This window comes from Ovis aries, chromosome 3, assembly GCF_016772045.2.
Source record: "Ovis aries strain OAR_USU_Benz2616 breed Rambouillet chromosome 3, ARS-UI_Ramb_v3.0, whole genome shotgun sequence".
In the NCBI taxonomy this organism is placed as follows: Eukaryota; Metazoa; Chordata; class Mammalia; order Artiodactyla; family Bovidae; genus Ovis; species Ovis aries.
Genome location: NC_056056.1, coordinates 19,986,255 through 20,057,975, shown reverse-complemented (window position 1 = coordinate 20,057,975; position 71,721 = coordinate 19,986,255). Strand labels below are relative to the sequence as shown.

At 49.0% G+C, this 71,721-nt stretch overlaps 1 protein-coding gene and 1 long non-coding RNA gene across 2 annotated transcripts; both read right to left on the bottom strand.

The window, feature by feature from the left end:
- Window positions 1-34,686: 34,686 nt before the first annotated feature.
- KCNF1 (potassium voltage-gated channel modifier subfamily F member 1) lies at window positions 34,687-37,010 on the bottom strand. Its single transcript, XM_015094222.3, has one exon. The coding sequence runs from the start codon at window positions 36,496-36,498 to the stop codon at window positions 35,011-35,013; it is 1,488 nt and encodes a 495-aa protein (XP_014949708.2). The 5' UTR covers window positions 36,499-37,010; the 3' UTR covers window positions 34,687-35,010.
- A 17,439-nt stretch (window positions 37,011-54,449) lies between these two features.
- Window positions 54,450-62,042, bottom strand: LOC132659564 (uncharacterized). Its single transcript, XR_009600118.1, has 2 exons — window positions 61,901-62,042; window positions 54,450-54,639 (listed from the first exon to the last, which is right to left on the bottom strand). It is a non-coding gene; the product is annotated as an uncharacterized LOC132659564 (long non-coding RNA).
- Window positions 62,043-71,721: the final 9,679 nt, after the last annotated feature.

Genomic DNA, 71,721 nt, shown 5'->3' with positions numbered 1-71,721 from the left:
ATCACTTCAATACAACTTAATATCCTTTCTCATCCCATTCAATATCCTATTATTAATATTTGTATTAATAGTATTATAATTCTAATAATATTAATAGTAAGATCAACAATGAATTTTTATGTGCCTGACATTGTTAAATGCTTTACATGAAATATTGTATTTAATGTAATACTAAATTAAATTAAGTAACACAATAATCCTATGAGGTATCTGCCAATATCACTATTACCTATCAAATCACAGTATCCAGCCTAAATTCTCAGTGCACTGGGAAAATTGGGCTTTCTAAACTCTACCCGAGTCTTCAAATTCTGGTTTTCTAAAGCCAGAGAGAGATGATAAAATAAAGCTATTTTAAAAACCAATAAATGTACCAGGAAATACAATTTCAAGCGGTACGTAATAGCATACATTTCTGAGGTTAAAAAATGTTTTTGCTTTGTTTTGTCTTACTAGTATGTTTAGGCTCTGCTTTTGCTTTTTAATCTGAAGCAGTATTAACTGACTACCGTTCACGAAGGCTAATACCTTTGGATCACTTTCACTACCCTCCACCTCCTTCCCTCAACTCCTCCTTGCAATTTTCAGAAAGGGATTTATTTCGGCCGTGGTGGGTCTTTGCTGCTGCACGCAGGCCTTCTCCAGGTGCCACGAGCAGGGCCCACTCTCCAGGTGCGGTGCACGGGCCTCTCCTGGTGGTGGCTGCTCTTGTGGAACATGGGCTCTGGGCGTGGCCTCAGCAGTTGCAGCACACGGGCTTAGTTGCTCTAAGGCATGTGGGCTCCTCCAGGACCAGGGATTGACCTTGGTGTCCCTTGCATTGCAAGGAAGATTCTTAACCCCTGGGCCACCGGGAAAACCCCTCCTTGCAATTTTAAAGTAATATTTATACTTTTTCTGTGGTTACCTATGCTGTGCTGTGCTAAGTCTTTCAGTCATGTCTGACTCTTTGCAACCCCATGGACTGAAGCCTGCTCCTCTCGTCATGGGGATTCTCCAGGCAAGAATACTAGAGTGCTTGCCAGGCCCTCCTCTAGGGGATCTTCCCAATCCTGGGATTGAACCCAGGTCTCCCCCATTGCAGGCAGATTCTTTACCATCTGCGCCAGCAGGGAAGCCCAAGAATATGGGAGTGGGTAGCCCATTCCTTCTCCAGGGGAACTTCCCGATCCAGCAATTGAACCAGGGTCTCCTGCATTGCAGGTAATTCTTTACCAGCTGAGCCACCAGGGAAGCACTAACGGTTACCTACTTCAGTTTACATACTACATGTAACCCTTTATTCATTGACCATCAATTATAGATCTTGTCTCTTCCTCCCCTACCATGTGAAATGGATAGTGTCCCTGAATTTCTACCCACCTCTGCTCATGGCACCCACATCCGAGTTTTTTATTCCACCATCGCTTTTACATTGTTATTCTTCAAACATTGAATTTCTGTCTTGGACTTCCAATTTTTAAAATCCTCCCCAATTTCCCTATGTAGTGAACACTGAAATCAAACAAACAATGCCTGTAATATAATGATTGTGTAAAAGATATTCACAGTAGAGCCAGTTAACAGAGGAGGAATTATGTTGCCAATTCTGTGATGTTGGAAAGGAAATATTCTAAACGAATTGTCTTTCCTTACATTCTCTCAGTTACTCAAAATCATTTCTTCTTTCATTATTGCTTTTTCCCTATAAGATTAACCTCTTAACAATGAACCTCACTTTCTTGTTCTCATGCCCTGTGTAGTCCCTCCTCTCACTCAGTCATGGTTGACCCCTGGGACCAAGAAATACTATGGTAGTGACAGTGTGCTATTTCCGAGGCTAAGCCACAGAAGTCATCACCATTTCCTCCTTCCCCTCTCTGGATCACTTGTTCTAGGGGAAGATAGCTGCCATGTTGGAAGAACGCTCAAATAGTGCTGTGGTGAGGAAGGGAATAGGGGGCTTCCAATGGCAGCCATCATCAACCTGCCAGTCACGAGAGAGGGGCACCTTGGAAGCAGCTCCTCCAGCCCCAGGCAAGCCTTCAGATGACTGCAGCCCAGGCTGACACTGACAAGCAATCTCCTTGGAGACCCTGAACCAGAACTGCCAAGCCACTGATTTTCTGACCTGCAGAAACTATAAGAGAAAAAGAAATGTTTACGATTATACTAAGCATCTAAGTTTTAGGGTAATGTATTCTGTTAATAGAAAGTCTGAGGCTGGGAAAGAATGAGGGCAGGAGGAGAAGGGGACAACGGAGGATGAGATGGTTGGATGGCATCACTGACTCAATGGACATGAGTTTGAACAAATTCTGGTAGATAGTAAAGGACAGGGAAGCCTGGTGTGCTGCAGTCCCTGGGTCCCAAAGTCAGACATGACTTAGCAACTGAACAACGACAATAGAGACTTTAGTACTTGGAAAAAGAGTGTGGCCATCACAGAGAAGCTGAAAATATAGTGAAATGAGACATTGGGCGGTGGGCAGGGGGCGGGGTGGGCCTTAAGAGAGTTGAGTTTATACTGTCCGTGAGCTTCAGCAGTGAGAGAAGGAATTTTTGCTGTCCTTTGTTCAGGGCTTCTGGAACAGTGCCTGGCTTAATACTGTGCTCGCTCGCTCAGTTGTGTCCAGCTTTTTGCATCTGTAGCCCACCAGGGTTCTCGGTCCATGGGATTACCCCAGGCAAGAATACTGGAGTGGGTTGCCGTTCCCTTCTCCAGGGGATCTTCCCGACTCAGGGATCGAACCGGCATTTCTTGAGTCTCCTGCCTTGGCAGGCAAATTCTTTACTGCTGATCCAGCTGAGAAGCCCACCTGGCATAATATTACAGGTACTCATTAAGGTCTGTTGAACAACAGAATAACCAGATACATTATGTATCTTTACTAACCTCTGATGCATGCAATCTCACTTCCAAATATATTTAAGAGAAGAGGAGGGGAGGATGTGGTCATCAGTCTCCTCTCCTTCCAGCTCAGTGTGTCTTAGAATCATCTTCTTTATCATTCCCCAGGGACTTCTTCGACTTTTTAGATTTTCCTCTTCGTACCAACACCCATGAAACCTGAATACCATGGATATACTGCATATCTGTTTATGCTCTGTATGGCTTCACTCTATGCTTTATACATAAAAAGAGTAAAAGAAAAAATGTGTTTACCCTAAGAACCGACTTTTACCCTCTTGGAGGTAATATCACTTGTGTTGGGATCTAGTGCAGCAGAATATTCCAACTTTAAAGAATGTAAGTAGGTTTCAAAACACAGAGCTGGGCTGCAGCATTGTGGTAGAAAGAGGAGCTTAGTCATTTGAGGACATGTCTGAATTCTGTGCCATTAATCCTACTGTGGGATTCCCAGATGGCTCAGTGGAAAAGAATTCGCCTGCCAATGCAGGAGACGCAGGTCTCCTGAGTCGAAAAGATCCCCTGGAGAAGGAAATGGTAACCCACTCCTGTCTTCTTGCCTGGGAAATCCCACGGACAGAGGAGCCTGGCAGGTGGGCTACAGTCACTGGGGTCGCAAAGACTGACACGGCTGAAAGTGAACAGGCACACACACAATCTTATTGTCACCCTTTGCTGTGAGGCTCCTCCTGACAGCTTAGCTGAGCAGAAAGCCAGCAAGTATCCCTGCTGATCTCAGGAAAGCTTTGTCCCACGATTACTCCCCGGGAGCATGGAACCGAGACCCATGCTGGGTATCTACTCAGCCCTGGGCCTCCTTGATCACACTGTGAGCTGGGAGGCCAGGGTCCTACCCCAGGCAGGAGTCAGTTCACAGATACGGGTGGCCAATACCTCGGAGCACAATGACTTCACACAGAGAGGAGAGTCAACAGGAGAACACTGATCCTTCAACCTGGAAACGCCTGGTCCTCCTCCCCTGTTTCGTCCCCTTGATGCCCCAGCTGGAGACAACTGAATCCTGACCCCCACCCCCCATGTTGCCTTCTGACCCCAGCGTCTGGCACGATCATTGCCCTGTGGTGCCCTGACCCTTTCGTGCTTGTGTTTTTCCTCCTAGAGGGTCTCGCTGCCCTCCCTGCCCTGGCCCACCACCCAGAGCACAGCGGGCTGTGGGCTCATGTCTGAAGCAGGAACCGTGGGGCCTGAGGCCAGCGCTCTGCGGTTAAGGACACTTCTCTGTCTGCCTCCAGGAGAAGGTGCTAATTAGACACGTGCAGATGCGGGGAAAGAACACCAACCCGGAATGAGTCAGCTTTAGATCATCTAAGTATTATTAAGGAACAGCTGGACAGCTAATTGTCCAGGGAATAGCAGTCATATCAAATTACATGCTAATTTGAAGAAACTGATAGCGACTCATTACTGAGGTCCCCCCTGCAGAGGTCAGGGACGCTTGCTGTGTCTTTTCAGTGACTTTCAGAGTCTCTGTTCACACTGCTCGGCTTGGTCACCAGGGTTGTCCTTGCAGCCTTGGGTTCCCAGTCGCAGCTGGAGTCCCCGGAAGCCCACCCTGGAGTCTGAGGGAGGTGGAGGCTGGGGTCCGGGGGGAGGAGGGCCTGCTTTCTCCCCATCACTTGCGATTGGGCCTCCCCCCTCTTTCCCCATGAAGAAGAGCATAGTTTCTCTAAGAAAAGCCTTGAGCAATGAGAGTAATAAGGCCGGCTTGTCTGGGCCCTGTGCATCATAGCAGTGCCAAAGGCTCCTGAGGTCCAGGGGAGCTTGTGTGGACAGGAGCAGAAGTGGGGGTATGAGGGCTGCTGGTAGTGCTCCTGTGCCAATGGGGCCCAGAAATGGCAGGCAGAACTGCTCTGGCTGCCTGGGAGCCTGGCCCTGTCCTCTTGCCCTCCAGACAGCCTTCACCTACTGCAGCGTCTCATTCTCCATCCAAGGTCCCAGAGGAGCCGTGATGGAGGCGGGGGCAGGGGGCAGCCCCCAGGCCTCTGCGGTTCTGCCATGCATGCTGCGGGGCAGGCCCACCCTCCAGACTGGGGGCCCTCATACCTAAATATATTGAGGTTATATACCGAGCTGACAAATTGTTATGTAAAACACATCCCATTCTATGATCTTGAGCTTCCCTTTAGCTCAGTTGGTAAAGAATCCGCCTGCAATGCAGGAGACCCCGATTCAATTCCTGGGTTGGGAAGATCCCCCGGAGAAGGGATAGGTTACCCACTCCAGTATTCTTGGGCTTCCCTGGTGACTCAGTTGGTAAAGAATCCACCTGCAATGCAGGAGACCTGGGTTTGATCCCTGGGTTGGGAAGATTCCCTGGAGAAGGGAAAGGCCACCCACTCCAGTATTCTGGCCTGGAGAATTCCATGGACTGTAGTCCATGGGGTTGCAATGAGTCGGACATGGCTAAGCAACTTTCAGTTTCACTATGGCCTTGCCCAATATACCTTTATAATCTCAAAATGAAAAATTATCTATGATGATAGAGCTTACATGCCTGGAATTTAGTAAAACATGAAAGATGTCAGGAGTTAATATTCTGTGTGTCTGATTGTTGATGGGGTGAACCCATTCTCCTTGGGGGCCCCCATACATGCTCAGCCCTGTGCCTGTGATTCTGACCCCTGACCACTGCTAGGCTGGCTCCCCCTCATCTTGAATATTACTACTGTACGTAGCTGCCTCACTAGGTAAAGAATCCACCTGCAATGAAGGAAACACAGAAGACGAGGGTTCGATCCCTGGGTGAAGATCCCTTGGAGGACGACATGGCAACCCACCCCAGTATTCTTGCCTGGGATAATCTAATGGACAGAGGAGCCTGATGGGCTACAGTCCATGGGGTCACAAAAGAGTCGGACATGACTGAAGTGACTAAGAATGCAGGCATGTACTTGTTTATCTCTTTGCGGTCTGTCTTCTCCTCTAGAAGGAAAGACCAAGAAACAAGAACTTGATGCACAAAGCTTATAGCTGAACACCCAGCAGAAATACAGAGCTGGTCTTGGTACTTGTAAACATGTATTAATGAATGACATACAATGAATGGTGTGAAAACTTGAGAAACTTCTAGGTAAACAGAAAACTAGTCCAGAAGAAAAACATGATAGACTTATAAGCATATGTAAGTTGCTTAAAACAGCTTTTGTCTTTGTGCTCAAAATAAAAAATGTAGGGAAAAGAATATTTAATTGCACTTTTCATTCGTTCATTGCATGGTGGACAACCTGGGGACAAGAAGGGGGTCACATTCCAGTGACCACTGCTTCACCTTCTCTGAGAAAGACCCTAGCATCCTCAGATGGGCTCCCTGTAGCTTATGGCAGAGGTGTATGCCCCTGTCTTCTGGACAGAATGATGGACAAGGATGTACGCCTGTCCCGTGCTGGACCACTCATAGCATCCCGCCCCTCTGGCCACGGTTAATTAGCTCCAGGGCATGTGACCAACCAAGAAAAACTGTGAAATTCTCAAATGAGCACAAATGGATTGGATATCCTTTTAGTGGAATGCTAGACTTTGCCTAGGGAACATTTTGGGGGTTATCTGATCCTACAAGGGTCTGTGTCTTTCATTGTCTTTGATTATTATTCAAATATTTAAAGATTAAAACTCACTGTAGAGAGACAAAGGTGATTGCCATTATTTCTGTTCATAGAAATGCAAACAATTTTGTCCTGCCAAGTTGCAACTGATTAGTACCCTCTGTGGAAGAAGACAGTTTTATATCCAGTAGCAGATTCATTTCTGCCTTTCTGATTGCATATGTGTTTACTTGTGTATATATACATATATATCTCCTCTTTGGATTCTTTTTTAAACTTGATCTTTTCATCTTGTTGGATCTTTCATTATTAATTAGTCAAATAAAATATTCGACCTATATTCATCTCCTATTTCTAGGAAAGAAACAATTTTACTCTTAAAAAACATTGTATTCATCCTTTGACAGACCCAAGAAGGAGGGATGTTGGTTGCCATATTACTCTGAGGCAGAAGTCAGCCTGCAGTCAGAAGAAAATAAAACTGACATCTCAGGAGAGTCACAGAGGAGAGAGAGAAAATTTTGGAAGCTCTTGGAAACTTGCCTCTCATCTAACCTACTTCAAGTAGGGTTTCCATCAACTGCAACCACAAGGGGGCTTGCCAATACAGATCTCACACTGAGAGATTGATTTAAGAGGTCAGGAGGAGTTTCAAAAATCCAGCTTGAGCTGCTAGAAAGTAATAGGCAACGGATCCTGGAGGAAGAATCCCAGGTCCGCCCCCCCACCACATAGGGAAAGAGTAAGGAAAAAGGGTTCCATTGGCAGTAAAAGGATGAAAATCACTCGAATCTGGGGATTCATAACCTGGTGACTGCCAAGTCTGAGGAAAGAGCTCGGAGATGAGCTGCGCGCGGATGTCCTGAGGACCAGGGCCGGAGAAGTGCACCCCAGCAGCTCAGGCGCAGACGTGCGTTGATGGCCATCCTCTCACTGTGCCTGAAGGACAGCCTCCTCTCTTGGGGACAAAACACCTGGGCCTGAGGAATTCCCAGCCAGGACAGACCACAGCCAGCACATCTGCCTGCCCTGGACGTGCCCACGGGGGCTTTATGTATGTGTGTGCACACTAAACCGCTTCAGTTGTGTCCAGCTCTTTGTGACCCCGTGGACTGAAAGCCCGCCAGGCTCCTCTGTCCTTGGGATTCTCCAGGCAAGAATACTGGAGTGGGTTGCCATGCCCTCCTTCAGGGGATCCTCCCGATCTAGGGATCGAACTCACATCTCTTATGTCTCCTGAATGGGCAGGCAGGTTCTTTACCACTAGTGCCCCCTGGGAAGCCCCTAATCATTTACATCTAACTTTGAAATATGAAATTAAAGAATGAAATTCACTATGAGGAAACAAGAGGAAGACTCTTACTATCTCATTATTTTTTACAACAGATGTGAATCTTTAAGAAAGTTCACCTTATCCCCTTCTAAAGACACCAAGTGATTCATGGGATGAAGAAATAGTAGCCAAACTCTTCCAAGTTACTTTTTTTCTTTGGCTGCACAGCATCTTATTTGTCTGACCAGGGATCAAACCCATGCTCCCTCCAGAGGAAGCACTGAGTCTTAGGCACTAGACAGCCAGGGATGCTCCACCCAAATTACTTTTTTTTTTACCCTTTTTATTGTGCTTCAACAGGTTGGCCCCCTAATGCTTCCTATAATGGAAATGGTGAGGGACAGGGAAGCCTGGTGTGCTGTAGTCCATGGGGTCGCAGTCGGACACGACCTGGTGACTGAACAGCAACAAAATGGAAATCTACAGTGTAGTGGTAAGTGAGCAGACCCTGAGCCCAAGAAACGTGGACTGGAACCCTGGTTCTGACATGAGTGAGCTAAGTGACCTTGGCCAAGTCCTTTAACCTCCTGAGCCTCAGTTTCTTCATCCAGAAGGTGGGATGTCATGCAGTTACGATGAAGCACGGCAGGTCTTCATCCCGCAAGGAAGGTCTCCAAGTTCAGCAGAGGAAGAATTCTGGGGTCTCTAACTACTCCGTCTTTTCCGGGGAGCCCTTTCACTTCAAACTTCCGATCCTGAGGGGCAGGAAGGAGGACGCCATTCTTGAGACATATCCTTTCTGACATTTTACCTCAGTGTAAATTGCCTTCAACTGAGAACAGGGCCAGCTGGAAAGCTATTCCAAGGGCTGGTCCCATGCAGCTGTGAACAGGAAACACAGCCCATGTGAGGCGAGGTCAGAGCTGCCTGAGGAGGCTGCCCCCACTCTGGCTTCCAGAAATTCCACCTTCCTACTTCATCCCTTTGTTTTAAGCTCCCTCCGTCCCCACCCCATCAGGGACAATTCCTTTCAGAAACAGCAGGAGCTTCAGAGCCAGACATCTGGGGAGGAGTCGCCGGCTTCACCCACCAGCTCCCAGCGCAGAGCACGTCTCAGCCACAGAAGGAAGAAACAGTTGTCGCCAGGGTTTCAGCGAGATGCCCCACATCGCGCCTGCCCCGTCGTGCTCTCTCTGGTATTATTTTTTAGGTGCTGTTCTCCTGATGGAGCCAGAGGGACGGGGCAAGAGGTCAGCGCTTCCTTGAGGACAAGGGCACCATGGAGAGGGAGAGAGTCCTGGAACACGGCGCCTGGTCTTCTGGGGAGGGCTGGGCCTGCCAGGGCCCTTAAAACGGCTGACATCTCTGTGGTCGGGGGTCCCCGCCTTGTGTTTGTCACCTACCTGTGAGCTGAGCCCTTGGTGGGGGATAGGGGGCAGCTGTGGTACAGACTCTGTGAAGAGGTGCCCGCCCCCTCCCGGGGAGCCCCAAGCCCTCTCCCTCCCCGGACCCTCCCCACCCCGTTTCCACTGCTATAGCACCTCATTTCCTGAGCCTGGCCACCCTGCCCAGGAGCTGAGCTGTGTTGGGTTTGAATGACTCAAAAAGCAGGTTGAGCAGTGGAATGAACGTCAGCTCGGAGGGAAATCCGACCTGAAAGCCACGTGTAACTGCCCCCCTCTTCACTGCAGTGCCAAGGGTGGTGGGGGTGGGGAATCAGGGAGAACTTGGCTGGCTGGGCTCCCCTCTTCTTTTTACCCTTTTTACCATGCAGCCATCCTAGGAGAAGCCCTTCATGCTTTTGCTGTCTATCCTTGTGGCTATGGGGACAGAAGATTTTGGCTCAGGCATAGGGTTTCCCTGGTGGCTCAGCTGGTAAAGAATCTGCCCACAATGCAGGTAAACCTGGGTTCGATCCCTGGGTTGGGAATATCCCCGGGAGAATGGAACGGCTACCCACTCCAGTATTCTTGCCTAGGGAAGTCCATGGACTATTCCATGGGGCCACAAAGAGTCGGACATGACTAAGCGACTTTCACTTTCAAGGTCAGACCCATCTAGAGAAAACATCACCTATGGCCAGAATCTGGCTTTCTATGACTTTTTATCTGCATTAAACTTATTATGAATAGCTGTCTCTCTCTTCCAACTGCCTCCTCCCTAGTGACCAATCAGAGATACCGCCCTTGGAGACCCACAGGGAGGATCAGGCTCTGCTGTGACCTCAGGACCTTCTTCCTGAGATCAGCAGAAAACTAAAGGAAGAGTTGTGAGAGCTGTCCATCAGGAAGAACTGGCCCAGGCAGGTCCTGAGCCTGAGGGCGTGTGAGCGTGTGGGCAGCGTGGTCACACAGCTGTTAACTCTGGGTGTCCAGGGAGACAGAAGAAGGGAGAAGGGAGAAAGTCTGGGTGTCTGGGAAAGCTGCTCGGAGGGCAGCTGTGTGATGTTTAAACATCTGTCAATTCCCACATCTAGACATGCACCAGCTCAGGCAAGGCTGCTGGACTCCGACTCGGTGAACTGGCTTCTTTCTGTCTCTCAAGCCACATCTATCCTGCAGTCTCTGCATCGTGCAGTGACCTTTAGAGACCTCAGATCTGGGCAGGAGGTACTGCCTATTGCCCCCTGCCCCGCCCCCAACATGATGGTGTCCGAACCTCTCGCTTGAGCCGTCTAGGCCCTTCTCTGTCCGGTTGGTCTCAGCTCACGGCACTCAGCACATCGCCCTGCATCCCATGGTCTTCTGCATGGTTTGCAGTCCCCTTGCCTCAGCTCAGACCTTCCATCCAGTCCAGGAGGCCTGTTTGCTCAGCCTCATTCTGCAACAGGAGTCAAAACTCTGTTCTGCCACTTTGAAGTCATGTGTATGTACGTGCGCTACTTGTCCAACTCTTTGTGACCCCATAGGCTGCAGCCCACCAGGCTCCTCTGTCCATGGAGTTTTCCAGGCAAGAATACCACAGTGGGTAGCCATTTCCTCCTCCAGGGGATCTTCCCAACCCCGGGATCAAATTCAAGTCTCTTGTGTCTCTTGCATTGGCAGGAAGATTCTTTACCACTGTACCACATGGGGAGCCCCTTCAACTCACGTGTCCTCTATCAAAAAATGTCACTTTATGCATTACAGTTTCCGCATCTGTTAAACGATAGCTGATCTCAGCACCACCTGATAAGGTAGTGGAGGGTTAAAGGACCCAAAGATGTAAGGCTTAGAACTGTTCTGGGCACAAAGCTGAGCTATGGCTGCTGTTATCAGTCCTGACAACCGTTACCGTGGTTCTTCCTTTTCAAGGACCAGCCTGAATTCCCCCTCCTCCAAAACCCCTCTCCAGATGCCCTCGCCAACTCCCGACCATGGTTCGTCTCCCTCTTACAGATCCCACGGTCTGCGAGCCTCTATTTTTGCCTCATCACCATCTGGCTGGCCCTCGGTTATTTTGGTGAATCTGACACCCTCAGACTGAGTTTCTAGAAGGCTGGACAAGACTTATCCTCTAGTGCAGAGTGGGCAGCCCCCACCAGGAGGTCCGGAGGGCAGAAACAAGCCAGGCTGAACCAGCCAGGGCAGGTTGCACCTGTTGACATCTGAGCTCCGAGGAATGAGGTGCTTGAGTACAGGAAACATAAGGCAAGGGTGGCGTGACTCAGGGGCCGAGCGTAATTGCTGTGTAGGATTGCTCACCACAGCACCTGATGCCCAGGAAGGCATGAAGGGTGTTTCCTTCTTCCCTTCCTCTCTCCCATAAAACAACCATGAGATTTGCAACAGTTTTCTACCTTTAATTTTTTTTTTTTAAATACCAAATTCAGCTGAAGCACAAGTTATCTTAGGACCCTGAACTGGCTTCCTGGGCAATATCTCAGGAGAGAGATAAGGGCTGCAGTTCATCTGAGGACACCGTGGGGACCCATTCCCCAAAGGGGGGCATTTGAAGGGGCTTCCGTGGACAATACTTGGAGGCTCTCTATTCCTGGATGTTGGTGGCACGGCCAGGCCCCATGGGCCGGTTTGGGCTTCATCCTTTTCTAGAATCTTTAGAAGTGACCCTGAGACAAGGCTCGGTTTGGGTGAATCATTAGGGAGGTGATCCCAGGAAACAGGAGGCCAGTGCTGCAGGGAGAAAGCAACAGAAGAGGGCAGCAGGGCAGAGTGCCCCTCAGTATGCCCCACTGTGGGCGATGATGGTCATCCGTTGGGACCTACAGCTTGCAGCGCACACATCTGAGGTCACCCAGCAGGAGAGGGAGTGGGGGTGTTTACCCCACTCCTATCAGTCATCGGTTGGGATGCAGGGAGCCTGGGGTACTAATTTGCCTGTATTCCTGGGTCCTAGCCCTAGGAGTCAGCAAAATGCGGTGTTTTGGTAAGACCTGCAGGCCAGGGACAGGAAAGGAGACCGTAGCATCTGCTTTGGGTCTCCGTGAATAGGACTGTTGAGCCCCTCAGGGTTACTATGGTGGGGAAGTGGCCTCCGGAGACTAGAACTCTTCCCCCTACAGTGGACAGTCCACTGCTTCACGGAGACATTTAGGTCTCTCCTGCTGTGAGAGCCTACATTCTGATCATCAAGAGTAAGGTGAGCCCCACCTCTCTCCCTCAACCGCCACTCCCACCTGTCACCTTCCTCCTCTGCCCTCTTTCTGTCCTTTCTTTCACTTTTAGACACTCCATTCCTGCTATCGGGTCCCCTCTTCTAGTAAGACTAAGGCTATGAATATAGCAATTATCAGTGTATACTAGCCTATGAGGTAGGGAAAAATATTGCCCTATTTTCACAGTCGAGGACACTCAGGCACAAGAAGGTGAGTGGCCAGCCCAAAATCATACAGGGTGTCCAGCTGTGGATCCTAAACTCTTGCAGGCTCATCTCTGAGAGTCAAGGCACTGGGTCTGGAAGTTTCACCTTCATCTGGGCTCCCCCTCAAGGCCTCAGAGGAAGCAGGGGCTGAGCTTGACTGGGATCCAGGACCAAATAGTCCTGCAGCTCATTCCTACCATTTCAGGACTCTGGGGCTTAGTCCTGATCTGAGCTGTGATGGAAGCTTCTAGATTTAATTTCTTCTTTTCCAAAATCTGCCATAGCCAGAAAATATGATCACTGTTGGGCTCACTCAGAAAGGGACTTACTTCTCAGAGCCTAGTGTCCTGTTTCCTTCTGTGACTTTGCCTCAAACAGCAAGTGCCCATCAACAGCCCCTCACTGATGAGGCTTCTAATGAATCCATGGCTGAGTGAGCCAAGTGGCTTTCTCTCTTTCTAAACGGGGAGGAAGTCTCCAAATTATGCTAATTGCCTAAGGTTTAATGGGTACATTTAAAAATAGTCCCAAATAAATGAGCCAGGACGGCGCTACCCAGAGGGAAGTATTTGGATGGGGGTGATGTTTCTCAAAGTGAAAACCCAAAGCAGAAACTAGCACCTTTGGAGAGGGTTAGAAAAAAGGAGACGGAAATGGTAAAAGAGCTTAGTATCTGTGTTCCTTAGGAGATAAAAGGCAAGAAGACCTGCTCATGCCAGCTGAAGGGCAGACTGTGAGGAGGTTCTGCGAAGGAGAAAAGGGAGATAAAATCTCACACAGATCAAAGTCAGGACTACAACTCAACAACAAAAAGACAGTCAACTAACAAGTGAGCAAAGGATCTGATAGACACTTCTCCAAAGAAGATCTGCAAATGGCCAATAAGCCCATGAAAAGATGTTCAACATCATTAGTCATCGGGAAAATGTAAATCACTGCCACGTGAGATATCACTTTACACCCACCAGGATGTATGCTATGATCAAAACAAGGGAAAAGAAGTGCTGATGAAGATGTGGAGAAATAGGGATCCTCGTGCATCACCGGTACAAAAAATAGCATGGCGGTTCCGCAAAAAGTTAAGCACAGAGTTTCCATGGGACTCTGCAATATTCACTTCTGAGGACAAACCCAAGAGCAATGAAACCATACGTCAGTGCTCTTCTTAATAGCCAAAAAGTAAAAATAATCAAAACGTACCTCAGCAGATGCATGAATTAACAAAATGTGATGGACTGACACCCTGGAATATTATTCAGCTGTAAAATGGAATGAAGCTACAACCAGGATGAACCTTGAAAACAAATGTCATAAAAAGAAAATAAATGAACACTAAATAGAAAAAAAAGATTAATTATTGAGTACAAAAAAAGAAAGAAAACAAAAGTGAAAAAAGCCACACACAAAAGACCACATATTATAATGATGCCATCTATATAAAATACTCAGAACAGGCAAACCCAGAAAATAGATGAGGGCCTAGGGGGAGGGAGGAATATGGAGCAAATACTTTACAGAGCAGGGTTTCTTTTGGGGGTGATGAAGATGTTCTGAAACTGGAGTGATGATGGTGGCATAACATGGTGATTGTTCTAAAAGCCACTGAACTGTATACTTGAAAATGGTTGAAATGGTGAATGAGAAACAGGGGCTGCCTTCATAATTCATAGTTTGCAAGGCCTACTGCAAAATGAAAAACCAAAGACCCTAGTTCAAAAAGTATTATGGATTTCAAGAAGGCAGGAGCAGGGCAGTGAGTCAAGCGTGGGCCTCCATGTGACTGCTCAGGTCATACCTGCAGAAGCAGGAGCGAGAGCCCGCCCCAGGGCCTCTGCACACGAGCCAGGACCCCAGCTCCTCAGGCCCAGGCTGCGTTCTGCCCTTCCAGGAGCCCCCTGCTGCTGTTCCGGACCCAACTCTGCCCCATGGCTTGTCTCTCCTTGGGTTCTTTCACCATCCCTTCCCACCAACAGTGTGAGTGTGTTAATCGCTAGGTCATGTCCGACTCTTTGTGACCCCATGGATTGGGGCCCACCAGACTCCTCTGTCCATGGGATTTTCCAGGCAAGAATACTGCAGTGGGTTGCCATTTCCTTCTCCAGGGGATCTTCCAGACCCAGGGATTGCATTGCAGGCAGACTCTTTACCGTCTGAGCCACCAGGGAAGACTAACAGTGGATTATCTTTTATGTATACACATGCATGTCCCTAAGATCGGGGCCTGATGAGCCAGCTCACTTGTGTGCGACAGCTTTCCCAGGGACTGTGTCGTAACATCGCTAGTACCTTCCTCCTGTGACTGACATGGGGACCATATGGTCCAAACCCTGAGGCTCCTGCAGCAGAGGTGGGGGGCTGGAAGGAACCATATCCCATGGATGAGACGGGGCGGGGTGGGGGGGGGCTGCCATTTGAAATGTCTGCTATTCCCAAAGCATCACCCTCATGTTGAGCTTTATCTTCCTTAGAAAAGTGTCCTTTCTCTTAGATTGTAGGCAGCTGGGCACTGTGGTTCATTTGGAAATCCAATCCTATCCCAGGTGGATGGCAAGAGAAGAATCACCATCAGAGGTACCTTCCCAGACCTGGGGCCCAGTGACCTCAAGCCATTTTTCAACTCCAGGTGCAAAGTATCTCACACGTCCAGCTCTCTCAGTGGTGCTGTGGGGCCGAGGCTCTCATGTTTCTGAGGGGCTCCAGCAGGACTAAATGAGCTCTGGGGGCTGTAGGGAGGAAGGCAAGCCACCCCACTTCCCTGGAGAGGCTGCAGGACGTGGTGAACAGAGCCCAAGCCCTCACTAGGACTCCTCACTTCCCTCTCAGGCTGACAGCTCTTCCTGGGCTGGCTTCCCAGGATGCATTATCCTTTTCCCACCATTGCTGTCCCCTACTAGCTCCCACCTGCCTCACCAAGCCTGGACCACGGCCACCAGCCACTTTCACTCCAATGTGCGCATCAGGATATTGACCACCATCAACAAAGCCATCGCTGGGGAGAAGGCAGAAAACCTGAGACTTTACATTCCAGTGGGACTCTACTGTAAAATACACCCCCCTGTTTCACTCCAGAAACAGAGTGGAGGTTTTGTTACTGATGCTTTGCTTTAATATCTTCTGTAGGAGATACTTCCATCCATAAACTGGCATCCCTGGCATCTATTCCTTTTATGAACCGGCATTTCAGAGATAGACTTAAGGAAGTAGAATCTGCAGTAGCCAAAGTGGAGGATTCTTTTCTTAAATAAGTTTTCTTAAAAGTAGACATTTTCTATTGTTGCAAAGTAATAAATATTCATTTCAGAGAAAAAATAGAAAATGCTGAGAACCAAACAGCAGAAAATAAAATGATCCCCTTGGGATTACTGCTCTTGACATACATACGGTGTTTCTTTCTATGCATATATGTACTAAAAAATGAATCAAGACTTATAATGAATATATTACTAATTTGTAGCCTGCTTTTTTTAGCTAACAATATGCAATAACTCCTATCTATGTCACTGAATATTCACCTATTACTCATATATTATGAATAATATAACCATATGAATACTATACATTCTCCTAAATATATACCTTGTTAATATATTATTTTAATATTCATATATATTGAGATAGTTTTAAATTGATCCTCTATTTTGTCTACCTTTTTGCTTTTGTGAACAAAGCTACTATGAGTATTCTTGTAGCTAAGTCTCTGTATTTACTGAGGATTGTTTCCTTGTAATAACTTTCTGAAGATAAAATTACTGGGTCAAAGAGTATGCAAAAATTAAAAATTTTCAACTGTATCATCAAAATGCATCCATAAAAGTTATACCCATTTACAGGCTTGAGAGTAGACTCTGAAACTGCCAATTTATGTCTGCCTTTGCTCATCAATTACCGCCAACAGAGGAATAAGGCAAAATGACACTTTATTTTGCATATATTTGATTAATATACAGTTGAACATTTATTCACATATTGATCAGTTACATTTCTTTTTTGTGATATCTTTGCATGTTCTTTTATCATTTTTTTACTGAAATATTTTTCTCTTTTCAATTGATTTTTAATGGCTACTTGTACATTATGGTTGTTGAAATTCTTACCAGCCATATACATGATAAATATGTCTTCCAAGGTTGTTGATTGCCTTTGGTTTTATTTATGACTGGTTTGGGAAGTTTAGCTGTTCTCTTTTTATGAGCAAATCTATCCATTTTTTTTTTAAATTTATGATCGAATCTGCCAGTTTTATCTATCAATTATTTATTTTATTTTTGGTGGCTTCTACCTTTGGTAGGTTTCAGTCTTTTTCACTGAGGGTTGTTTATAGTTTTGATTCTGGTGTCCTTGTGGGAGGAGGTCAGCTAAGGATCTTTTTACTCTGCTATCTTCACTAGTCTCTTTTTATTTGTGATAGTTTCTAGCTTTGTCATCATGCTGGGGTTTTTTTTCCCCCTACTGGAATGGGTTGCCATTTCCTTCTCCCTGGATCTTCCCGACCCAGGGATTGAAACAGCATCTCCTGTATTGCAGGCATGTTCTTTACCACTGAGCCACAGGGGAAGTGCCTGTCATCGTGTTTTAAAGATCTTCTTTTACTTTCACTATATACAGTAATGAATGATGTTTTCTCCCAGTACGTTAATACATTTAATCCAACTTGAATTTATTCAGTTCTATGGTATGAGTTTATTTTGTTCTACTGCTCATCTGAAATGAAAATAACATATCTGAGGCTATATGTCTTCCCCTCCTCCCCTGGGCTGTTAAGTATCTTCAGCTCTGACTGTATATCCAGTTTTCTGTTATTTGAAAATCAGCTTTGGTTTCTGCAGCTGACTCCTCCTCCTCAATAATCCCCAGCCCCCGTCCCAGCTCCGCTGTGAGCCACATCAGCAGCTACACCCAGAGAGGCATAAGAAAGGAGAAGCTTCAAAGTTCATCACATACTCTCTATGCGCTGGCCCGGTGCTTTAGGTCATTTGCAGGATTCAATCCTCAAACAACAAAAAGTGTTATTATTCCATTTTATGAAGATGTCACATGAGCCTCAGCATTATCCCACAACTCACCATAGCTTCACTTTATGTAAATGGCAGAACTGAAGTTCAAATCCAGTCCTCCTCACTCTGAGACTCTCAAAACCCATGACTTCACAGCTCACCCAGCACCCTTGCGAGACAGGGGAGCAGGCAAACTCTCCACCTGGCGGGGAGACCCCTGGAAGGCTCCCTCCTGCCAGGAGGGAGAGAGGGGTCCATCTGGCTCCAGGAAAGAGGGGCCATCTGACACGACCTGCTCCTTACTCAGAGGCGCATCCTTCAGAAGAGGGAAATGTCATAGGAAGGATGCGGTCTGCTCCTTAAGACCTGATTTTCTTCTGCAGGAAAGGAAGATGTCTATAAATCCTGTATCATTGCACGGTGACAGAGAGAAATGGCATTCCAGCGGGGAAGTGAGAAAGGATCGGGGAGGCCATCTGTTTGGTGATTCTTATTCTATTTCATTCTGCTAGAGTTGGAAAGGGTTTACATTCACGTTCAATCTTCTTGGCAAATCCAACCAAAGACACATTCCTAATGTGAAATGTCCTTGTGTCCCCGCGTCCCCGTGGACCTGGCAATGAGCTGCTTCGATCATCTCTGATTTCACAGGGGTCCTTGCCAGTCCCCGACAGGCTTCACAGCACCTCCCAGCATGTGGGATCTAGTCCTCCAACCAGGGATCAACTGTGTCTCGTGCAGTGGAAAAGTGGAGTCTTAACCACTGGGGAGCCAGGCAAGTCCCACCGTCACCCTCTCTTGGAAGTTCTTCTTCTAACTAATAATCTGACTTTGTGTCCCAGCGTTAGACGCCCCAGTCACTCCTGTGTCCTCTGGGATGGAGTTCAACCTGGCGGGAGACCCTGGGTCCTTCATGACACGGTCCCGGCTGCTGCAGCCCCATCTCAGGCCCCTTTGCCCACACGCCATGTGCCTGGGCGTCTTCTGCTTGCAGTGCCCTTGCTGTTCGTCTCAACCATCCCCCGCTTGGTGAAGTGCCCCTATATTCCCTACCCACCCCCCCAGCTATTGGCAAGCGTGCAACCAGACACAGCTGGATATGAAATGGGTGACCAAGGCAAACCTGGGATCGCCACTTGATGGATGAGGAAAGTGAGTCTCAACGAGACTGACATGCTTAGTGGGGAGCCAAACCCTGGGCGGTCAGCTCTGGGATTTAAAACGGTCCAGAGAAACCCCAGGGGGTTGGTATTTATTTTTGCAGAAAAGAGCTGAAAGGGCTGGCTCCAGTAATTACCATTTCTTTCTGCACTCTGAGGGCCTGCTATCTTTGGCAAACTAATTACTAATAAGGTTTGCTCAACAGCCAGCGTAATCGCTAGAGAAACTGTCTTTAAGGACTTATTCTACCCAATTTGAGCCTTGATGTCACTAGCTCGTGTTCTGAGAAACCTGTCCTGGGATGTTGGGGAAGGGGGAGTCCAAGCGGGGTGCTTCCTGGGCCGGGAAGCCTCTTTGAACCTGTGAAGCGGCCTCCTGCTGTCTCTGAGTGATTGGAGTTTATACTTATAATTTGTGCTTTTATAAATTATCTTAAATTTTTATAATAAATATATATCACATTTATAATAAGAGAAAACACAGAAAGTTCTTTCTGAGTGCTACCTAGAGCCCTCTCCCAGGGCCCCTGTTTCTTCGTGCCAAGGGGGCTGTCACAGTCTTCCCTGGGCTGGACAGAATCAGCAGGGTAGGCTGGCGCTCCACCCGACAGGCTGAGAAATGGAGAAAAAAGACACGCATGCAGGTGTCCAGGGAGGGGTGGGTCCCAGCTGCCTGCAGGCAACCAGCTCCTACCATGCTTGTGTTAGTCGCTCAGTTGTGTCCGACTCTTTGCGACCCCACGGACTGTAGCCTGCCAGGCTCCTCTGTCCATGGAATTCTCCAGACAAGAATACTGGAGTGGGTTATTTCCTTCTCCAGGGGATCTTCCCGACCCAGGGATAATCAAACCCAGGTCCCCTGCATTGTACATAGACACTCTACCATCTGAGCCACCAGGGATGTCCTCTATCATGCTTATTAAAGCATATTCTCCTCTCCTTGGCCCATTAGAGAGTCCAGGGCTGAATGCAGGGCTGCTGGGCCGTGCCTCTGCATCACTGACCTCAGGCACTCGGTTCAGCCATCACATTTTTCCTTGTCAAACACTCAGAACCAAACGGAGATGCCTTACTTTTTCTAACAGGTTCATTATTTCCTCCCCCAAAGCAGTTCCATTGATCTGTTCCTAAGAGTTGGTGTAAATATTCTTTTTTAGTCACTATTGCAAATCATAAATATGTATTTAAGTTTTTTAAAAAGACTTGGAAATGTTTCTACGTCCCCAGAGCGCCCCTGATGGAAGAAAGGTCAACTGCCTTCCTGTCTGGCTTTGTCTCCAGTGGGGCTCAGGGAAGGGAAATGCAGATGGACCAGACTCTGGGGCCATGCACCCTCGGCTCTGATGGCTGTCAGACCTGAGAGGTGGATCCCTTGCCCTCTGGACCTCAGTATCCCCCACAAACTCAAGAAAAGCAATAAGCAAAATGAGTTCTCTGCCCACCCACTGCCTAGAGCCCGAGCGTCTATGGCCGTGGGGAAAGCTCCTGGCCAGCCCACTCAGCCCAGAGACCTGCTGGGGACACACTCAAGGACCCTAACCTGGAGGGTGGGGGCATAAGGCCTCCTGTGTGGTTCCCGGGTCAGACCTGTGAAAGTCACGTCTGACTCTGTGACCCCATGCACTATACAGTCCATGGGATTCTCCAGGCCAGAATACTGGAGTGGGTAGCCTTTCCCTTCTCCAGTGGATCTTCCCAACCCAGGGATCAAACCCAGGTCTCCCACATTGCAGTCGGATTCTTTACCGGCTGAGCCACCAGGAAAGTCCAAGAATACTGGAGTGGGTAGCCTAACCCTTCTCTAGTGGATCTTCCCGACCCAGGAATTGAACCAGGGTCTCCTGCACGGCAGGTGGATTCTTTACCAGCCATGGTAAAGCTACCAAGGAAGCCCAACTGCTCACCTCCTGTAGGACAACACTCTGCACCCAAGTTCCCATTTGCAAAACAAGGAGTTGTCAAAATAGTACTGCCTTGGGAGGTGTTGTCAGAAAAGGAGTGGTGAGGGCAGGAGAGGGAGGTAAAGGGGTGGAGTTGATGCAGGTAACTTACAACGCCTTGCATGGTGCTCACTGATGTTAGCTGCTAGCGTCTGGGGAAGGGGCCTAGGGCAGGGCAGGACTGCAGGAGGCCCACCTCAGCCTGTCTTATCATGTTCATTGTCATTTTCCCTAACATCTTTGCAGCAGAGCCTTAAGATCCACATCAATACTGCACCGTTTAAGACGCTGGAGGGACTTTCCTGGTGGTCCAGTGACTGAGACTCCACATACCCAGTGTATCCAGCGCACCCAGGGCAGAGGGCCCAGGTTCGATCCCTTTCAGGGAAGTGGATTCAATATGCTGCAACAGTTTGCGTGCCTCAACTAAAGATTCTGCTTGCTGCAACAAAGATCAAAGATTCCGTGTGCCACAACCAAGACCTGGTGCAGCCAACTAAATAAATAAATATTAAAAAAAAAAAAAAAGATGCTGTAAAGACAGCATCTCTGGAGGATGCGCTGGAGGGAGGAGCTCTCCCTGGCTGCGTCCCCTCAGCCACAGCCAGGACCAGAGTGACCTCAACTCCTGATTCCCTCCCAGCCCAGTCGGGACTGGAGCCTCCAGCCCTATCTCACTGCCTGTCCAGCCTGGAACCCCGCTTCAGTCACCACTGGGCTCTGGTCTTCGGCTCCAAGTAGCACCCTTAGCTTCCTTCCTGAGGCTGGGTGCTGGCAGCCCAAGAAACAGAAGAGGTGCCTGGGCCCTTCACTCAGAGGGGGCCCCTCGCTCCATCAGTGACTCGCTAGCTGGGGGTGTGCAAAGTCCACAGACCTCTCTATTGGGCCTTCAGTGTTGTTCAGGAAGGAAGACGGCAGGCAAGGGGCCAGAAAGCAGGAGCAAAGTGACCATCGATGGAGTGGCCACCTCCCCTGCCTCAAATACGAGGCCTGGTTATCTGTGATTCACAACAACCCTATAAGGAAGTGTTATTTCTCAGCTCCAGAGATTAAGCAATCCCTCCAGCCTAACAGAATCAGCAGCAGTGAGAATCAAGGTTGGCTGACTGATGGCTTTATGCTTTCCACCACTGTGTTTCTCCCAATAACCCAGAGACAGCTAGTTCAAGGGACCAGGTACTCAGTCCCACACCACAGCTTTGTTTAGTAGCAGGAGGATTTGTGTGTACACAGACAGCTGTCAACTTCTAGGACAGTCGTTATTTCAAATGATCTGTCTCATTGTCCTCATAATCCTTGACAATGTCTTGGAAACTCTAGTCCTTGTACACTCAGATGGCTTCCTGGTCCCTCCTGCGCCCATAAGTCTCAGAGGTTCATCATCAGCCCAAGGTCCCACACTCTGGCTTATAGCTCCGAGCATCTTGAGAGTCAGGGGACTTTTTTTCTTGGCAGTCTCCCTTGGGATGGAGCAGCACCCCACACATGCGATGTTTCTCTCCTGCCTTCCTAAGCACAGGGCTCTGGCCTCATTCATCTCAAAATCCCTGGACTAAGGCAAGGCTAACCCAAGGTGAGCCCCATTAGAATAAAAGATGCCCTCTTCACTCCGGAAATTAAGTTTTAGGGCTGTTGTATCAGAAACTGAGGGCAGAGACCCAATATATATTTCTTAGTTTGTCACAGTTTCCATCCTCCTTAGAGACCCCATCCTCTCAAGGGGAGGCCACCAGGCTAAGCAGCTGCTCTCTGGGCTCAGTTCTCTTACCTGGAAAACTTAAAAATGCAAATTCCCAGGCCCTCCTGCACTCCACTGAATGAAAAGCTCTGGGTGGAGTCCCTGGCCTCTGTTTTAACACATCTTGACTCAAGGGACGAGAGGTTGAGCAAGCTCTGGGAGTTGGTGATGGACAGGGAAGCCTGGTGTGCTACAGTCCATGGGGTTGCAAAGAGTCGGACACGACTGAGCGACTGAACTGAACTGAACTGAGAGGCTCCTGATTCGGGCTCATGTGTGAGAACGCTGCCCCTACACTGCCCCTTCCCTCACAAACACAGCCTCCACACCCAGAGATGCTGCACGGACCATGGTCAACCAGCCTGGGTGCAGGGCACCATGGAGAAAGTGAACCAGGTGGCCAGGGGGCCAGAGATCGAGGGACTCAGGATTTGAAAGTGGGCTTGGAGCTGATCCCTGAAGGATGTGAGTGAGGATCCTGCCCCTTCCAGGCAGGAAACAGGGGGTTGGAGGCAGGGGTCAGAGCAGGATGGGCTGGGGGGCTAGGAGAGGGGCCAGAGGGGCCAGGAAAGGGGTCAGAGCTTCTCCCTGTGGGTAACGGGACTCACCTGTTCTGACAGCTTCTTTCCAGGCAGGACTCCCGGAGACACTGCCCTGAGTGTCTGTTGTTTGCACTTCTGGAGTCTTTGGACGGAAGAGCTTCCGTGTCCAAGTGCAAAGGCACTTTCCCTGAGGACTTGCCTCTGCCTGGCTCTGGTGTCACAAGCTGGATGCCAGTCTCCAGGCTGGGGAGCTGAGGGGCACAGCCAAAGCCACGGGGGCCTCCTCTCTCCATAGAGCCACGGTGGTGGTGAAGGTTGGCAAAGGGAGAGAGTGAGAGGGGAAGGGAAGGGGCGGGGGAGTGAGGGAGGGGTGAGTGCTGGAGGGGGTGGGGCCTTCCAGTCAAGCCCCTCCCACCCTCGTAGGACCCTGCTCCCTTGTGCAGCGCAGGCCGACCCTCTATCTCTGGGTCCCTCCTTGTGGCTTTAAATAGGATGCTGTTTTGGCCTGCATTGGAGAAGGAAATGGCAGCCCACTCCAGTATTCTTGCTTGGAGAATCCCATGGACAGAGGAGCCTGGTGGGCTACAGTCCATGGGGTCGCAAAGAGTCAGACACAACAGAAGCTGTCCATGGTGTTTGACCTGCGAAGGCCCCGCCGACCCTACGATTACAAGGTTATTTCTCAATTTCTGATCCTGCCTCCTCCGAAGCAGCGATCTGCCTTCCAGGCTCCAATTATGCCTCATTCATTCCATAAGTACCCTCCAGCGCCAGCCCTGGGCAGCCTCGTGGCCCGTGACCCATGATTTGAGACAGGCATGACCTCCTGGATATTCCTCTCCTGATGTCCCATCATCTATACAAAGGATGATTAATAAGGACCAAACACTGGGTTAGAGGAGAAACAAAAACCCAGAGGATGGAAACGGCTCCCTCAGCCCTGCCAGTTCCTATGGGCAGGCGGGAGAGCAGAAGTATGTCCATGTGTTGATCTTTGGCCCAGACGGGTCAGGGGGCCAGGCACGGAGGAGGCCCAGCGGGGAATGGCAGCCTTGGGTGATGTGGCTATATTCAGATCAATTACATTGTGCAACAAACATTTGAATCACTCCCAGAGCCCTAACTGCTTGGATTTGAATATGCATGAGAAGCTGCCCAGAAATGACTAAAATATATCCATACATATATATAGTCCAAAAGCCAAACAACTCTGGGGTGAAGAATAACAAAAGGCAGTTTTCCACTCTGGTGAAGGGGTGTTGGATTAATTGATGAAGACTCATTCACAGTAAATGTGCAGATTCAGGGGCCCAGGGGAGCCCTTCCATCCTGGCTGCAAGCCTGCAAGGTAGGAAGTGTTTTCCCCATTCACAGATGGGGAATCTGGGACTGTGGGAGTTAAGACCACTGGTCAGTGCTCCAGGCGGAGTTTGAGCTGGTGTCTCTTGGCTCAAAGCCCCACCTTTTCCATGTAGACTCTGTCTCAGACATTGAAAAGATCCCACTGTCTCCCTTTGTGGTTCTTCAGGTTCGGGCTCTACAAAAATAATCTTGACTTCTGCTCCCTGAACTTCTACGCAAAGGAGGAGTCAGTGGAGACCATGAGTAGATATTGAACAGGAGCGATCAGGAAAGAAAGATGCCTTGGAAATTTAGTGATGATGCCGAAAAAATTCAGACAGTTAGAAGGATGATAAAACAGGCATACCCAAACACTGAATCAATAATATAGACAATAAAACCAAGGAAACCTTCAAACACAGGACAGAAGGGCACGACAAAGCAAAATACACACACACAAGCAAAGCAAAGTTACTGTTAATAAACATGAGGAATTGGTACTCAATTTCTTTTTTTTAAAGTTTTTATTTTATATTGGAGTATAGTTGATTAACAGTGTTGCATTAGCTGCAGCTGTCCAGCAGTGATTCAGTTATACATATATAAGTATCTGTTCTTTTTCTAATTCTTTTCCCATTTAGGTTATTACAGAGTATAGAGCAGAGTTCTCTGTGCTATACTGTACATCCTTATTGATTATCTGTTTTAAATATAGAAGTGTGCACAATTTCTAATGAATATATGGAGACAAAAAACCCAGACAAGCAGGAGAAAAGATAAAGCAATAACAGAGGTGAATTTCTCTGTGCTAAAGAAAGACTTGAGTCTTAAATTGAAAGTCACAGCCAAGTGTTGAATGAGGAAACCTTAAAAAGAGGTGAGCTTTTTATGTGAAATTTCATGTCCTCAAAGAATTTCAGAGTTCCGAAGATATAGAGAAATCCTAAAAGCCTCCAAAGTGAAAAGTCAAATGGTCTAAAAAAGAAACTGATTTCAGACAAATTACCCAGTCCAACTGTCCATTCCCTATAAGGGCAAAATAAAGACATATTCAAAAATGCAAAGACTCAGAAGGTTTATCATCCATGGCCCTATCCTGAAAGATACACCCAAGGACGTACTTCCGGTAAAACAAAACAGGGATCCAAGAAAGAGAATGACATAGTAGCCAAGAAACTGTACACCAAACCCTGGAGTGTAACGCATACAAGATCAGAGGATGACAGCTGTGGCACAGACCTCGAGAGCAAATGGTACAAACCCAATCAGGACATTCGAAGGCTCTGAAAAGAATGCTGTCAAGAGGAAAAACAGATTCATCTTTACTAAATACTCATAGGGAAGAGGTGGATACTCCTAGTGATAATGAGGAGGCATATCAAAACACGATATATTAAAAACTTATGCACATCCCCTTCACCTAGTGATGTCAGATTCCATCTCCCCCACATCTGTGATGAAATATATTACATAAGAAAGATATTTAAATGCTGGGTATTGATTTAATCTTGTTTAGAATCAGCCAACTGTCAAAGCAGAGAAGTAATTACAGTCACAAAACAGCACATATGTGTTTTAAAGCTTGGGCCATGAAGAGATTAGGACCTGGTGGTCAGGCAGTAGAGGAAGAGGGAAGGCAGAGGGGACCATGAGGCCCTAATCTTACTCCTACATCATGAGAAGTCAAGAGATGCTGACCAGAGCTAATGTGTTGAGACAAAAGTTCCTGTATGTTATAGAAAACAGTAAGAGTAACTATGGAAGTAAACCTTTTTAAGTGTGGCTGCAGAGATTGTCACTACCGTAGCAGGTAAAATGCCTGTTTCCTAGTGAGGGGCAAGTTCTTTCATTTAGTCACTACAAGTTTATTAAGCATATATTATGTGCTTGGCTTTCTGGTGTATTCTGGGAGTTCAAAGGAAGCAAAAACCCAGTCCCCACCCTCAAAGAACTGACAGTCTAGTGAGAGAGCCAGGTGTTAATTATATCAATAAAATCACATAAATAAAGGTAAAATCACAAGTGTGATGAGTGTGGGGAGAAAGACACATGGTGCAGTAAGAGATGTTTGACTAGACAGGGAAACCGGAAGGACAAAGCTAAGTCAGCTAGCAAGGGATTGAAGAACAGTTCCATTGGCAGGACCAGGTGGCATGTGCAAAAGCCCTGTGGCAGAGGAAGCAAGAAACTGAAAGAAAACTGAGATGCTGAAAGACACCGCAAGCGAGAGCAGGCAGTGGAGGGGGCCTTTGGAAGAGGATGTCGGGGAGGTACCTCCATGTAGATCAGGCGGAGGACTTGGGTCTAAAAGTATCAGGGCAATTACCATGTTCTGTTCCAAAGTCCCGGGTAAGAGAAGGTTTCCCAGCTCACCCTATGAGGCTGATGTAACCCTGATACCGACACCCAGAAAGAATGGCACAAAGCAAGAAAACCATAGGCCAGTCTCATTGTGAATTTGAGGCAACAGTCTTAAATAAAACTGCAAGTGGAATCTGGCTGGGAATTAAAAGAACAATATCTTATAACCACCTAGGTTTTGTTCCAAAAGTGCGAGGGAGGAGAGGACTTAGCATCCAGTTTAGGCCAGTGAAAATGAAGGGACCATCTGCTGGGGACTGGGGCAAGGTACCCTTCTCCTGACCTGAGCTGCAGGAGCATGGTGTTCCTCCTTCCTCTGTGAAAGTGAGTACACCCCTACGGTAGTCAGAGGATGAGGCCCCCTGGGGAGGGGGTTTCAGAGCTGGGAGAGCCACCCAGAGGGAGAGGGAGCTAGGTCTCTCTGACCTGAAGCTGCCCACCTTAGCCTGAGCACCGCCCTATCCGCTGAACCGGTGCGGTTCACATTTGCTGGTCACCTGCAGTGAAGACTCCCAGGGATCACCCCCACCCCCATGAGCAGAGAGGGGGTGGAAGAGAAGCAAGCCACGCAGCCTCATCCTGGAGCCCTTAAAGGGATGTCAAGGAGTTTGGACCTCACCCCAGGGATTGAAGCAAGGTGGTGACTTGCTCAATGGGCATTTTTGACTAAGTCCTTTGTTGCAGAATTTCAGGACTTGGACTGGAGGCCAGGGACAAGTGAGTGGGTTTTATGGTAAACCAGGCTCTGGTGGTGAGGCCAGGGCCCTCTAACTGTCCTATCTGTGGGTTGTCAGGCCCCAGAGGTGCCGTCTCTGCTGAGCGATGAAGGATGCAGGCTTCAGGAAGTGGGGGCAGGGAGGGAGGTGTGTGGGGAGGGTGGGAGGTAGAGGTAGCGGGGTGGTGGGTTGGGGTGGGGTTGGTGTTTCCCCCGGTAATCCAGGCACTGCCTCAGCGCATCCAGGGAAGAATGTGTGAGCACAGCTCCAGACCTCTGCCTGCAGAGAGGGGACCAGCGGCTGGGAGAAGGGTCTCCAGATGTTAAATGAAACAAAACACTCCCCTACCCAGCTCCCAGCTAAGATTCCATGTCTGCTGTGCTCCCGGAACTGAGTCCCTCCGACTTGGTAGTGAGGTCCCCTCCCCACCCCCCAGGAAGGGCAGGAACAGCGAGGCCTGGAGATGGGGCTGTGGAATCCACCAGGCTCTCCGCTCAGGCAAAGTCGGCAGTAAATCTCTCCTTGTTTACACCGCCTGCCCGGAGTGGGCACTGGCTGCGCGCTCAGAAAATTCCCGGTGTCAGAACAAGCAAGACCTAGGAGATCATCCAGGACACCCGTGGACATGGCCCCAGCGTGAACTGGACGCGGGGCCGGGCACAGGAGTGGGAGCTGGCGGAAGGTGGGCCAAGCTGGCATGCACCGTGAACACCTAGAGATCTGCTCTGTGCCTGAGACACAATGTGAGGCCCAGCTACAGAGGTGGGACGTGGGCCCCACCCCCAAGAGACCGGACAGCCCTGCCCAAAGTGCAAAGAAGAGCTCTAGTCTGGCCAGGAGCCAGGACGCCTGTGGCACCATGCCATGCACATAGTGGGTGACAATAAGTTCATCCCGTATTACTTGTTGTGGCCCCACTGTGTGCCAGGCACTGCTCTAGGTGCCCAGATGCTAACCAGCCCTGAAGAGCTCACAGCCCAAGTCACCGTCCACAGCCAGCAGCATCAGGGAGACGTGGCCAGGGTCCTTGGAATGCAATGCCTCCATCCCCAGGAGGATCTCTGTCCTGGCCCAGCCCCTCTGCCCCCACTAGTGAGATACCCTAAACAAGTTCATTAAGCTCTCCAAGCCTGTTTTCTAGAAAATGTGTGGAAGGGTCAGTTATAGGAGAGACTGGTCCCTGCCTGCACGCCCCCCACCTGTGCTCCCGGCTAATAATGTTTGGGTTTCCCGTCTCCCACAGGCTAGGCCCGTCTGGTCCAGGAGCTGAGGGTGCCTGGTGCACCTGGGGACAGAAAGGAGATGTGTCTGCAAGCCCGGCCTTTGTTGGCTGTGAACCAGCTCAAGGAGAAAAGCAAGGAACTAGAGTGGGGAGAAGCAGCTTCGAGGTGCACCAAGGGCCTTAGCATCTTCCTCTTTTCATTTAGAAGGCAGGCATTCATGGGACTTTGCCTGCATGTATGCATGCTAACTCTGCCCGGGGGGCCACCTCCCCAAGAGCAGAGTCCATGACCTCCCACTACAGTTTCTGCCCCGACAGGGCCAGGATGCCGCTTGACAGGCCACACGGGAGGCAGTCTCACCTCTGAGAATGGAAGACAGCATCACAGCTGGGTCTGGATGCAGGGGTAGAGACCGACAGTGGAAAAGGGATGGTGGGTAAAGGGCAGCAGGGATGCTAGGGACCCCTGCGCAGGCAGGGAGCGCAGATTCTCCTGCCTGTGGGGTGGGCAGAGCCACCTGCTCTGGTGTGATGTCTGGGGGCAGCAGGAGATAAAGTGGGAGGGCTACCGGGAGCTGTGCCGTGGGGACCTTGAGAGCCCAGCTTGGCAGTCTGGACATCGCCTGGGGTTGGGGACACCAAAGGGCAGACAGCGGGCTCTGGCTCATGGCTCCCACTCCCACTCCCACTCAGGTGCAAAGTGTGGACAGCAGCTGGCACTCTGGGGGCTTCAGTTTAGCTGCGAGCAGGCTGGGCCTCCCTGGGGCTTGTGCTCCCCAAGGCCGGGTCAGATGCGCCCCACCAAATCTAGCAAGGAGCCAGACACGTCAAATATGGCCAAGACAAGCAGCTTTGAGCAGCGGCTCCCAACCCCCTAGCCAGCATGTGCACCAGCAGACGCCAGCCTGCGTGTTAATATCTGCACCTTCTCTTGGCTGCCACACAGAAGCACAGGTCCCATTTTCCCAGCCAAGCCTTGGTCAACAGTCACTGGGGGACAAAATGTGACTTCCGGCAGCTCCTGTTCAGGGCGTCTTTTCCTTCCTAGGCTTTGCCTGGGGAGGGACCGACCCTGAGGCTAAGCTTGTTGCTTCAGAGGGGATACTGCCTTGCCAGGCAGTGGGCACCAGGCCCAAGCTGGAGTTCCGCATGACTTCCCTTTAGCTGTGTGATGACAGGCACACGGACTCAACACCCGGGTCTCACCTGGGGCCAGAGCAGTCATTCCCTCGGGCCCGTTGTTGACAGAGGGAAATAAAGCCATGGTTACAGTAGCCCCAGCTTCTAAGTCTGGCAGAGAGCCTCAGTAACAGTGAAATGATGGAGCATACAGTCTCCTAATTCTTGCTTTCATTTTTGTTTTCTTCCCCTTCTGGAACCCCAAGGCATCCCTGCGGCTACGACTCGGGCTGCTATAAGTGCAGGAAAGCACTTACAAGCGCTTCCTCCTCAGATCATCGGTGAGGCTGAAACCCCCTTTCAAATCCGCTGCCAGACGCTGTTCGCAGAGCCCCACGCTCGGAGTCTCAGAGGCGGAAAGGTGGGAGGTCTCTCCGGAAACACCTGTCTCTCATCTCCCAGGGAGATGTCAAAAGACTGTTGAGACACTGAATTCTCCTCGTTGGGGAGGAGGGAGGACCAGCCATCTCCTTCCCAGCTGGGGGGCGGGTGGGGGAGGCAGGGGCCCCTGCCTGGAAACCATTTCCGACACTGGTCTGTCATCTGCTGAAATGACCCCATTAGAGGGACCCTTTAAGTCAGGTCATGCGCTCCCGTTACCATCATCCCCTGGCCACTGCTACGGTCTCACCTGCCTCTGTCAGCTTTCCTCAGGGAGCGTGGGTGAAATAATTCCAGGTCTTGCCATTTTCAAGGATTTTTCCCCCATTTTCTGGATACTGCCTCTTGTGGGCGGTGGTACCTGCAGACCCCAGATGGTGCGTTTGAAGCTGCAGACACCTCCTACAGTTGCCACAATGGATCCTGAACCCAGCGTGGACCGAGCATCTGGTCCAGAGCGCCTCGCCCAAGAAAATGTTTTCCTTTTCCTTCTGTTTCTTTCCTTATAAACGCCACCGCCAGAACTAGTCCATCTGCAGCGATGCCTTCCTGGGAGATTGGATGACGGCCCCCTGAGCCTTATCAGGGAAGCTCGGGGTAAACGCCAGGTGGAGGCCAGGGGAGTGTCACCTCCTGCCTCCGGGTGAGTGTGGGCCGTGGACACTCGGTCAGCTCCTGCACCGAGAAGCAGTATAGCCACCGGCCTGTTGCCTCTGCTCCCTGGGCCTCAGTTTCCCCATCTGAAACACTGAGGGTGACCAGCTCACCGCGTGATTTTTGTACACACGCACACTGCCACAGTCACCATTCTCTAGTTTCAAAACGGGTTTGTTGTACACACCCAGCTTTAACAGAAGTAGGACAAGCGGGAGTCCTCCATCTGGCCGTGACCTTGAAGACTTTAATTAAAGGCCCCATCACTCGCCTGTGCGTGGTTTGGAGCCACAGCTTTCCCGTCAGTAAGGTGCAGGGGACGAGGTGCGTGGCTGGACCAGATGCTGCCTGTTTTCCTTTTACTCAGATATTCCTGTGATTCCAAGAAACCTACCTTTCTTTCTCTCTCTCTCTTTCAATAGAAATTAACAGCTCACAGCAGGCTTGTCAGATCCTTGAGAGTCAGGGAAGAGGATGTCAGGTGATGGTTCCAGGCTGGGGGGCTGTGGGATGTGGCGAGAGGAACAGAGGGAAAGGAAACACTTCCCAGAGCAGGAGCCAGGACCACAGAACCTCATGCAGGACACCGGGAGTTGGGGTGTCTTGGGGGAAAGAAGGAGAGGATTTGTGATGCCAAGGCTCCACGGGATGGACATGGTCTCACCCTCTCTGAGGTGGCTCCACCCTCTGTATCTTTATTCACACAGCTCCCCTCCTTCTGCTTCTGGTGGGAGCCCCATTCATCCATCAAGGCCTGACTTAGAGATTTCCCTGGCAGTCCAGTGGTTAAGACTCCATGCTCCCAATGCAGGGGGCAGGGGTTTGATCCCTGGTCGGGGAACTTTAGATTCCACATGCTGTGAGGGACAGCCAAACAATAACAACAACAACAACAACAAAACCCTGACTTAGTGCTCATTTCCTGTAGCCCAGGGTTGGCACACTGGTAATGGAAAGGGTCACGAATAAGCAGTTTTGACTAAGGCCACATGACCTCCATCGCAGCTGTTCAACTGTATCCTTGTAGCTCTAGAGCAGTGAGCTAGGGGCGTGGCTGTACTCCTAAAAGAATTGATTTGAATTTTGGGTGCTTCTCGTGTGTCACAAAGTGTTATTCTTTTGATTAAAAAAAATCATTTTAAAATGCAAAGACTGTTCTTAACTCGGGGCTGTATAAATATAGGCAAGGGGTCATCGTTTGCCAGTCCTGCTCTGGCCTCTTGCTATGCAAAATGCAATTCATGGACTAGCAGCGTCAGCCTCACCTGAGAGCGTGGTGAAAACGCAGAATTTCAGGGACCACCCAGAGTGACTGATTCCAAGTCTGTATTTCAGCAAAAATCTCTGGATGACCTCTGTGCACTTTAAAGTTTAAAAAAAATATATTGATGCCTGGTCGTCACCCAGGATTGGGCTCTAACAGGTGTGGTTGCAGCCTGGACACTGGGATTTTGTAAAGCTCCCTGGCAGATTCTGATGTGCCTCAGGAAGATCCCCAGGGAGAGAGGGCTGCCCCCCCCCCAACCTGGCTCCCAAAGACCCCTGGTCACTCCTCCTTGACAAAGCTCATCACCGTGTGAGCTCAGGTCACGCCCTGAGCTCCTCCGGGACCAAGACTCCATGCAGTCTTAACAGACACAGGAGCTCAGACAAGATGCCCGCCCTCTCGGGAGTCAGTCTCCTCCTTAGGATGTATGAGATGGGCTCTGAGTGCTTTTGTAGCCGTGAAGACGCTCTCCCCTGGGAACGCCAATGGTTAGGACTCGGTGCTTTCACTGCCAGATGCCCAGGTTTAATTCTTGGTGGGGGACCTAAGAAGGACTCCCCAGCTGGCTCAGCAGTAAAGACTCTCCCTGCAATGCAGGAGACACAGGTGACGCGGGTTTGATCCCTGGGTTGGGAATATCCGAGGAGGAAGAAATGGCAACCCACTCCAGTATCCTGGCCTGGAAAACTCCATGGACAGGGGAGCCTTGGAGGCAGAGCCCACGGGGTTGCAAAGAGTTGGACGTGACTGAGCATGCATTCTTGGGGAACTAAGATCCTGCAAGCCACACAGCATGGCAAAAAACAAAACAAAACAAAACAAAAAAACAACAAACCACTGTCCCTGACCCCAGAGGAATAGTAGGGAAGACACTCCTGGCCTCTCTCCAACCCCCAGCTTCTCCCCGGCTCAGGGCTCAGAGTCTTCAGACTGGCCCAGGCTCAGAGCTCCCCAGGGACTCTGGGGGCAGTGGGGACGAAAAGAGGCAACCTCACCCCTCTCAGCCCCATTCGTCACATTCAGCAGGCCCCACTGAGCCCCGGGGAGGGCCAACAATCCCCTCTTTCCGAGCCCCTCTCCTCCTTCCCACTGAGTCCCACAACCCCAGGCGCATCTCCTTCCTCTGCCTTCCCTGATCCCCTGACTTGGGGTTTCCCTGGAGAAGAGGGTGAGGGAGGGGTGCACTAGGTTGGCTCAGGGCCCCGCACCCCACAGGCACGGCTCTGAGTCTCTCCTCCCTGCAAGGCCCCTATCACATGGAGCCTCCCACCTCCTGGAGCCCCCAACCCAATAAGTGTGCAGCCCTAGACTTCTGAATCCTGCAAGAGGCCCCGAGAACGCATCCCTCTTCATACACACGGGAGACCAAGTCTCAGAGGAGGAGGGACTCACACCCAGGACAGTGCAGACGGGAGACTCCCCTCCTCTCCCCTCACCCCTCCCCTTCCCCTCCCCCATACCTCCCCTCCCCGCAGAGGGCTCCTCCCTCTGCACCAGCTGCCCCAGGCGGGGAAGGAAGAACGGGGCGCTGGGGTTTGTGGGAGGTGGACAGCCAGAGGGGCCTGCTGGGACCACCTCCATACCAAGGGGCCTGCCTTTGACTGAGGAAAGTGTGACAGGGCCCTGCATCCTCCCCTCCCCCATCGGCATGACCTCCCGGCCCCTTGGAGGCCAGAGTGGGCAGCTGTGGCCCTCACACCCCTCCCAGCACACAGTAACGGAAACGCCTGCCTTTTACTGAGCAGCTACTATGTGCCAGGCACTGTGCTAAGCACTGTGATCTTCTGAGATAGTGCTTCCATTTAATAAGTGATCAGAATGAGGATCAGAGAGGTTATCAGCCAGACAAAGGTCACCAAGGAAGGGAGTGATAGGGGAGGGCTGGTAGAGAACAGCTCAGAGATTTCTCTGAGAAGACAGCTCAGAGATTTGAAACTAGAAGGCATCTCAGAGATTTCCTCCTCAATCCCTGGAATTCAAACCCAGGTCTGTCCGTATCTGTTTCCCGGGGCCTCTCAGACCAGGTTAGCAGCAGGCCGCAGGGGCCGTGTTCATGTTTGTCCCTGCAGCTGATCCCTCAGAGGTGCTGGTTCCAGGAGACAGGGTGAGCTGGAGGACAGATACAGCCACACCGAGGAAGCTCAGCCGCCCTCCCAGGCTGCAGCTGTCCTGTCCCAAGACCTCCTCACATCACAGTGAATGCATATGCTTTGGGTTCAGCAGTCCTGGGACTGAATTCTTGCTCTGTGTGCCCTTGGAACTCAGTTTCTCCTTCTGTGAAGTGGGAGTACCTAGCCAACAGTGTTGCTGGAAGCAATGGAAAGAAGTTGTGGAAAGGGCCTCACACAGGTGATAAAGAAACAGTAACCCCGCTGTTGGGTGTTTCCCGTTCTGTGGATTCTCCCTCTCCTGGGAGCAAGCTTTTCCTCAGAAGGGAACAGAAGGCACAGAGCCTCCTGGAATGTGACAAGGCTCCCTGGGCTGAACCCTGAGTATTAGCCCTTCTTTAATTAGCCCTTAACTAAAAATAATGTCCCCTGCCACCCTGGGCTGCGCACCTACCTCCCGGGTGGGGCTGAACCACATCTGGGAGTTGAAGGGGGGGTGCCGGGTCGGGGAGTGGGGAGCAGCCAGCCTGTGAGACAGAACCTAGAAGATAGGCAGGTGCAGAGAGCTGGAGGCTTTATTGAAGGAGATACAGAACCGGGTGAGGGCTCCTGCCGTCAACCAGACCATGGCCTCCATCACCCCCACACTGTCAGGGACTCCTGGACACCTGTCCGTCTCCCTCCCCTGCCCCTGGACAACACAAAGGGAATCTTACCCCAGACTCATCAGAGGTGCCCAAGAGGGCCTCCAGAGTTCTGTTCAGGAGTGGGTAGGGAGGGGACAAAGGACGGCCCCTCCCGGGCAGTCATGGACAGTCCCATCACACCGGTCCATCCATCTCTCCACCAGCCGGCCTGTCTGTGCCTGAGTCGGCCCCCCATCACTTGCAGCTCTGGAGCCGGGTCCTATGGTGCTTTTCCTCGGTCAGCAGGGGGATGAAGGTGTCACTGTGGGACAGCTTCAGCCGGCTGCTCCAGCTCGGGTCCTCCTTCCCAGCGGGCTCCGGCGGCGGGAGGTGGTCCAGGTCACCGCGGGAGCCCCCTGCCTTGCCCTCACCAGCAGTGCCGGAGTTGAGCTCCATCAGCTCCAGCTCGTGCCTGGCCGCCGTCTCCAGGACTCGCTGCTTGTTGTAGTATCTGACAAAGTTGTTGATGATGGGATGAATGGGCAGGGCAATGGCAATGACCCCACACAGGAAGCTGATGGCCGCATTGAGTTTGCCCAGGGTGGTCTTGGGGTAGATGTCACCGTAGCCCACCGTGGTCATGGTGATGATGGCCCACCAGAAGGACTGGGGGATGCTCTTAAACAGGGTCTCTGGGTGGCTCTGCTCCATGGTGTAGCCCAGGGCAGAGAAGACGAAGATGCCCACGGCCAGGTACATGAGCAGCAGCCCCAGTTCCTTGAAGCTGCGCTTGAGGGCGTAGGTGAGGGTCTGCAGCCCGGAGGAGTGGCGCGCCAGCTTGAAGATCCGGGCGATGCGCATGATCCGCAGGGCCTGCACCGCCTGCTGCACGTTGGCCAGTTCCATCATGCGGGCGCCCAGGTGTGTGAGCGTGAGGCTCACGTAGAACGGGAGGATGGCCAGCACGTCCACGATGTTCATGAAGGACAGGGCGAAGTGCAGCTTGTTGGGCGAAGAGAAGAGGCGCAGCAGGTACTCCAGCGTGAACCAGCCGATGCACGCCGTCTCCACGTTCTCCAGCGTCGGGTGCTCCACGCGGTTGCCCTCGGCGTCCAGGACCTGCAGCTCTGGTATGGTGCCCATGCACATGACCACCGACGAGACGAGGATGAGCAGGAAGGACAGCACGGCCACCACGCGCGCCGGACACGAGGACTCGGGCTTCTCCAGGAACTTCCAGACGCACTTCTGGCAGCGGCGCCAGCGGCCCTCGGCCGTGTCCACGCCCAGGTCGTCCAGGATGAGCTGCACGCGGCGCGCGATCTCCTCCAGCTCCTCACGCTTCTCGCTCAGGTGGCTCTTGCAGCAGTCGTCTAGGAACTTGAGGTCCACCTTCCAGAAGTCCATCTCGTTCTTGAAGCAGATGGGACAGATGCCCTTCTTCATGTGCACCTCCCCGAAGTAGTAGACCTCAATGACACACTTGAAGGCGTCCGGGTCCCTGTCGAAGTAGAACTCGCGCTTCCCGGGGTCGTAGTCGTCGCACAGGGAGAAGATGGTGTCGTAGCCTCCGGCCAAGCAGTGGATGAGCTCGGCCAGCCGGGTCTCGGGGTACCGGCTCAGGAGGTCTCCGTACAGCACCTGCCGCACGCCCCCCACGTTGACCACGATCTCGATGTCGTCGCCCGCCCGGGAGTCCTGGCTACCCGGCTCCGGGAGGCTGCGCTCCCCGGTCCCGTCCATTCTCCTGGCGTGTGCCCGCGCGGCCTCGGCTCCGCGCCCTGCAGCCGCCGCAGGGTCGGCGGGTCCCACCGGTGCGCGGACCCAGGGGAAGCCTGGCCGGCTCCCGCCTGCCTGGAAGCGCGGTCACAACCGGCGGCTGCGGGCTGGGGCGCGCCGCGGGGGAGGCATGCACCCGGCGGCGGGGGTCCCGGCGGGCATCCGGGCGCTGGGGGCGCGCCGGCGGTGCAGGGCGGTGTGTGTGGGGGGTGCGGTTCTCGCGGCCACCTGCCTTGCCCCGAGCACTCACCCCGGCTCCCGGGTGCGGCGATCCGCCGTTTCGGCTCGGCCTCTTGCAGGAGTGGGGTCCCCCCTCGTGGGCGTCAGGCAGGGTCCTGGGTCGCCGGGCGCGCGGGTCCCCGCGTGCGCCGCCGGCGCGAGACGGGTCCCGTCGCTGCCGGACCCACACCGCCCGCCGAGGTGTGCGGAGAGAGAACTTGGGCTTGCTTTGCCCAAGCCGTTTCTAAACACAATAGGAATTCCAGCCTGACGTCAAGAGCTTTTCAGACTGTACCCTCTTCTGGTGAAATTCTGCAAGGCACGCGCGGCAGCGGCAGGGGAACGGGTTAACCCTTGGGCAGACGGGCACAGCTGAGCGCCCGCCGCCACCGCCGCGCGCCTGTCCTCCCTTCCTGGCGCCGCGGGTCACACGGGGCCCGGGACCTCCGGCTTGAAAGCGACCGACCGGCGCTGGCTGAAAAGTTTCTCTCTCTCTGCATCCAGAAGATCGATAGTGAGAGAACACAGCTGCCTGTTGCTCGGCCCGCAAACCGTGCCCAAGAAAGCCCTTCAGACGCCCGCCCGCGCGTCCCGGCCGCCGGCCCCGCCTGGTCCCGGGATGCTTCCCTCGCTCCCCCTAGGGCGTCACTTTCGACCTGTGTAACGGCTACAACCAGTCCAGCCCCGCGGAGGAGAGAAGGTCACACAGTGAAATGGGAATGGATCCCAGGGTGGGCGCCTCTTCCTCAGAGATTCCTGCTGTCCTGGCTGACTGACACAAGCTCCTTAGCGGACTGAAAGTCTGCCTCGAAGTCCTCGCTGTCCACCATTTTCCATTTCTCTGCAATCCAACATCACCACCAACCTCCAGAGCCTTGAACCCCCAGACTCCCACCTCCCCATCCCCATCCTCTGTCGCCCAGGCCTGCGTGTCCCTCCCACGAAACGTCCCACACTCTCCCCTCTCTTCCAGACCTGCAGCCTCTGCCTGCACCATTCCAGCGGCAGCAGCATCTACCTTGCAAATTATCAAGCATCACCTGTGAACCGGGGACTGCGTTAACAAAAACATTGTAAAGAGAGGGATGAGGGGGCAGAGCACGGAATTTTTAGGGCAGTGAAACTACTCTGTATAACGCTCTAGCACTGCGTACATATCATCCTATGTTTGTTTAAACTGTGGAGTGTGCCACACCAAGAGTGGACATCAGTGTAAACTATGGACTTTGCATGATAAAGACGTGACAGTGTTGTATCATTGATTGTAACAGATGCACCTCTGGTGGGAGAGGCTGAAGGAATGAGGAGGCAGGGAGTATGTGGGAAATCTCTGTCTTGTATTTACTTTTGCAATGCACCTAAAACTGCTCTTTAAAAATCTATTAAAAATATATTCTGTAGGCTGGGTCACTGACAGTTACTGGTTTTTGTTTTTTTTTTTCTTTAATGAGATCATGTAAAACTGAATATGTTAAAATACATCACATGAAGATAGTTTGGTGAAACTTCTTTTTACAGATTTAATTTTGTTTCCATTTAAAATCAACCTATGATGTGTTACTACAGAATAAGAAACTGAGATTCAGAAAGGTTGAATAAAAATAACAGTTATTATAAATGCACCATGAGCCAAGTGTTTGCATCCCCATAGCATCCCTCTGAGGATGCAGGATGTCACGTAACCTGCCTGAAGTGCTCAGCCAGAAGGGGGTGAAGGTGCAGTGGGAACCCTGGGAGCCTGCTGCCCCAGCCCACAGGCTTCGCCTCCCTGTCCAGGTTGCTCAGCTGCAGGGGGAGCTGGGATTTGACCTCACGCCGATTCTTCTCTCTGATATAGTGCAGCACACACCTCCTGCACCTCCCTCCAGGCCTTACTCATGTTATTTCCCTTCTCTGTTGTCTTCTCTTGCTCCCTAGTACCTCCAGGGTCAAGTTCAAATTGCATTTTAGCCTAGCTTAATGGGCTATTCAAATATTTATTAACTTCTAATGGCAAACACACACACACACACACACACAACACACACCCTACCCTGGTGGGAAGCAGGGTTCATATTTCAGTGGAGAATATATTTTTAATAACTAATAATCAGTTTGCAGTCATCACAGGCTTCCCAGGTGGCTCAGTGGGTAAAGAATTTGCCTGCAAGGCAGGAGACATGGGTTTGGTCCCTGGGTTGGGAAGATCCCCTGGAGAAGGGCATGGCAACACACTCCAGTATTTTTGACTGGGAAGTCCCATGGACAGGGGAGCCTGGCGAGCTACAGTCCGTGGGATTGCACAGAGTCGGACCTGACATGTGACTGAGCAGGCACACAGGCAGCCGTTTAACAAAGGTATGTGAAAGGAGTGGTGGTTCCTGAATTCACCTGCAGGGGGCATCAAGTGGTGGTTGCTGGTTTGGAAGGCTGAGAAAAGGTTGGAAGACAAAGAGGCTGCATTCGCTTAGAAGCGCAGCAATTTTTGGCTAAGGTGTGCATTTGGGGGGTGTGATGGGGACTTCTCAAATAGGTCGCCCCCCCCCGGCCACCCCCTGATATGGTCATGAGGTCCAAGGTGTGGCAGAAGCCCAGGAGTCCACAGACAACTTGAAGTCTCACCAGAGCTGGAGGCTGGGCAGGTGCTGGTGCTGAGCCTTGAGGTATGAGGACCTCACCTGGTTGACCTACCTCACCCTAGGGAGAGAAGCCTGTGCAGAGGAAGGCATGTGGCTGGTAGCCCCAAGAAACTGATGGATGAAGCTAGAAACAGACTGCACAGAACCTAGTGGGTCCTGCAAGCCAGTTTTTCAGACCTCGGGCAGTTGATTGGTTGTGCAATCAATTTATTGAGTACTGACCATTTTTATTGAGATAGTATGGAAGAGGAAACGTCAGAGTGCATCAGACATGGTAAAAATAAGTATTGCTTAAATTCTCAAGAGTAACCAGAGGCTGACTACATGTGGTCCATTCAGCACATCTCAGGACCCTACAGGGAAGAAAGCTGGTCCTGACAGAAAGTGGGAAAGGAGGAGGAGACAGATGCAAAATACAGCTGAGAAAATGTCCCCAAACAGCCCAGAGGAGAGCAGGGGCCCACTGACATCAGAATAAAAGAGAGATACAGCGGTAAATCACAGGTCAAGACAAGTTGGAGGGGTGGTAACCAAAGAAAAGCAGGGAGGAAGACTCCTGCAGGAGACAGGAGAACAGGCTGCAGCCAGAAGGCAGACAGGGAAAGTGGGAGGAGCCAGCATCTCTGAGAAAGGGGAGCTAGCTGGCACTCACCGGCCCTTCCAAACCTGCCTGCCCTGTGCCTCAAACTCCTAGATTCCTTCTCAGACCCTTGGAAGCCTCGGAGCCTTGGTGACTGACCTGCCTGAGCCCCAGAAGCCCCTCCCCCTTCATCCCACCAAGCATCACACATCCTCCCAGGGCCATCTCCACTACCCTAGCCAGAGCAGCACACAGAGGTCAGGTCTGGAATTCCTTTTCATCCAGTGTTCCCCCTGGGCCCACATTACCTTCTCTGCATGGACCTAATCATGGCCAAGGGCAAAAGTCATGGGCTGAAGCCATAATGCCCAGTGAGACTGTATTTGGACACTGGGACTTTAAGACGATAATTAGGGTTAAAAGAAGTGAAGCCTTGGACTTTCCTGGTGGTGCAGTGGTTAAGAACCTGCCTCCCAATGCAAGGAATGCTGGTTTGATCCCTGATTGGGGAAGTAAGATCACTCAGGCCTAGGAGCAACTAAGCCCACACGCTGCAACTAGAGAAAGCTTGCGAACCAAAACAAACAGCCCGTGGGGCCCTCACCTAGTGGGACTGGTGTCCTTATAAAAAGAGCCGCCAGAAATCTCTGTCTCTCTCTGCACACACTCACAGAGGAAAGGCCAGGTGAAGACGCAGTAGGAAGGTGACCATCCACAATCCAGGAGGAGTGGCCTCACCAGGAACCTCAGAAGACTTTGATCGTGGACTTGCAGCTACCAGGAGTATTTTGTTATGGTAGCCGGAGCAGCCTAAGTCATCTTCTGCCCTCACACCTGCCAAGTCTTCCCTAGACACCCTGCTCCTCCAAGGTTCTGGGCATATCCCTTCATCCTCTGACCCCTAGGCCCTGTCTGGATTCCGTGGCAGCTTAGACTGGAATACCATAGGTTTACAAATATATGTATTTGTGCCTTTTCATTGAAGGTCACTGATCCATAGAAATTTGAGCTAGGAGCTCAGATTCATGAAGGATTAAACCAGGGGGGACTAAAGTCTGGACTTTTTGGCTGAAAATGGAAAGTTTCTTGCTGTCTTTATTCAGTCTTGCATAGGACTTCTGTTCGAACTGTACATTTCATTATATCATGGAATGGGGAGGGGACTGGGGGAGAACAAAGCTTTCTATTACACACAAGATGAAGAAGCAATTTGACTCATGTGGGCTTTTAATTAAATAGGGTAGGGGGAAAACACACAGAGTCTATTTAGGCATTATGGAGGGTGATTGTTTGAACTGTATTTTTTTATTGAATATGTATTTTTTTATTTGTTGAACAATAACATTTCAGGCTACAGAATGCTTAATTTCCATGGTGCTAATTAAAACCAGCACATGTGTATCTAAGTGATTTGTCTAGACAATGGACTAGGCAAGCTGCAATCTATTCTTTTTTATGGAATAATCAGTTCTCTTCAGTTAAGATTTCTTTGTGTGTTGCTGAATTTAATAATGCCTTTCATTAAAATTCAGTTCTGTACTCCACCGAAAATCTGCATTTCATTATTGCTGAGCACCTATCAGCCTGCAAGCTGCCCCCTGGGGCCAAGGAGCTGATTGACCAGAAGGCTCAGGCCTCCCCCTCCTGTCTAAATACACTGTGCCTGGAAGTCGAGTGCAGGAGGTCAGCCTGGTGGGAGTGGGTATTGGATGGAGAAGTGGGTAGAAAACAGAATGATTTAAAATGAATTCATCAGGAAACTTTTTTTGCCCCAGCTCCTGAGCTTCTTTTTTCTTTTTTATGGCTCAGTTTTTCCACCTGCAAGATGGAAGTAGTGACCTTTCCTTTCTGGTACAAGATCTCATACCGAATGGGACTTCCCTAGTAGTTCAATGGCTAAGAGTTTGAACTCCCAATGCAAGGGGCCCAGGTTCCATCTCTGGTCAGGGAATTAAATCTCACGTGCTGCAAAGAAGATCTTGCGAGCTGCGAGTAAGACCCAGTGCACCCAAATAAGTATTTTAAGGAAAGATCTCACAGGAATAAATAAAATAATGGGTATGAATAACCTTTATGAATGATGAAATGCTGAAAATGTGAAGGCAAGGAGCACGGAAAGAGAGTTTGACTTCTTGGGTCCAATCCGGCTGTGGGCGTGACCCTTTGTGTCTGCACACCCCGCCCCCCAGCTCTGTTCAAGTGTGACTCATCCAGCTCAGGCTTCAGGTGGGAAGGCTGTGGATGTGACAGGGCACAGCACAGATGTGTAGAAAGACGTGAAAGAATTGGGATGCAGGCAGCCGCCCTGGAGGCTGGAGTATGACCCCCCCCTCTGGGCCTGACATAGAGTTGCTTTGACTTTCTTCAGTTCAGTTCAGTTCAGTTCAGTCGCTCAGTCATGTCCAACTCTTTGCAACCCCATGAATCGCAGCACGCCAGGCCTCCCTCTCCATCACCACCTCCCGGAGTTCACTCAGACTCACGTCCATTGAGTCAGTAATGCCATCCGGCCATCTCATCCTCTGTCGTCCCCTTCTCCTCCTGCCCCCAATCCCTCCCAGCATCAGGGTCTTTTCCAATGAGTCAACTCTTCGCATGAGGTGGCCAAAGTACTGGGGTTTCCGCTTCAGCATCATTCCTTCCAAAGAAATCCCAGGGCTGATCTCCTTCAGAATGGACTGGTTGGATCTCCTTGCAGTCCAAGGGACTCTCAAGAGTCTTCTCCAACACCACAGTTCAAAAGCATCAATTCTTCGGTGCTCAGCCTTCTTCACAGTCCAACTCTCACATCCATACATGACTACTGGAAAAACCATAGCCTTGACTAGACGGACCTTAGTCAGCAAAGTAATGTCTCTGCTTTTGAATATGCTGTCTAGGTTGGTCATAACTTTTCTTCCAAGGAGTAAGCGTCTTTTAATTTCACGGCTGCAATGACTTTCTTAGGGAAAGGAAAACACTGGGACAACACAGGCACCACCTGATGTGAAGAGCTGACTCATTGGAAAAGATCCTGATGCTGGGAAAGATTGAAGGTGGGAGGAGAAGGCGATGACAGAGGATGAGATGGTTGGATGGCATCACTGACTCGATGGACATGAGTTTGAGCAACCTCTGGGAGTTGGTGATGGACAGGGAGGCCTGGAGTGCTGCAGTCCATGGGGTCAAAAAGAGCTGGACACGACTGAGCGACTGAACTGAACTGAACACAGGCAAAGGGGAATGCTCAGGTTTCAGGCCTCGCTGTGTGGAGTGGAGCAGAGCAGTCACCAGGAGGGTGGTGGGATGCCGTCTGCTTTTGCACTTGCTCTTTAAAAGGAGTGTAAAAGGAGAAGAAAATCCTTTTAAAAACAAGTTCCTGAAGGGCTTCCTTGGTAGTCCAGTGGTTAAGAATCCGCCTTGCAATGCAGGTTTGACCCCTGGTCTTGGAACTAAGATCTTACACTCTTCGGAGCAGCTAAGTCACAACTACAGAGGCTGAGCGCCACAGCTAGAGAACCTGGGCGCTGCAACGAGAGATCGTGAATGATGCCACAAAGACACTGAGTGTTGCAACTAAGATCCAGTGCCAAATAAATAAACAGAAAAGTCCTTTCACATTTTCCTTTAATTACAAAATTAATATATATTCATTGCAAAAATTCAAAAAATGTGAAAACCTCACACCTGCACACCCAACTTCCCTCTTCCCCAAAGTCAGTGCTGCTCATGGTGTATCTGATCTGCTGTCTCACAGTTTTCACGAGTCAGGAATCTGGCCAAGGCTTAGCTGGGTCCTCTGCTCAAGATCTCACAAGGCCGTGGTCAACGTTTTGGTGGGGGCTGGGGTCTCATCTGAGGCCCAGGTGGCAGAATTTATTTCCTTGCAACTATAGAACTCGTGGAGGCTTCATCTGCTTTGAAGCCAGCATGAGAGTCTCTGATCTAACTGATTAGGCCAGACCTGCCCAGAAGGATCTTCCCTCTGATTAACTTTAGCATGCACTATGATATTATTATTTAAATTAGCACCCCCAAAATGAAATACTTAGGTATAAATCTGGCAAAAGTTTGTATAAGGTCTATATGAGGACAACTACAAAATTCTGGTGAAAGAAACGAAAGAAAAACTAAGTAATTGGAAAGGCAGTCCATGTTCATAGATAGGAAAACTCATTTTGTCAAGATGTCCATTCTTACTAACTCGGTCTGTAAACTCAATGCAATCCCAATCAAAATTCCAGCAAGTGACCTGAACAGATACCTCACTGAAAAAGATATGCAGATGGCAAGTCATTCTATGAAAAGATGTTCCACATTCTAGACCATTAGAGACTTGTGAATTAAAACCACAGTGAAATACCATTATACACCTATAAGATGTTCAAGATCCAAATAACTGACAACACCAAATGCTGACAAGGATAAGCAGCAACATATATGCAACAAGGATATATTCAATGCTGGTGGGGATGAAAAATGGTACAGTCACTTTGGAAGACACTTTGTCAGTTTCTTACAAAACTGCTCCTTGATATTTACCCAAATAAGTTGAAAACTTATGTCCACATGAAAACCTGTACACAGATGTTTATCACAGCTTTATTCATAATTGCCAAAACTTGGACTTAACCAAAACGTCCTTCAATAGGTGAGTGGATAAATAAACAATGGTACATCCAGACAATGGAATATTATTCGTTGCTAAAGAGAAATGAGCTATCAAGCCATGAAAAGACATGGAAGAGACTTAAATGCATATGGCTAAGTGAAAGAAGCCAATCGGAAAAGACCACAGCCTGTATGATTTCAACTATATGACATTCTGGAAAAAGACAAAACTATGGAGGCAGTAGAAAGATCAGTAGTTGCCAGGGGTTAGAGGGGCAAGGGGTGATTCAGGAGAGCTCAGAGGTTTACAGAGCAGTGAATCTCCTCTGTATGACACTATGGGGGTGGGGTGGATATATACCATTATACATTTGTCCAAACCCATGGGGTATACAGGGGCTTCCTGGGTGGCTCAGATAGTGAAGAATCCCTGGGTTAGGAAGATCCCTTGGAGAAGGGAATGGCTACCCACTCTAGTATTCTTGCCTAGAGAATCCCATGGATAGAGAGGAGCTTGGCTGGCTATAGTCCATGAGGTTGCAAAGAATTGGACAGGACTGAGTGACTAACACTTTCCATAAAGTGTACAACACCAAGAGAGAGTAATGACGCACCATTGGAGGTTCATTGAGAGTAATAAAGATACCTTCTGGTGAGGATGTTGACAGTGGGAGTCTGTGCCTGTGCGGGGGCAGGGAGTGTGTGGGAACTCTTCATATTGTCCCTTCAATTTTGTTAGAAGCCTAAAACTGCTTTAAGAAAATAAAGGTTATCAATTTAAGGAGATATTTATCTATTTGTCTGCAGCAGGTCTTAGTTTCGGCACACGTGATCTTTAGTTTCTGGCACGTGCGATCTAACGCTCTGACCGGGGGCTGAACACAGGCCCGCTGCATTGGGAGCTCAGAGTCTTAGCCACTGGAGCACCAGGGAAGTCCCTTAATTTTTTAAAAAGTGAATAGCTAGTGATGTTAAAACAAATCTATCTGGGTGTGTATGTCCAAGTCCAGTGTTTTTCACTGAACTTGGCTGCCATACAGGAAATCTGATCCCCAGCAGAGTGCAGGGGAAAGGGAACCTCAGGAGTGGGGACAGCCAGCCCCTCCTTACCCCCCGTGGATTTCAGCAAAGGGCCATGGGCCTCAGCTCAGTTCCTGACATTAACACACATTCGCACTGCTCCGGGCCCTGCCCTGCAAACATCTGACAAACGCTTGTCTCTGGCTGCCCCCAGCTCCACATCTACTTCTGGCCAGAGAAGGGGGCGTTACAGGATCAAATGAGGAAAGGAAAGGGCACAATGAGGGAAGCGGCGTGGGCTGAATGTGAACTAGGAGCTGAGTGGGAATAGGGATGGAGAGAGGCAGGGGAGGGGGAGGGGAGGAAGGAGAAGAAATTCGGGAGTGTCTTCTCATGTGTCGGAGAAAATGTCACGTCAGGCAGGACTTGATAATTATTGTCCTTTGTGGGATGTTTCAGTGCAAGAGAACCAAGTAATTATGACATCAGGAGCTCAGTGCCTTACTCCACATCAGCGCCCAGCCACCGAGTGTACAAGGCTTCCCATCCTCGGGAGCTTCCTGGGCCTCAGTCACACCATGGGCTGCCCACTGGAGCCCTCTGGGGAACCGTAACTTCCTTGTGTGGTTCAGTTCAGTTCAGTTCAGTCGCTCAGTCATATCTGACTCTTTGCGATCCCATGGACTGCAGCACGTCAGGCCTCCCTGTCCATCACCAACTCCTGGAGCTTACTCAGACTCATGTCCATCGAACTGGTGATGCCATCCAACCATCTCATCCTCCGTCATCCCCTTCTCCTCCTGCCCTCAATCTTTCTCAGCATCAGGGTCTTTTCAAATGAGTCAGCTCTTTGCATCAGGTGGCCAAAGGATTTGAGTTTCAGCTTAAGCATCAGTCCTTCCAATGAACACCCAGGACTGATCTCCTTTAGGATGGACTGGTTGGATCTCCTTTCAGTCCAAGGGACTCTCAAGAGTCTTCTCCAACAATCACAGTTCAAAAGCATCAATTCTTCGGCGCTCAGCTTTCTTTATAGTCCAACTCTCACATCCACACATGACTACTGGAAAAACCACTGCTTTGACTAGACAGACCTTTGTTGGCAAAGTAACGTCTCTACTTTTTAATATGCTATCTAGGTTGGTCATAGCTTTTCTTCCAAAGAGCAAGTGTCTTTTAATTTCATGGCTGCAGTCACCATCTGCAGTGATTTTGGAGCCCCCCAAAATAAAGTCTCTCACTGTTTCCATTATTTCCCCAACCTCGTGTGGTTATGACAACCTAATAGGATGCCACATGTGTACCAGGCCATCACCCCTTCCACATCGGGCTTGTCCTAGGAGGGGGACAGAGGCCTGTGATCTGATGGAAAGGGGAGAGGCCAGGGTTAGCGCTGTGCAGCCCAGCAGAGCCCAGCCAGCCCCAAGGGGAGATGGCCAGACTCTGACATCCCTCCTTGATCAGTTACCGGGCGTGGACAGTCCTGCGAAGGGCATGTGCTCAGCTGAAGCCTCTCCCTGTAGCTACAGCAGGCCCGAGAGGAGTGGCCCCCCGGTGGCCACAAGCCCTCACTAGGCAGATGAGGCCAGGGCACTGCACCTGCGGGTCCTCCGAGTGCCAGCGCCAACGAGTGTCCCGGGTCCCTGCTCTTTTCAAGGCTGATTCATCTCACCCAGCTTCTGAACCAAATAAGGGCAACTGCACTGTGGCTATTCCTCTTAGGGCTTTAACTGCAGGTCTGTGCTTCCGTTTAGGGAACGGCAAGCACCTACTTGACACAGACTGTCCTGTGTGACTCTGGGTGCGGGCCTTGGGAGGGGCTCAACCAGGGGTCGGTTTCCCTCTGAGCTCCTGCCCAAAAGTAAGCAGGAAGGTATGGCAGGCCTGAGCCCACATCTGGTGGTTCACATTTCCAATAAGCCCTGAGATCAGCTTCGCACTTTCAAAGCATCCGCAAAGGACAGGAGGTGTTAACCATCCACAGAAGGGCTTCTGAAATACAGTCAAGACATTTGGAGACAGAATTGGTCTGATCTGCCAATTGGTTTGGTCCTGCCTCCAGCTCTGTGCACCCAGGGCACCCACTGGCCCCAGGCTCGGCCACAGCCCCCCAGGGCAGGTGACCTGGATGGCTGCACCCAGCTTACAATGAGGTCTAAACCACATGGTCCAGGCTTGTCCATGACCCCAGTGATGGCTGAGCCCACATGGTCACAGCCAAACTGACCTGGCTCCTCCTTCCCCTTCTGGACTCAGATGAAGCACAGGGCTTGGTTCTGTTTTCCTAGGTGACTGCTCCACGAGAGCTCCCTGAATTGTGGGAGCTGATCATGCAGTTAATTACACCTGGGGGCTTCCCGCATGGTTCAGATGGTAAAGAATCCACCTACAAATGCAGGAGACCTGGGTTTGATCCCTGGGTTGGGAAGATCCCTGGAGGAGGGCATGGCAACCTACTCCAGTATTCTTGCCTGGAGAATTCCATGAGCAAAGGAGCCTGGTGGACTAGAGTCCATGGGGTCTCACAGAGTCAGACACAACTGAGCGACTAAGCATACTAACTCCACCTAAGAGAAAGGGGAGACCAGAGGGGCTGCTGATGAATTTCTTGCTCTTCCTAGAGACCACCCCCCAACCACCACCCTGTGGACTGTTCTGCACATGCATACTTCCAACCTGTGTGTTTGTGTGTATGGTGGGGGGAGGGGGTTTCTCCCACCAATAAACAATTCCTCACCACCAGCTGGGTATCTTACAGTTCAACTCAATTCTGACACTGTCCACTCAGAGATCGGCAGGTTATGGGCTCGATCAAGATTGCCATTCTCCACTCAAACTTCCAGGGCCAGTCCCAAATTCAGATTATCACCTGGGCTTCTGACCAAGTGGCTATAGATTGCAGGTTCCTATATTACCCCCTCCTTGAGTTCAATTCATTTGCTACAGTGGCTCACAGAACTCAGAGAAACATTGTACATTAGATTATTGGTTTATTGTAAAAATCTACAACTGAGGAGCAGCCTGATGGAAGAGATGCAAACTGTGTGGGGAGGGTTGTGGAGTTGCCATGCCCCTTCCAGAGTCACCGCTGTCCCAGCATGTCCAACCCAGAAGCTCTCTGGACTCTCTCCTTTGGGGTTTTTAATAGAGCTTCATTACAAAGGTATGATGGGTTAGACCATTGGCCTCTGGTGACTGAATTGCATTTCCAGCCCCATCTCCTCTCCAGATGTCTGGGGAATGGGACTGAAATCTCCATACCTCTAATCTTTTGGTTGGCTCTCCTAGCCACCAACCCCATCCTTAAGGACTTTCCAAAAGTCACCTCATTAACATAACAAAAGTCGCCTTTATCCCTCTCCTTGCTTAGGAAACGCCAAGTGTTCTGGAGCCCTATGCCAGGAATTACTGAAAGACCAAACACATGTGACCTTGTTTCAAAGGACGGTCTTTGTAGATGTAATCAGTTTCAGATGAATTATGAGTTATACCAGGCCCTAACCCAGTGACTGGTGTCCTTATAAGGCTCATGTCACCATTCCTATACTCACCTCCCAATGCAGGAAGCTGGGGGACTCTTCTCTGGAAAAATGTATGATTCTAATAACAGTTCCTCTCATTCTTCTGTCCAAGTCATTCTTCCACTCTGAATCAATGTGTAGAAAAGCTTTGACCGACCTAGACAGCTTATTAAAAAGGAGAGACATTACTTTGCCAACAAAGGTCCTTCTAGTCAAAGCTATGGTTTTTCTAGTAATCATGTATCAATGTGAGAGCTAGACCATAAAGAAAGTGGAGTGCTGAAGAACTGATGCTTTTGAACTGTGGTGTTGGAGAAGACTGTTGAGAGTTCCTTGGACTGCAAGGAGATTAAACCAGTCAATCCTAAAGGAAATCAATTATAAATATTCATTGGAAGGACTGCTGTGGAACCTGGAACTCCAACACTTTGGCCACCTGATGTGAAGAGCCGACTCATTGAAAAAGACCCTGATGCTGGGAAAGATTGAAGGCAGGAGGAAAAAGGGACGACAGAGGAGGAGATGGTTGGATGGCATCACCATCTTGATGGACATGAGTTTGAGCAAGCTCCAAGAGTTGGTGATAGACAAGGAAGCCTGGTGTGCTGCAGTCCATGGGACTGCAAGGAGTCAGACATGACTGAACGACTGAACTGAACTGAATTGAAACTGGACATCTCAGAACAGAAATTGTATCAGAAGGATGTTATCAGTTGCATAGGCAATCATGAATGTGAGAATTCTCAAGACCCAAAAGGTACTGCATGGCGGTCCTCATTATAATTTACATTATGACTGTGTCAATCTATCTGTGTATGACCAAATTTTGGCCTCTCTCAAAATTTAAAAAAAACCCTGGTGACATGTACAACTACGTCCCATAAGCCCACAACCTGCTCAGCAATTCATTTACCACTGGATATTTAATTGACTACGGAGCTCCCTAAAAATAATTCAACACGAACAGAGCCTTTAAGGAAATATTTCCCTTGTTATGCTTTGTGTGAAATAACTGTGGGGATAAAAGTAACAAATAACCCCTTCTACCCACAGATGATTCTCTTGACTCAAGAGGAGCAAAGCAAAATGTCATCCCCACCCAGAGGGATGTTGTGGGGAGGGAGGTGGGAGGGGGGTTAATGTTTGGGATCGCATGTACAACTGTGGTGGATTCATGTCAATGTATGGCAAAACCAATACAGTATTGTAAAGTAAAATAAAGTAAAAATAAAAATTAAAAAAATAAAAAAAAATTAAAACACTGAAAAAAAAAATGTCATCCCCAGATTTGGCACGAGTGTGCGTGGCCAAGGGTCCAATACTGAACAAGTTTCCCTAGCTCATCGGGCATCCGTCAGCATGCTCACTGAAATCAAATGAATAAACTCACAGGCATTAGCTCAGATAAACACCACCTGCCTCTTCATTTTATAAAATGGCTTTTTAATCCCTCCACATTGGAAATGTTCTTCCTAGACGCCGAGCACTTCTTGAGGAACACGGGTCCTGATGAGAGGGAAATCCCCCTCCCACCGCAGCCTATTGCTTTGACAGGTGTTAATTATACTCTTGATCAGAGAGAAACATCTGCGCACTGCAGCCTGGGGGGAGGAGGCACTTTGCAGCTCGGCAGGCAGAGGATAGGAAGTTGCTGGAGAGACTGACTTCCTGACTGCGTGGCAGCCATCACTGGGGTTCCCCATCATGGTAGCTCCCCTGAATCTCTGGAGGGCAGCTTCAGGGGGAAGCCCCCAGATTTGTCAGCTTTCCTTCTCTGCATATGCTATTTTCCCTTCTGTTTCCACAGTCAGGTCCCCTAAATTGTTTCACCTCACCATCCCAGACTGGCCATTCTGAACATCTTTTCGTAGGCTTGAGGCATTGTTATTTAGTGGCAGTGATAACTTTGACATCACATGCTGTTTTTATCCCACTTAGACTTCTCCCTAAAAATTTCATTGTATGTTTGACCACAGGGTGCTGCCTAGATCTTTAGATCTCCTGGCGGTGTTGCTCAATGTGCAAAATATAGGCTATATTGGGACTTTGCTGGTGGGCCAGTGGCTAAGACTCCAAGTTCCCAATGCAGGGGACCTGGATGATATCCCTGGTTTGGGAATTCCATCCTGCATGCCACAACTAAAGACTCCACATGCTGGAACTAAGACCCAGCGGAGCCAAATAAATAAATAATCTTTAAAAAAGAATATAGGCTGTGTTACCGGTGCTTTTTTCTTTCTTTTTTTTTTAATTTTGAAGAAAACATCTAATTCCAAAATACATCTAGCCCTGAAGAATTGCCCACTTGTACTTGGGTGACACTGGACAGCTGACTTGACTCTGTGCACCAGACTCAGGCAGACGCTCACCAGACAGACAAGAGCCGTCCTGATGTCTCCACGCCCCGAGCACTGCTCCTCGAGACAGGATGAGGTGGACACGACTGGCTGCACCTCTCATGGCCAGGTCACCTCCCCATCGGTCAGGTAGAGTCTCTGCTTCCTAACATCTAGTCCTGTCTGCTTCTGGCTCTGAAACACCAGCTATGAACCCCAGCATCAGGGACCCCAATCATATGTTGACCCCAAAACCCCCTGTGATTTGGCCGATTTGGAGATTTGGAGATGGGGCCCATAAGGAAGCCATTAAGTTGAAGTGAGGCCACAAGAGTGGGTCGCTGATCCAATGAGAGGAGCATCCGCATGAGAAGACACGCCCGAGAGAAGGGCTGTTCACCCCACCCCTCATCTCTCTCTGAGTCTCTCTGTCTCTGTCTCCCTCTCTCCTTCCCCCCACCTCCTACCTGTGTGCACCGTGCAAAAGTCAGGTGAGGATCCAGAGAGGGGTGGCCGTCTGCAAGCCAGGAAGAGGGCTTTCATCAGAAACCAACTCAGCCAGAACCTTCATCTTAGACTCTCTAGCCTCCAGAACTGTGAAAATACAAATTTCGAATGTTTAAGCCACTTAGTGCTTCATCATGGCAGCCCTGACTAAGACAGTAAGTCTAGTTTAACAGATAAGAAGCAAGCTCAGAAAGGTGACACGAATCTTAAAGGAGAAGTGAGATGCTAACAAGCAACTGGGGGAGGGGTCCCCCTTTTTGTCCAGAGGGGTGAGGGCTCAGAGGGGCAGGGAGAGGCTAGTGGGCCTGAAGAGCTGGGCAGTGCCTGCGTGCGGGTGAGGGCTCGAGATGTCATCCTAAGGCAAGCCTCTGTTTTGAATAAAAAACGGGGGCATATGTTTCCACATGAATATGGATAATAAATGAGTCTAATTCTGGGAAACCAAGTTTTGAGGGTGCAAGCCTGTGTGCCAGGAGTGGGTGGCAGAACCTCAAAAGACCTCAGTCCTGAGAATGTCAGGGACACCCACCTGGTGAGCAGTACCTGAGCTTTTGTCACCAGGACACAGATGCCAAAGAACATGTATTATGAAGACCACCAAAGAGGTGGATGAGAAATGCTGAACCACATGGTGGAAAGAAGAGTGATTTCTAAGCCATCAACACCTTATAGAAGATCAGCTTCCACTGTTCACAGCTAACCTCTTCTCCGTGGAAACTGGGATACACCACACCATTTTCATCTTTCTTCCTACTGTTTTGTGTTAACTGCAAACCTACTTCTTGATCTCAGGCAGATCTGCAAGCAGCATCCCAAGGTCCCAGGCTGGAAAAGGATGAAAAAGAGCTCAGCATCTTTGTCCTTACCTATCTTCCACTGCCTGATTTTCTTGTTCCCACTGGCCCTGACTTTTCTGCCCTTGAACAAATGTCTGAAGGGACAACTCCCCTCCCATGCAAACAGGCACTTCTGTTCCTCTGGCAGCCACAGTGAGAATCTTGAGTGGGGTTTAAAAGAAAATGACATCTGGGCTGCTTCCTAAAAGCTTCCTCCCCAATACAGAGTCCTTTAAATGATAATTGCTGACTTGGTCCTATTATAAACCACCCCCTCAAGCATCTGGGCTTAAAAACTATCCACTGATTGCCTCCCTGGGGTTGGCTTTTAAACTCTTCCAATGCTGGTAATGCCTGCATGCATGCGTGAGTGTTAAGTCATTTCAGTCATGTCTGCCTCCGTGCAGCCCTATGGATTGTAGCCCGCCAGGCTCTTCTGTCTGTGGGATTCTCCAGACAAGTATACTGGAGTGGGTTGCTATACCGTCCTCCAGGGGATCTTCCCAAACCAGGAATCTAGCCCCACGTCTCTTACGTCTCCTGCACTGGCAGGTGAACTCTTTGCTACTAACACTAACTGGGAAGCCCAAATCCTGGTAATAGTGTATGTTTTTATGCATGCAAGCATGCACACAGCTATTTATTTAACACTATGTGCAAGACAGCGAAGGCATCAGAGGAAGGGATCACTGCCCTCCAGCAAGAATGTGTGTGAATATGTGAAAAAACTAATTTGCAAAGCAAGAGTTGAATAATACCAGCACCAAGGAAAGAGATAAGCCCTCAGACAGAGATAGCTGCATCTTTAATAAAGCTGTCACCCCGCCAGACTCAGACACTCATGACAGCTCCGAGTGCTCAAGGCAAAGACAGCAGACCAGAGAAAGAGGGAGGCATTCAGCTACTGGGATTCTTAGCGTGAAAGGAAGATTGGCCTTTCGAAGCCATCAGCAGGAACAAATGTTTCATTTGTAGCCCTGGCAGCCTGTCTGTACCAAATAAACAGCTTAAACAAATAGACCTTGATTTTGATGGTTTTAAAATGGGAGTGATGTTGATTTTCCCAGTGCCTGACTTTTGCAAAAATCACCCTATCTGAGCTCTAGAGCACTCTATTCCCCATCTCCTGGGGTAAATTGACTTTCAAATGAACGTAGCTGAACACCCAAATTGCTGTAAGAAGGATGAAGGCTGAGAAATGCGCCTACCACCTACACGGCCATGATGGCTTCTGAAGGGGTTTCTGTGACTGTTTGCAGACCATAGGTGCTCTACCCTTTTCTAACCGAGCAGACGTGAGAAGGCCAATGGAGCCAGATCTGGGTGAGGGCAGACTCAGGGCCAAGAACCTGGACAGGGCATCCTCTGATCTGGAACCCAAGAAATACCAGAAAAACAATCCTTTCTCCTTCTCACTTAACCTTTCACACAAAAAGAGAGAGGACTGAATACTCAGAGTCTTGGTCCCAGCCCATGCCTGGGGACGTGAGTGTAAAGGCTATTGGCTAGACTCTTACAGGGAGGATGGTTGATCACTATATCCCCCTTATTGCCCATCCATCATGGTGGCACCAAACATTTCACAAGCCCCTCCCACCACACACTTCTTATTAATCTGAGTGCTATCGAGAAGGAAGTAGAAATGAATGTGATAAAGTCTTTGCAGTCAAGAATCTCACACATACACATGTAAGGACATAACAAATGTAATACTCATAAAGCAGTCTCTTTCAAACTTGTGGCTGGGGACTTCCTTGGTGGTCCAGAGGTTAAGAATCCGCCTGCCAGTGCAGGGGCCGCAGGTTTGATCTCTGGTCTGGGACGATCCCACATGCTGAGGAGTGACTAAGCCCGTGCACCAAAACGAAAGTCCTCGAGCTGCAACAAGAGAAGTCACCGCAATGAGAAGCCCGGGCACCGCAACAAAGAGTGGCCCCTGCTTGCCGCAACTAGAGAAAGCCCACACACCAAAACAAAGACCCAGTGAAGCCAAAAACTGATTAATATAAAAAACCTGTGGCTGAACCACTGGCTCCACAGTAATCAAGACAATGTGATATCAGTAAAAGTAAAGATATGTGGCTCAATGGAACAAAACAGAATCCAGAAAGAGAACCATACCTGTGTGGTCCATTGACGTTTCACTAAAGTGAAAAGATAATTTGTGGAGCAAGATTAGTCTTTTCAACAAATGGTGCAGAAACAATTGGATATCCATACACACACACACACACACACAAAAGGAAGCTCAGCCCATACCTCACATCATACATAAAACTTAGCTCAAAATATATCATAGACCTAAATGTAAAACCAAGAACTATAAAACATGGAGTGAGTATGTGCTAAGTTGCTTCAGTCATATCTGACTCTTAGTAACCCTATGGACTGCAGCCTGCCAGGCTCCTCTGTCCATGGGATTTTCCAGGAAAGAATATTGGAGTGGGTTGCCACTTCCTCCTGTAGGGGATCTTCCTACCCCAGGGATTGAACTCTAGTCTCTTATGCCTCCTGCATTGACAGGCAGGTTCTTTACCTCCAGTGCTCCCTTGATAGCCCCATAAAACATGCAGAAGAAAAGGTAAAAGAAAATCCTTCTGACCTGAGAATTAGGCAATTTGCGTTTTTTTTTTTTTTTGAGATAAGACACAAAAAGCAGTTATCAAAACAGGAAAAAAAGTTGAACTTCATCAAAATTAAAAACTCTTTGAAAGACACTTAAGAAAATGAAAAAACCAACCATAAACTGGAAGAATTATTTGCAAACCACATACATGATTTTTAAAAATTCAAAATATTTCTAAAATCTAAAAATTCACCAAAACAAGCCAATTTTTAAATGAGGCAAAATGTTTGAACAGACACTTAAGTGAGGAGGAAATATGGATGGTAAATAGCACATGAAAAGATGTTTAACATCATTAGTCATAGGGAAATACAAATTAAAACTATGAGATACCACCACACTCCTATAAGAATGACTAAAATTCATGTATACATACATACATACATATATATATATATATATATATATATATATAGAGAGAGAGAGAGAGAGAGAGAGAGAGAGAGAGAACTAAGTACTTGGTGCTGGAGAAGACTCTTGAGAGTCCCTTGGATGGGAAGAAAATCAAACCAGTCAATCCTAAAAGCAAATCAACCCAATTCATTAGAAGGACTGATGCTGAAGGTGAAGCTCCAGTCCTTTGGCCACTTGATGTGAAGAGCCAACTCACTGGAAAAGATCTGCTGGGAAAGATTGAGGGCAGGAGGGGAAGGGGGCAACAGAGGATGAGATGGTTGGATGACATCATCGACTCAGCGAACATGAGTTTGAGCAGACTCCTGGAGACAGTGAAGGACAGGGAAGCCTGGTAGGCTGCCGTCCATTGGGTGCAAACAGTCAGACACGACTTAGCAACTGAACAACAACAAACACGCAAGATACAACCAATTGGGACTCGCATACACTGCTGGGGGGTAGTCACTTTGGAAAACAGTTTGGCAATTTCTCAAAGAAGTTCAACAAAACCCTCCTATATGATCTAGTCATTCCACATCTAGGTACTTTCCTAAGAGAAATGAAAGCCTAGAGTTGCCCTGAATGTTCACAGAAGCTATAGTCATAAAAGCTCCAAACTAGAAACAATCGAATATTCTTGAACAGGTGAATGGACAAATAATTTGAATCAGGTTCCTACTGTGGACTCAGCTATGAAAAGGAACAAACTACTGACATGTCCAACAACATGGATGAATCTTATGAACTTTATGCTCAGAGAAAAGCTACTATATGACTTCATTTATAAGCCATTTAGAAAAAGACAAAACTCTAGGACGGAAATCCAGACGTTGCTGGGGGCTGAGTGTGGGAGGAATGACTGACTTCAAAAGGGATAAGACTGAACTTTAGGGATGAAGCCAATACTGTCTGGATCGTGATGATGCCTCTGCAACTACATATTCGGCAAAACTTGCAAAATGGCAAACGTAAATTTTATGATATGTCAATTACATCATAATAAACCAGACTTAAAGTTTTTTTATGATTATTACCATACTCAGAGAATGTTCTCTCTTTTTAAACAAAAGTGTACCATTAAAAGAGAGAAATGAGGTATTATTTAATCTAATTTCTTCTAATTAATACATGACTATGTACTATATTTTTGTATAGAGAGAGCTATAAATCTCACTCACATGGTACCACCCTGTACCTCGCATCTGACGGGGAACCTTAGAGTCACTGCTTCTAGAATGGTCCCTGCACAGAATCAAGATGGGGAAAGTAGTCATGAGTATTAATTCTCTGCTTCTCACTCACGCAGCTGGGGGTGGTAAGCACGCCAACGTTATTATTTCCATTTCCTAAATGCAAAGATACAAATGTGCAAAGATGAAGCTAGAGCTTGGTAAAGGTCACATGGCAAGTGGGTGGCAAACCCTGAATTTGAATCCACATCTTTTTACAGAGAAACCTGTCAATGTTCCTCAATCTTCTCAGAAACACCAAAGTGGAAAGCGTGGTGCAAAGGCTCTGGATGGAAATGTAAAGCCCAGTTGAGGGGAAAAATTGATGAGCGGGGCGAGAGCCTGTTTACAGACCTGTGGGCTATTTCTGGTGCTTTCCACAGCCCAACTCAACCGCCGTGACGCCGCCCACGGCTCAGCCCGAGCCTGCGCAGTGGCATAAGCCCGGTTGTGACGGGAGCCAGGGCTCACCAGATGCTGCGCTTCTTTGCTCTGATGAGCCCCGAAGTGGAAAGAGCTCCTCTGAGGACAGATGACTTGACCCCCAACCCTGCTCCAGCCTGCGCTCCCTGTGGTTCCTCGGAGCTCAGGACCCAAGGCAGGCTGCCCTGAGAATCTTCTCGTGTGGATAAGCTGACGCCCGTGTCCCTACCCTGTGGACCTTCCCTTCCTCCCACCTCGGGGCATGGAGGGGGGGAGGGGTTGGTGGTGTTGGGGTGTCCAGGGGCCTCCCATTAGCCCCAGGAGGCCTCCCTAGGTCACCTAACCCTTGGTTGGCTCCATCTTGACCATCCCAGGCAGCATGTCCTTGGGTGAGGTGCTCTCCCCGCCAGCTCTGGGGTTTCATTAAGGGGCATTTATGAAAGAGGGGAAAAGGAAGTTAGGTGGGAAATTCTGGGCTAAACAAAGAATTATGGTTATGGGTTGAGTTGTCCCCCAAAGAAAAGATATTCCCCCCCACCAAAGGCCCGTCGACAGGCCCAGTAGAGAGCCTGCTCCTGTTCAATGAAGGAGGGAATGAATGAGTGAATGAGCCCCTGATTGGCAGTGGTGTCATCCTACTGACGGATGGCTAACCCTCCACCCCCAGGGCCTCACCCCACAAGGAGGTGCCATGGGGCATTGGCTCGCCCCTCCTCATCTCCCATCTTCCCTACCCCTGCACACCAGAGTTTCACCACGCTAGTTTACACTAGTTAATTTACACCACACTAAATGTCCTGGCTTCTGCTCCTCTCGGCCTTTGCACATGTTGCACCCCCTCTCCCATCCCAAACCCGCCTTCTGTCCCTGGGTGGATGACCGTCCTCCCCCACTGTGGCCCTTGGGCCGTGAGGCTTCTTAGCTACACAATTAGAGGGGAGCTGGCTCCTCCCTAGCCAGATCAGAGGTTCAGATCCACATCAGCCTGATATGGAGTTTCCATCTCAGAAACTCCAATACTTTGGAGACTTTAGCCACCTGATGCAAAGAGCTGACTCATTTGAAAAGACCTTGATGCTGGGAAAGATTGAAAGTGGGAGGAGAAGGGGATGACAGAGGATGAGATGGTTGGATGGCATCACAAACTCAATGGACGTGAGTTTGAGTAAATTCTGGGAGTTGGTGATGGACAAGGATGCCTGGCATGCTGCAGTCCATGCGGTCGCAGAGTCAGACACAACTGAGCGACTGAACTGAACTAAACTGAACAGCATCCACGGTTAAGAGACCACCAGCCTCTCCTATGTCATTATCAAGGATGACATCAAAGCCCTACTATTACAGCTGTTGTGACATGGCCACCTCAAGAATCTACCAGAATTGACTGCCTTAAGCTCTTGGCCTCAGCTAGTCTCCATGAGCTTTGCAACTTATAGAGGAAGGAAATCAAACTTACAGAGAATCGATCCAGGACAGATTTACCCCTATCTGTAAAGAGGACAATTAGTAGTGAGGTCACAACAGGCTGGCACTTGAGCAGCGCTGTCAACCAGCTATAAAGCAAAGGCAATGTGATAGGTGCTCTATGGAGGTCCCAGGGTGCTCTGTGCAGAAGGCCAACAGCACAGAGAGAAAGCACTTAAAATGAGTCCTAAGGAAAGAAAGCGCTCCTTAGAGCACAGGGGAAAGTACCTGGATGGCTGGGGAATAGCTCAGGCAAGGCAGCAAGAGGTGTGAGCATGGGTACACGAAGTCCCTTAACAAACGAAGATTAAATATACACAGGGGAAGAAATACAATAAAAAGAACCCTATGGTAACATAGGTTTATTATAGTAAGCATTAAATTTACCCAGCTCTAACTTTCCTGGAAATCAAAGCATACAGGAAATTCACTAGATTATATAACTTTCACTGCTTGATATAAGTAAATACACAGCTTGTCAAGGAATTATATCTTCCAAAAGCTCTACCTGGCATATACTTGGTTTTAACATCAAAAGCAATTCAAAATTAAAAGCAAGATGGGTAGAATTTGTCCATTCGTCTTAACGACCTATATATGTTAGGGCTAATCGCTCAGTCATGTCTGAATCTTTGCAACCCCGTGGACTGTAGCCTGCTAGGCTCCTCTGTCCATCAAATTCTCCAGGCAAGAATACTGTAGGGGGTAGCCAATCCCTCCTCCAGGGGATCTTCCCAACCCAGGGATCAAATCTGGGTCTCTTGAATTGCAGGCAGATTCTTTACTGTCTGAGCCACCAGGGAAAACCTACATATGTTATGGGGAACAATAAATAATATAATTCTAACAAATCCAGCGCAGAACCATATTACAGATAATTAGATGCCTAACTATACCTTAACTCCGCTAACACTTAAATTACTTAGAGTTTAGTCTAAGCTGCCATGTCAGAGGCCCCCGAATACAGTGACTTAAAATAGAAATGTTTCTCTTTCACATAACATTCTGAATGCAGGCAGTGGGCCAAGGTTGGCAGGTATCTCTGCTTGATGAGGTCATTTAGGGACCCAATTTTTTTCCGTCTTGTGCTTTGCCATCCCAAGGCTGTCATCACTGTGCATGGGGAACTCTGGCCCCTCAGAACCACCTCAACATTCCAACCCGGGAAAGATGAAAGAGCGAGCAGGGCAAGAAATTTACATGCTTGAAAAAACAAGTTGATCTTCTAGATAAGACAAACCATTGATATAAAAATAATTATCTGGTTGAAAAATCATAATAATTTGGAAATGGTGTGTACCACTTCCTCTCCCACCCTACTGGCCAAAAGTTAATCACGTAGACACAGTTAGCCTCCAGGGAGGCCAGGAAATGTGGTCTGTGGTTAAGGTTAAGGTTAGGGTGGACATATGCCTGCCTACAACTCACAGGCTGCTGTTGCCAAAAGCAAAAAGGGCCATTAGCCTCTGCTGCAACATGTAAATACAGGTGTTCACAGAGAGAAACCAGCCGAACAGCAAAGGAATAAGTGGCTCACGAAGGCAGTGAGCGCATCTGTCCCAAGACTTTCTATTTCTCGAGGAGAAAAAAAATCATTTTGCTGCTGACCCTCAATTATGAGTAAAGAGAAGAGAGCATTAGAATAATTGAGGGAGACTTCCATAAACCCTCCAGGCAACGGTTCACATTTCTACTCCACTGAGCCCTCTGCCAAGAGAAAGGCCCACGTATGCAGTTGGTCAAGGTAACAAGCTGATGTCCCCCTCTTCTCACTTCTGCCAAACGTGGGTGATGTTTGAACACCATCAGGCTGCCTCACACCACCTAATCCATCCCACGCCTTCCGCAGACTCTGAAACCCTCAACAGCCCCAAGAGGGCAGCAGCTTGGAATCCTTGTGCGGAGGTGGCATCAACAACCCAGGCCCCACTGTCCCCAGGAACGTGTTTGCTGTGGATGAAAAGCTCTTCCCCACCGTGAGCGGGACCAGGGGTTAAGGAGTGGCTCTGTGACTCACGGAGACGCAGAGCGGCTGCCCAGAGGACACCAAAACAGGAGACGATCGGGAGGGAATCACATAGCTGCAAGCTGAGCTGGCATTTGATGAAGCTCCAGGGACTGACGGCAGGAATTCTGCTTTCTCCCACCCAGGGCCCCTCCCTGGGAGGGAATGAGCCCCGCGGAACCTGAGAGGCACCCCTCTGGAGGACACCGTCTATGCAGCAGTGGAGGCCCCAGCCAGGTGGGCCCAGATCCAAGACCACAGACAGGAGCCTTGGTGATAGTCTGGTTCACGTCTCTCTTCTCCCCAGACTCCAAGCTCCGTAAGAGTAGGGGTCACGCCTGTCTTCTGTCCTGCTATGTCCCTTGCACCTGGCACTGACTAGGTGCTCAGTAAACCTTGGCTGACTGACATCCTCCCAACTCAGGCCCACCTGAAGCCACGGTGCAAGAACATTTTTCGGCCAGCTGCTACCTGCCGAGAACTGAAACGGCTGTTTCTCTATATGATATTTTCGTTCACATTAACAATTGACAGCTAGGAACCATCATCCTCGCTGGGACAGAACCTAGGGAAGCCAGGGTCCCTCCTAGACACTGTGTTCTCGCCTCAGGGCTACAGGTTTCCAGCAGGCGCAGACTCTAAAGAGAGCTCAGCATCTCCAGCACGCAGCCAGTCCCTTAGCTAATCCTCACACAAACCCTGTGGGCTGCAAGTCCACTTGCCACATTTTTCAGAAGAGGAAACAAGCTTGGCAGACTTAAATACAACTCACCCAAATCCCTTAGCTACAGGCACCAGAGTTGGGTGTGAACCCAGGTCAGTCTGACTCCCAAGCACCAACTCCTTCCACCTACATGGACTCAACACTTGACCTTTTCTGTGGACTGAATCTTGTCCCTCCCACAAAGTTCATGTGTTGAAGCCCATGTAACTGTAGAGGACGTGGGGCCCAGGAGGTGATGAAGGTCAAATGAGGTCATGAGGGTAGGCCCTCACTTGGTAAGACCAGCCCTTCTAGGAGGAGGCACCCTCTCTCCATCACGTGAGGACGCAGCAGGAGGTGGTCGTCTGCAAGCCAGGAAAAGAGTCCCCACTGGAAACTGACCATGCTGGCACCCCAGTCACAGAATTCCAATCTTCAGCACTGCAAGGGAAAATAATTTCTGTTATTTAAGCCACCCAGTTTTAGGGCATTTTGTCACAGCAGCCTGGACAGACTAATATAAGATTTTTTCTAACATAAAATAGCTCAAAGTTGAATGGAACAAGCATAGAAGGAAGGATTCCTTTCCCCATTGTTCAATATTTTAAGGGGGAAAAAATAGCCTTACTATCTCCCAAGGACATCACAGAGTTTATAGAAGAACTGGGAATTGCTGGAGGGCCGGGTTAACTTCCTCATAAAGAATTTATGGGGCATAAGCACTTGCCAGGAGCTTCCAGAATCTCTTAAAGCAGTTCCTCCCAGTCTGAAGAGCCTGCCTTATAAACGCCTGGCCCTCATCACCCCTCTCTCTAGGGGGCAATGCCTGTTCCCTCTGGAAGGTGGCAGTTCTGCCAAGAGTTGCTCAAGCCTTCCCAGATACACAGAGTGTTCAGAACACCAAGGAAGGAGATTGGCATCTCCCCAGTTTCCGAGAGACGGAACTGGAGTTCCTTGCAGTAGGGGCAGTGGGAGGGGTCCCTGGACTCGATGAGCAACAATCGGTGAACTCTATCTCTGGTCTTAAGACATGAGTTGAAAACCTGTCTCCCATGTCAAAGTACAATGTAAGGAAGTATGTCTGAATAAATTGTGTGAAATAAGTGAATCAATTCGTGGGCAAACAATTATATCCACAAAAATGACAACTAAATAATTAGAGCTATTTGAACACCATGTCAGCCAGAGAGAGAGATAACACATAAATAAAGAGGAGGAGTGAGGAAGAGAGGAAGGAGGTGGGAAAGGAGAGAAGTGCGTTTTCATCTCTGTTGACCTGAGGCTCCATCAGTCCCCCTTCCAAGTCAGTCTGTCTGCCATCAATAGTGGAGGCTGGGGTGGCGGGGTCGGGGGTGCGGTGGGCCAGCACTGGTCAAGGGGCTGAGACTCAGAAAGAATTCCATCAAAGCCCCCTTGAGGTTCGCCACATTCTGTCCCATCTCTGCTGAATTGTGCCGAGCACACTAGTGTCTGAAAGTGGGAGGGTCTCGTCTCTGGGCTCAGCCAGCGGTCTATCACCATGAACTCATGGCAGGAGTTCAGGGTCCTCCAGCGCTCTGATGGTACCCTCCTGGGGACACTCCAGGTTTGCTGGTAAACTCCAAATTCATGCTTCTACATGCCACGTCTCACTGATGCCTCATAACATCCTTAGGAAGAAGGTCTTGTAACCACCTTCATTTCACAGGAAAGGAAAAGAAGGCTCAAAGAGGCTCATTAACTTTTCTAACTATATAGTGAGTGACCAAGCCAGATTTGAACTCAGATCTTCTTGGCTCCAAATCCATTGCTCCTGCCACCCTTCCAATTTACCTCCCAGTCCTGCGTCCCATCCCTCCATTACATACACGTATACAGGTCTAGACGAATTTGGAGCTGGGCACGATTCAGACTCACCTTGCCTCTGAATGTGTTAGCCATGTGTGCCCTTGGAAGGAAATTATTTGAGCCTGTTAACAAAGGGGATATAAAAGCATAGATTTAAGCCTGGGGATGAGGCTTGTAAATTGCTGAGCCACCCCAATGTGGGTTGATGCCAAGGTCGAGGTGAATCACTGAGTGTCTACCAGCAGGGAACAAGACTGGGAACCCAAGTCCAAATCAACAAGCCTCCTCAGGCTCTTTCCTAGAAGAAAATCCCACAGCCCTGTCCCTTCCACATCCCACCATATCCAAAAGCCTCCACTGCTCCATCAACAAATATAACTTAAACACATTTGATGATTCACAGCACAGAATAGAAAGACACCCCACCATCCTAGCGGGTACTGGCTCTGCCAAAGCAAACCCTCAAGGCTTTCAGCAGCATCACACACCCTTTTTCAAAAGTGAGTTCAGCCTTCTCAGTAGACGTTTAGCCAGAAACGAAGTTTTGAATCTACATTTTGAACTCCGCTGGAAATAGAAATGCGTTCGCTTTTACCACAAGGCATGAACTAGCTCATCTCTGAGCTCTTTGCATGATCCTGTTTTTTCATGGATGTGGTACGAGGGGGCAAGACATGAAATTTATATGTAATTCTCTTATAAATGTTTTCCCCCGGATATCTAGTTATCCCATTCAAACCCAAGTACATTGTCTTCTAAGTTTTCCAAGTGGTTTAATAATAGAATTGCTTCATTAACTCTGATACATGCTTGGGAATCGAGGAGAAAAATTAGAGAAGAGCTAGAAAAATGAGCAGCTGCAGTCTCATGTATTTCTGAGTTCTAAACACTCATGGACTTGGCAGCTGAGGTTGTTCTATCCAAAAGCCTTTGCTGGGAGCCCTTTGGTTAATGGACTGTCTGCTGTCCCTGCTTCTCCCACGCCAGCCCCTCCGACCCCCTCCCTCCCAGAGGCGGAAGTCATCCTGTCTCTCCCAGCCACTCTCACCTACTTTCTTCCCATCATCCGTAATCTGGGCTCCACTCTCCCGGATAATAAACGCACAGGACTGGGAAGACATCCACTCTCCTGCTCCCGCATCCCGTCTGTGACCACGACTCGTGTAGGTTTTTTCTCCATCTCATGCAGAGACCAAGGTGGTGTGAATCACTGTGTCTCTCCACTTTGGTTGCACAGAGGAAACAAGAACCCAGACAGCAGAAGTGACTTGACCCAGATGACATCGGCCCCACCCCTCCTTCCCTCCCCGGCGGCTCTCAGGTGGAGGCCCACTGCCTGCCGACTGGGCTCCCTCCTGTATCACCCCCTCCTCCACCTGCCCTGCCACAGCCTCGACAGTCATGGTTCACCCTCCCGCCTGAACTCTTCAAACTCTGCCCAGGCCAGATCAAGTCCCCAGCCTTCCACTTGGCATTCAGGGACCTGAGGATTCATACTAAATCTATCCTTCTCACTACTTGGATCACCAACTTCCAAATGGGTGACCACCCACTCTGCTCTTGGTTGCCCCGAGTCTCATCTCCTTGCAACTCGGACAACCAGTCAGCATCTTCCTGCCCTCTGTGGCCCCTCCCTGGCTGAGTTGCCCAGATATCTCAGTGCGGGCACCCCCCGCCCCCAACACCTGTGGCTCCCTGACCTGGCAGGGCCCTCTGGGAATGGGCCTCCTCTCCCCTGGGCTGTGGGCTCTGCCAGGGTGGGAGCCATGTCCTATTTGGGAGCCCAAAGCTTAGCACAAATCAGATATTGAACAATCAGGCACTGTAGTGAATGAAGCGCCAGGCCTTTTTAAGAGGGATAGTTCTCCACATATTAAGTAATTTCCTCCAAATTGACACTAGAATTATTGTCTATATTGTGAAGGATTTCCAACTGAGTTGCTGAAATAAACTCTTTACCTTCTGGAGGCGTTGAGTAGGAAAATACTTGTACTTCGATTGTAGGTAAGACCCAAGCTGAGGGCCTTTTGCAGAGAGTCACCAAGGAGTCCCCCATGAAAAGGGGTGTACCTTGAGTCAAGAGAACCATCCCTGCCCCTCAGGACCCCCCACCACCTCTTCCTCCAAGTAGAGACTGGACTGAGGGGGACAGGGAGAGAGACACATGTCCAGGACTGGGGCTCACAGCCCAGCAGAACTGGAAGGACACGTCTGAATAGAGCTCAGCTGCAGAGCAAGAGGCCATAGGCACAGTCAAAGGGGGCCCAGCTGATGCTATCAGATGGCAGGGGCCTGGCTCCGAGAAGAGGAGGCTTCTCATAGCTGGACCAAGGGCTTTCCACTCAGCCATCCCCAGCAAGCACCTCCTCATGGCTATCAAGTAGGCTCCAGCCCACGCAAAGGGATGCTAGGCATAGAGGAGGAACATTTCCTCTTGGTAGTGTCTTTTCTTAGAAACATCATTTCCAGAAATAACCTGCTGACTTAGCCCACCACTGGCCAAGAGTGGGTCTCAGCCCACATTTAAACAATCACTAGCAAGGGAAACAGAATTATCATCACAACCAATCAACCTTAACTTCTTAGGAGATCCCAACAAGCATGGAGCTCCCACAAGGGAACAAAACTGGGGTTCTGTTGATGAGGAAGAAGGAGGGTAGTGGTTGGACCAACTACGAAACTAGAATCTCAGCCCAGCACACTCAGAGCTTCCCAGCTGACTTGATCCCTCACACACCTATCCTGTAGGGTGACATGACCTCAGCTGGGAGAGGCAGTATCTGGATGGAGGACAAGTTCTCATCAGTGGCGTTAGAAAACCTGGATTTTCCAATCTGTTCTGATACTTGAGAGTCATCTGGCATTGGACAAGTCACTTAACCCCTCCAAGCCTGTTTGGTCAACTGAAAATGGGATTATAATTCTTCGCCCAGCTGAAGAATGGTGTGCGTGCTCTGTAAAACCTTATTCCATGTAATGTGGCCACCTTGTCTTCTCTTCAAAGCAGTGTAAAGATGATGGTGATATTAATATAAGATGCAGTTGGCTGGCTGGCACCAATGATGGCTATTTTAGGAGGAGTGGTTACCAAGAAACACGAGGCTCTGGTAACCTTGACAACCATAGGTAAGACAGAAAGATGGAGCATTGACTTTCTGGATTCCATTCTTATCTCCTCCTCGTGAAGCTTGGTATCATGATTTGTTTTGTTAGATGAGGCATCTGCCGGGGCCAGGCAGGGCAGAGCATTGGCCCGGCTAGACTACTCTTAGAATGGTCCAGAGGAGCTCTGGAAGGACACAGACAATTCCCTGTTTCAGAGGTCCCTGGGGAAAGTGCCCGCTTTCTGCCTGGCTCCTTACGGTCCTTGGCACCCTATAAGTCTAGACTACACTAAACACTGTGTGTCAGGGGGAGCCGGATGGCACAGGGCAGACCCTGGTGAGCAGCTACAAACTCAGACAGCAGCTATATATAGGTGCAGGCAGGGCTCCCCAAGAGGCAACTATGATGCTCCTTTGTAAACTCAAAGTGTTTGAGGGCTTCCCTAGTGCCTGCAGCTCAGGAGACCCTGGTTCAATCCCTGGGTCGGGAAGATCCCCTGGAGGAGGAAATGGCAACCCAATCCAGTATTCTTGCCTGGAGAATCCCATAGACAGACGAGCCTGGCGGGCAACAATCCATGGGGTCGCAAAGAGTCGGACACAACTGAATGACTAACACATACAAAAGGCACATAACATAAAAAAAGTTACCGACTTATAAACTCAAAGTGTTTGAACCATTTTTTTCATCAAGTAGGTATCGAAAATATTAGATATGGAAGTCTATTTATAACCAATGTGTAGGGTGTGAAGACTACCAAGGCTACAAATGCCCTCATACCCACAATGTAGCTTAAGAGCCAGAATGTGGCTGGCCACATGTACCCTTCCCCATCTCATCCCACCCCCAACATCCAGATACCTCTGGCATGAACTGTCTGTTTACATTTCCTCCTGTGCCTCATAGTTATACAGTATTTGTAGCTCATGTTTCCACTTACAGTCGTACAATTTTTGAACTTTACGTAAGTAGGATGACATCATTCTTCTCCTACTTCCTTCTTTAAATTTTTTGGATCCACCGTAAATTCCTGAGATCCATCCCTCTTGATGCACTTATTTGTGGGGTATTTGTTGTCATTGCTCTATGGCGTTCCATTGTCGCTACACCAGGAACTCATTTCCTTCCTCTCCTGTCAATGAACACTTGGGTTGCTTCCAATTTTATGCCATTAGGAACAGTGCTGTCATGAGGATTCTCAAGATTTCCTCAAGGAAGTGCACCTGGGCCTGCAACTCCGGTATGTCCTAAGGTACGGGCATCTTTAGCTTTGCTGCTGCTGCTGCTGCGGCTAAGTCACTTCAGTCGTGTCCAACTCTGTGACGCCAAATTGTTTTCCAAAGGACTTGTCCCAGTTTACATTCCCATCAGAAATGGACAGGTTCATAAATTCTCTTCAAATCTCTTTAATTTAAAATATCTTAATTTTAATGCTTTCCGATTTATCCATCTTTTACCTTTATGACCTATGTTTTTTGTATCTTGTAACATCACTTCAAGTTATAAAAATAAATATCATATTATCTTCTTAAAATGTTATATTTTTTACTTTTATAGATAGGTCTTCAATCTGCCTGAAATTGACTTTTGTAAATACTATGAGGAATGATTTTTTTTTTTCCTATATGGCTGTTAATATTTCTGTCTCAGCACCATTAATGAAAAGTACATTTCTGGCGTTCCCTGGAGGCCCAGTGGTTAGGACATTGCACTTTCATTGCAGAGGACGTGAATTCCATTTCTGATCGGGGAACTAAGATCCCACAGGCAGCATGGTATGTGCCCCGCCCCGCTTCAAAAAAAGGAAAGAAAAAGAAAGGTACATTTCACCCACTAATCCACTCTGTTTTGCCATACACTAAGTTGCAATTTACTCCTGGTCCATTTCCCAGTCTACATTTTGCTCCATTGGTTATTTCTATGTGCCTGTGACATTGTCTTAACTATTACACCTTTACTGAGTACTGTTATCTCATGAGGCTACTTCCCATTTTGGTTCTTCTGGAGTATTTTGGTTTTACTTGGCCAGTTGTTTTTGTGTGTATGTTTTGGGATCACACACACACACACACACATGCACAAACACACAAAACGTCTGGGGCTTTGAGTAGCATAGAACTGAATGTGTAGTTCAGAAAACAATAACATCTACATGATTTTGACTATTTTGTATCAAAAAACATGATATAGGTTTCCATTTTTTTTAGTGTTTCATAGTAAAAATTGTATCATTTTTCTCAAACTTGTACATACTTTGAAATTTATTTATATGCACTTATTATTTAGACTCCAAGTGCTATTTTTAACATTCTTTTTACTAGACAGAGTATTGAAGTGCATTTGATTGTCCTTTGACTTTTCGTACACAAACTGTATGTCTGTGTGACCCATGAATTGATGATGACAAGGTTATTTTTTGAAATTATTTATTTTAATTGGAGGCTAATTAATTTACAATATTGTAGTGTTTTTTGCCAAACATCTACATGCATCAGCCACAGGCACACATGTAAGCTTATTTTTATATCTATATTCTAGCTGATAGTTGAGGGAATTTGTTGTTCCGTCACTCAGTTGTGTCTGACTCTTTGCCACCCCATGGACTGCAGCACGCCAAGCTTCCCTGTCCTTCACTATCTCCTAGAGTTTGCTCAAACTCATCTCCATTGAGTTGGTGATGCCATCCAACCGTCTCATCCTCTGAGGGAATTATAGAATTAGATTATCACCATTTCACAATGCCTGTTGGATTAATGGATACAAGTAATGATTGTCAATAGCTGCTAATATCTCTCCAAAATAAAGAACTGGTTATTATGCACCTCTTAACTGAAGACCACAAGTGTACCCTATGAAGTAGCCTTGCCTAAAAAAATTCAGTCTAAAATTGATCAAGTCTTTAGACCCAATTGGTAATTTACAGGAGAACAAGTATAGCAGAACCTGTTAAACGACACTGTGGGCATGCAGTAGGCAAAATCCACAACAAACAACCCAGGTTCCTTATCAAGTAAATTGCAAGGGAAAATAACAAACCACGGAGAAGTATCTATAGATGCCAAGAGATCCAAGAGACCTGTCAACAAACCACAACATAGGATTTGAACAAACTATGTATCTGAGCACTGGAGAAACTTGAACTCTGACCACGAAATAAAGATTCACTGTTACCATTTGTTTTTAGGTATGATAGTGGTATTGTGATTTTATTTTTAGAATGTCAGTATGTATTTCAGCAATATATACTGAAGTACTTAGGCATAAAATTGTAAGCTGTCTGGGACTTGCTTAAAAAATAATCCAAAATAGGGACTTCCCTAGCAGTCCAGAGGTTAAGACTCCACACTTTCAATGTAGGGGACATGGGTTCAATCCCTGATCCGGGAAACATCCCTCATGGCCAGTTCAGTTCAGTTCAGTCACTCAGTTGTGTCCAACTCTTTGCGACCCCATGGACTGTAGCACATCAGGCTTCCCTGTCCATCACCAACTCCTGGAGCTTACTTAAACTCATGTCCATAGAGTCGGTGATGCCATCCAACCATCTCATCCTTTGTTGTCCCCTTCTCCTCCTGCCTTCAATCTTTCCCAGTATCAAAAGAAAAGAAAGAAAGTGAAGTCGCCCAGTCATGTCTGACTCTTTGCGACCCCACGGACTGTAGCCCACCAGGCTTCTCCATCCATGGAATTTTCCAGGCAAGAGTACTGGAGTGGGCTGCCATTTCCTTCTCCAGGGGATCTTCCCAACCTAGGGATTGAACCTGGGTCTCCTGCATTGCAGGCAGACGGTTTACCATCTGAGCCACCAGGGAATCAGTTCTTTGAATCAGGTGGCCAAAGGATTGGAGTTTCAGCTTCAGCATCAGTCCTTCCAATGAATACTCAGGACTGATTTCCTTTAGGACGGACTGGTTGGATCTCCTTGCAGTCCAAGGGACTCTCAAGAGTCTTCTCCAACACCACAGTTCTAAAGCATCTCTTCAGCGCTCAGCTTTCTTTATAGTTCAACTCTCACACCGATACATGACTACTGGAAAAACCATAGCTTTGACTAGACAGACCTTTGTTGGCAAGGTAATGTCTCTGCTTTTTAATATGCTGTGTAGGTTGGTCATAACTTTTCTTCCAAGGAGCAAGCATCTTTTAATTTCATGGGTGCAGTCACCATCTGCAGCGATTTTGGAGCCCCCCAAAATAAAGTCTGTCACTGTTTCCATTGTTTCCCCATCTATTCCAGAGATGTGGCCAAAAGATTTAAAAAGTTTTTTTAATAATCCAAAATAGAGGAGTGGGTGGGGATGGATGCAACAGGATTGGCCATGAGTAGATAAGTCGTTGAAGCTGGTGATATGTGCATGAGAGCGTGTTAAGGTATTCTTTCCAGTTCTGTACATTTTAGAAATTTCCCATAGTATAAAGCTTTTTCAAAAAGGCTAAAAGAATATAATACCATCTATTCATTGGATGCAGCTTTCTATATCTTGATATATATGTTACTTCAAATTTTCTAAATGCATTTTTCAAACTTTCTACATTCAAACTGAATTTTTTATCTGCTTTCCCTATTAATTATAGGGAAAGCATCAAGAAGTGGCTAAGTTAGGTCTGGGTGCTGCCGGAACTAGAACCAGAGACCTGAAATAACATTGGAAATCTTGCTGAGGGAGTCAGGCTGGTCAGGAGAGCTATGCATTTGTGTAGGAAAGTGGACCAGCTTTCACCTCCTCAGACTCAGAAGCTCCACCTCCTGATTGCCCAACTGCTGACACCCATGCCCTTGAAGAGCTGATTGGATGATAAGAAAGGATTTCTGAGAATTAATTTGCAACTCAAAATAGGATGACCAGAGGGATCAGACAGTCCAGAGCAATGATTGCCCATAATGTGTGGTCCATCAGTAAAATATTTAGAGTATGCATCCTCAATAAATGCACATTTATCTTTTATAAACTGGTAAGTAGTGAAGATTAAACTACAACATTATGCGGAGCTTCCCTGCCAGCATGAGTGGTAAAGAACCCGCCTGCCAATGCAGGAGACATAAAAGAGTCGGGTTTGACCCCTGGGCCACAAAGATTCCCAGGGTCGGGAAGATCCCTTGGAGGAGGACATGGCAACCCACTCGAGTATTCTTGCCTGGAGAATCCCCGTGGACAGAGGAACCTGGGGGGCTACAGTAGAT

Coding starts and splice junctions, on each gene's coding strand:
- KCNF1 (XM_015094222.3), bottom strand. CDS start 36,498: ATGGACGGGACCGGGGAGCGCAGCCTCCCGGAGCCGGGTAGCCAGGAC.